Raw genomic sequence first — 71,338 nt, 5'->3', positions numbered from 1 at the left:
TGACAGGGGTAGAAGTTGAGAGTGGCTGCAGGTGTGGGTGGCACCCCCTGGTGAGGGCCTCTTTAAATCTCCGGGGGGCGCCAGACTAGGTTCTTTCTGGAATGTGGCTGCTGAAATCAGCAGCAGAGTTTACTCCACCTGTGCGTGTGGTTAGATGTGTCCCCTCCCGGCCACAGCTTCACTTCAGAGTCATTGAAGTGAAAAGCGCAGAGGCGAAGAGGCACTCTGCGCTTGAGGAAGAAAGATGGCCTGACACTTTCCCGACTGTTGACGTTTCCAGTAGCATCTTCCATCTTCCCCATCTCTCCTCCAATGCCAGCTTCCGTGTCCTGCTGAAGGGGAAAAATGATCTTCACTTTGCTCTAACCGGATGCTGTGTGTTTTCATTTAACTGCGTGTGGCTCCAGTGTAGAAGGCACTGTTCTAAGTATCATCTCCGGGCGTATTCAGTCTTCCTGTGTGTTCTGCAAGGCCCTCGGTTTATAGATGAGTGTCCCAAGTCACAGAGCTAGAAAGAGTAATGAGATCCATTCCACCCACATATCTCCTGCCATGCATTAGCCCTGGCTGCCTTGCCATCCATTAGCCTTGAATTAATCAACCAGTCTCTCTCTCCCCCTCCCTTACTCTGTCCCTTCCCTCTCCTCCCCTCCCTCTGGTATATGGATGTACAATATGTAGAGTTCAGAAAACAATGTCAAGTGCCTTTCTCAATCGCTCTCAACCTTCTTTTCTGTGACAGGTTCTGTCATTGAACCTGGAGCTCTCTGATTCCAGCTGGCTGGCCATGGAACTCCAGGGATTCTCCTGTGTCTGCCTTCTTGTTGCTGGGGTTTTAGGTATGCTGACTGCTCAACTTTTATGTGGATGCTGGGGACTGAACTCAGGACCTCCTTATGCAGCGAGCACTGTACCAACTGAACCATCTCCTTAGCCGCTGGCTCTAAATTTTTTGAGATGAACGTTAGATGAATGTTCTTTATGTCTTCGAGGAAGTTGAAGTTGGGTAGATGAGGTGGCTCATCACCTCACATAAGCACTAAGCATGCATTTCTGCCTGACTCTAAAATACATTTACTCTCCACTCAACTGTAATCATCACCAAAATGAAGTCAGATGGTGCCACCTGGACTTGATCTTGGATGATGATGTGAAGGCCAGATGAGCCATGGGACTAGAATTCAAACCCAGGCCTCCAAAATAAATCCTAGCCAAGAGCATTGGCCATAAGAGCCAGGCAAATAGAAGTTTAAATCTGGGCTATCGAATTCACTAGTGGTGTGACTCTTGACTACTCAGAATCTCAGTATTCTAATTGGTAAATGGGCATAATAAATGCCCATCTCAAAAGTTTATTTGAGACAGAAAAAAAAAAAAAAAAAGTCATTCTGATTTTGGTGCCTCTTAGACTGCCAGGCCATTGTTCTGTTTCACCGTGGCAGACTTCTCTTGTTCCTCACTAAAATCCATGCTCTGCATAGCCCTCAGGTTTCTCTTAGCCCTGACAGATCATGGGCTGAGTCAGAATTTCTCAGAGTATGGTCCCTGGAAGGAAGTGTCAGTGCCGTTTACTATCATTACTAATTTGGGGCCCCATGTTAGACCTACTGAACCCAAATCCAAGCCTGCTGATGCTTTTATGTGACAGCTGCCTCATACGCAAGCCTGTGCCTTTTGGAATGCTGAGGGATCATGGTGCATTGAAACTGTGGACTTTAACCATACTATTTACGTCCGTCTTCTCTCTGTGTTGGCAGTGGAGGGGCAAAGCAGCCATCTTTTTCTGTCCGACTAAATGAACCGGCAAGATGCTAAAAATCCTGGATGAAGAGAAGCTTGGTTGTTTAACGCGTCCAATTACAAATGCAGATCGTGTTAGGCAAGGAGAAGGTGACGTGCTGTTGGGAGGGTTAACTGGGCTGTGGAGTGTACTATGGGGGCCAGGGAAGGACTGTCTCAAAGGAGATATTTCAACGGCAACCTGAAGGGTGAGTGGGAGTAGTGAGATCGTATGTGGGAAGATAAGGAGGAGGAAAGGTAAGGAAGTCTTCTTATAGGAACTGGCATTTGCACTGTCTCAGAAGTCGAGCTGGTGTGGCAGAAAATGTCTCTGTATGTGCAAATAAAGATGAACATAAGGCGTGGGTCAAAATGTGAACAGGACCTATCTCTGGGTAATGGGGATTAGCTGTGTTTCTAATTTCCTCGTTTGTGTGTGTTTTTAAAAAACAGATTGCTTGTGTAGTTCTTTTGCAATAAATAAAAGTTACCTTAAAAAAGTGACCATGGCTAGAGATGTAGCTCAGTTGGTACGGCAGAAATCTGGCATTGTAATGCGAGACAGGGATACTAGCACTGTCTCAAAAAAAAAAGTTTGTAAAAAGAGGGGGGGAGAGAGAGGGGGAAACACACACACACACACACACACACACACACACACACACACACACACACACGAGAGACAGAGAGAGAGAGAGAGAGAGAGAGAGAGAGAGAGAGAGAGAGAGAGAGAGAGAGAGACTGAGCCCTTCCTGGCCTAGCCTGGGTTGGAATGTAGGCTGTAGGGGAGAGGTGATGTTTCCAGGCAAAGGAAGTGACTTGGACCGCAGATCATGTGTTTAAACAACTGCGAGTTGCTAATGACTTGTTGTAGCAACAGCGCGGCAGTGGGGGTGGGGTGGGAGAGGAGACAGGAACCTAGGCAAGAGAGCAAATCCCAGAGGCCGTGTGTCAGCAGGAAGTTTCGTGTTCCTTCCGTGGTCAACGTGGAGTAAATTGATCAGATCTGTGTTTTACAGATGTCCTGTGGTGAGAGTGTGAGGTATGTGAGACAGCTGTTCTCACCAAGGTGAGTGACAGGCTGGGGAAGCGCTCCTTCCTTTCTTTCTTCCTTCCTTCTTCCCCTCCCTCTTTCCTTCCTTCCTTTGTTCCTTCCTTTCTTTTCCTTAGAAAACAAAACCAAAAAACAATACACAACAAAATTTAAATATATATATATATATTTATATATTTGAAACGAGAGAGAGAGAGAGAGAGAGAGAGAGAGAGAGAGAGAGAGACCAGAGGGCAATTTTGGGGAGCTGATCCTCGGCTTCCAGGTGGCAAACGTCTTTGTGACAACACCTTTACCTGCCCAGCCCTCTCACTGGGCCTTCTGCTTTTTTTTTTTTTTTTTAAAGGCAGCAAATTCAAGAATGTGACCTGAGTTGCTTTCTGATTAAATATTAAATTCAAATAATTAGCATGAGCAGTCTGATGCCAAATCATGGGGCGTGAGGCATCTTTTATATTTCAACCTCTGTTCCAGCGAATCACAGGCCTCCCCCTTTTCATCTTTGCTGGAGTCCTGTGTGCATCTTCAGACCAAGGGAGCACCTGTCTACTTCCCACCTTAGGGCCAGATCAGAATGAAATAATCCCTGCCGCGTGATTGACAGCCTCAGACACAAGCAGCTGAGGCAGAAGCCGTCAGCATTATTCGCCACCAACTTTTTATGCAAGTTTTAATTTTGTCTGTTCGTTTCAACCAACTCTGAGGTCTCCATGACTACAATAGAGAACAGAAGGATAAGAATGCTTCTGTGTTGAAACACCCTAAATGGTATTGTTTATTATAAAATGTGGATATTTTAAAGGATGCCCATGGCTTTAAAAGGTGTAAATGCTATTCATATGGTGTTCTAAGCCGCAGACATTTTTATGTTCGAGCTGTGGGTGATATGGGAACACGTTGAGAAGATACATCAATAAGGACCCTCAGAGGAGACAAGATAGATGGACTTGGTATCAAACACAAATGGAAAAGAATGTGTGTTTCCTTAGCCGCCAGAGCTCTCTGAGACCTGAGTCATGAGGTCAAGTGTGGTCAATGGATTGGTTTCAAAAAGCAACAGAAATCTGAGTAAAACAGTCAAGAAAAACCCTAACACCTTTCGGGGCTTTTATGAGAGTATGGCTAACCTTCCCAGCATCATTAGGACATGACACTCCATCTATATATCCTTTCCCAAAGGGAGCAGATGTGTCTGAGGCTTTTGGAGTTAGAACTGAATTCCAGCCCTTCTACTTACTATCTGGACTCCGATGTCTTCAGTGGAATTCGAAGTCCACTTGCAAGGCGTTATAGGGGGAAACTAGACGTTATTCATCAAGTTGCCAGAATTTAATAACCTCTCAAAAACGGCAGCCCTTACTGTTGTTATTATTCATGCTCTGCTGCCATAGAGACCTTGCGTGAGCCTCCACAAGAATTTTGATTTCTGAAGAACACCAAGTAGAAGTATTAGGATAGGGCTGGGGTTTCCTGTGTTCAAGGAACTGAGATCCCAGCCCCTGAGCAGGGTCTGGATGGTTTGGAATCATGCCCAGTATCCGAGGCCATTGTATTTATACAGATGCCAAGTTCTCAGGCTTCCAGCAGACTGGTAAGGAGACAACAGGTTACCACTGAGCTGGGCAGTCCCACAGCACATGGCAGGAGCAAAGCTGGCCGGCGCTGGCCCACTGACTAGTTGTCTCGATGTTTGTCAGTGGCGTGGGTCCCCAGCCATTTTTCAGTCCTCCTTTCCTCCCTCCTGGGTCCTGTCCTAGTCAGGTGCTCTGCTTCCACTCAGGTACCCAGTCTGTGTCCTATTTTGTTCTCTGCTAAGGAGAGCAAACCTCCGCAAGGTGAAGTGCTTGCTGACAAAGAGCAGCCTGTGCCATTTGGAAGAGGACTCTCGGAATCGGGAAGAATGACATTTTAATGACAGAATGATAGACAACAGGTTGATGCTTGGGGTCAGAGGACTCTCCCTGTCACCTGTGATTGGAACACAACAGCTGCACTGTCTACTAAGAAGGTCATTCCTTTCCAGAAATAGTTTTTAATTTATCTAGAGGCCACAAGACATCAGAGGAGTGTTTAGTAAAGGGGCTATCCCCCCTTCCCGTTCCTCCTCCTCCTCCTCCTTCTCCTCGTCTTCCACCTCTCTCTCTCTCTCTCTCTCTCTCTCTCTCTCTCTCTCTCTCTCTCTCTCTCTCTCTCTCTCTTTGGAGGCAGGATCTCATGTAACCCAATGTAACTCTATTGAAGATGATGTAGAAAGGTTATGGGGAGGAAGACAAAATACAATCAATAAAGTGAAAATACATCTTTCTGCAGACTTAGCTGATTGGTTAGGACAGTGCAGAAACAGTAGGACCACTCTGTAGCATTAAAAAAAAATAACCACTTTTGGATGACTGTAGTGGCACAGACCTATAATCTCAGCACTCTGGAGCCTGTGGCAGGAGGAATGTCAATTTTGAGGCCAGCCTGTACTATATAGTGAGACCCTGTCTTAAACAATATAAAACATAAAACAAAGAACAAAAATCCATGTCTTGAGCATCATGGAAAGCCTGTGTCAGGACGCACGGAAAGGACACGGGCTGTTCTCCTAGTCCTTCATTCCTCCAGATCTTCTGATAACAACACTTCGATTTTCCTTTGGGACATACACATCTGCCCACATGTGCAATCCTGCGGGACTTTTTGTCTCCAACCTATTGGTGAAAGAGAGCTCCCTGATTTAGGGCCTGGGGTAGCCGAATCCTGACGCCTCATACAGGAGAGATGAGTTCATCAGTATTTTATTATTCATACACAGTCACAGCCTTGAGGAGGAGGATGCTGCAGGCCACACAGGGCCATGAGGCAGGGTCGGGGATTGCTGTGGGACTGGGGAATAGCGTGAGCATAAAGGGGACCTGGGGGAGCAGACTTTGTAGATGAAGAGGGTGAGGGGTGCCCATGACATGGGAGGGTGTGTTTGGATTATGTAAATCATGTCACAGGCCACCAGGGAGGTGCAACCTGCACTCAGGAACAGGCAGAATTGTCCTAGTTCCCTTGATGAGGAGGGCTGTTTGTTTGCAGGTGTGGTAAGAAGTCAAGGTTAGATTCTTTAAGACCCTTGTTTTGTTCCTTAGTATTAAGCTTTATTTTATTTTGAAAGAGGGTTTCTCTATGTAGCTCTGGCTGTCCTGGAATTCTCTATGTAGACCAGGCTGGCCCCCAAACTCACAGAGATCCACCTGCCTCTGCCTCCCTGAGTGCGGGGATTAAATGTGTGCACCATGATGCATGCCTGACGTTGGGCTTATTTTAGTCTTTTTACTTGTAAATCAGAGTTCTGTGTCTCCCACTGTAAAGAGAACAAGTCAAGCATACTGCCTTTCTTTTCTTGTAAATAGGAAGAATGGAGTTGAAGGAAACAAGGTGGACAAGGACTGGGGTGTGTTAATCCAGACAGGGCTTCAGAACTTGTCTGTCCTGACCCCAGTCTCCCCTTGTCCTTGCTCTTCTGAGCAGCCTGCCTGTCTTTAGAATATGGGAACTGCATCATTGGTGAGGTTGCCTGGAGCTGGTTCTGTTGCTTGCAGCAGAATACTAAGAGCTGTGTTTGTTCGATATGCTGGCTCTGAGAGATGGATGATTTTAAAGCAGTTTTAAAATTTATTCTTTAGGGACTTCATACACATATACAATGCATTTTGATCATATCTCTTCCTCCATTTACCCTCCCCTGCCTCCCAGAACTCCTCCCCAACATATCCTCTTCCCATCTTCATTATTCTTCCTCCTCCTCCTCCTCTTCCTCCTCCTCTTCCTCACCTTTCCCCTCCTCCTCACCTTTTGTAACTCATTAAAGTCCAATTACCGTGACCAGCATGGGTATGGGGCCATTCGCTGGAGTATGGACAACCCACTAGGGGTCACACCCCTGAAGACAATGAAATCTTCTTATTCTCAACTGCTAATAGTTCCTTAGCTAGGGATTGGGCCTTGTGAGCCTCTCCCCTATCCACACCAGAATGCTGACTGGCTGGATCTTATACAGGTCTTCTGTGGGTAACCACAGTTACTGTGAGCTCAGGAGAGCAACAGCCCTGTCTAGAAGACAACACTTTATAGACGCTCCTCTCCATTCTCCAGCTCCTACATTCTTTCTGTGCCCTCGTCCATGACATTCCATGAGTCTTGGTGGTGGTGGGTTAATAGGGATGTCCCATTTAGGGTGAAAACTCAACAGTCTCTTATTCTTGGCTCTTTCACCAGTTATGAATTTCTGCCTTAACTGCTGCCCAGCACAGAGCAGACGCCTGGTCAAAGTTGAGATCAGCACACATCGAAGGGTATAAATATTTAGAAGGTAGTTTGAGCATTTCGGAAAAAACAGTAGCAGTAGGTTCCCTCTCAGGACGTATTAGCACACCAGCCATGCTTTTTGACCAGGTTTTCAGTACCAGCCATGAGTTTCCTCCTGTGGAGATGGCCTCAAACCCAAGCATTCGGTCACCCTCATAACACTCCATTCCGTCATTGTACGGATGGGCATGTCTTGCCTGTCAGGATTATGGCATACTGGGCTCACTGTTGTATATTATAGCATACTGGGTGAGACTGTTGATGACCTTTCACCCCCAGCAGCCTGCACTATGAAAACTCCTAGCACTATGAAAACCAGCCTACAGGGAGGAAGTTTCCCAGTCATTTCCAGCTCGATTCCTCTGTGCCCTACAACCAAGGGCACAGTATCTTCATCAATAGGGTCTCGCCATGCAGCAATGGTGGGCAACCCAGGGCACTGGTAATATTCTGTGTTGTCTGGGAAGGCCTCTGTGGCCTCCCTGATGAATAAGTTATATAACATACTTGGTACTGAGTTTTTTTTTTATTTAATAATCCATGCCTTCTGGGAGCAGCGCTGTCCACCCACACATGGAACCTATATTCAGGTGCCTTCGTATACGTATTAACTTACAAGGTAGTGGGTTTTCATAAGGATTTGCCACACATTTTTAGTTTCAGTTAACCCAGCCCCACCCTTCTCTCGCCCAGTGGTTTTTATTATTCCCACTTTACAGATGAAGGCAATGGAGGCAAAGAGGTACCAAGACTGTTCAAGTTCACAAAACACATAAGCAGAGATGGGGGAAGTTAAAAAATTAGAATTAATTTTTTTTTTAAATGTAATGAACTCTAACTGTCTAGAACTGTAAGTTCCAAATAAACTCTTTCTTCTATATGTTGTCTTGGTCCTGGTGTTTTTATCACAGCAATAGAAAAGTAACTAAAACGGATGAATTATTTTTCTCCGTCATCAGAACTCCTGAGCGAAGTCTGGCGTTAAGGCGACAAGAAAGCCAAGGCACAGAGCGGTTAGGCATTGTGCATGGTCACATGGCTTAAAGCAGTGCAGCTGCAAGTAAGCCCATGCAGCGTGGGCCCTTGGCCAGCAGGGCTAAGCAGCAGCAACCTTTGGGATGACGAGCCAGCCCATCGACAGGAAACCATCTGCTTCCCTCTGTGGCTTCCTCTCAGCCTCATCCCTTACGATGTGACCCTGACACAAGCATTCCTTCCCGCTTCCTCCAAGACAGCAGTGGACAGGACAAGGGCTCTATTGGGCCCGTGAAGCAAATTCTTGAAGGAGAGACAGACCCAGAGCTCAGCCACTGTTAATCCTGGTACAACGGAGTTGCCCTCTTGACAGAGGCAGACTTGAGCCCTATCCACTCCTGAGATGAAATAATGGTTCTGACAAGGGGCTTGAGGCCACCGATAGACTGTCAGTACAATACTCATGACCTCAGAGTGTGTCTTTCAGCTGCAGCAAGAAGGACAGGATAATTTTAGAACAGCTTCCTCTCTCCTACTGCCAGGTTGGCTCCCAGATAGAGACCGGTGATGTCCCTCTGCACTGAAGCCCTTAGACCCTGCCAAGAGCCACAGATTTAAAGTACAGAGAATGAGTTTGGGTCTCCCGGGGAGTAGGACTTGGGGCAACCTCCAGCTGTAGTCCTATATTCCAGAACTGCTGTATCTGTAGAAGACACTTTCTCCTTCACCACCAGCATGAGGTGGTGATTCTGAACGGCTAAGGAGACATTCCTGCTCCGGGGGTCTAGCCAATGACAGGCAGCTCTCAGCTCTGAGGAGGCAGGAAAAGGAAGAGAAAAAAGTGCCTGTTTGAGGCGCCCAGGGAAAGGCACCTTTGTTCTGGAAAGTCACCACACAGTGCCTTCTCTACTTCTGCACACCTTCCCTCTTCCATCTTCGGTTCCAGAGGCTCTTCTGCTTTTTGGTTTTCTTCCTATGTTTCTAGATGTGCTTTTGTTTAGGTGTGCAGATCAACATCCTTTTTAGAGCATTATCCATCTTCCTTTCACATTCTCAACTCTCTGGGCCTTACTTGTGAAGGGGAAAACCCCAGGTCTTCTCCGCTCAAACTCCCTTTTCTCTCTTCGGTCTGGCTATCTGCCCACCAAAGCCCAGGCCTAAGTGGTGACTGGCAGGAGAGGCTGAATCACATGAGCTATGCAGGGCACACATGCACACACCCTCCCTTTGTTCCCACTCAGGCCAGAAACCTCTTCCACAAATCCAGAGTCTGCTAAAGATAATGGCCTTTCATTCTCTGATTATGGCCTCTGCATAGATGATCTACCTCACTCACAATAATCTTTAGAACTTAAGGAATGAGATCCCTTAGAACTTAAGGAATGAGATCCCTTAGCTCTGGGTAGATTATAAGTGACTCCACAAGGTCATAGATGTCGAAAGGCAACACTTGGTGTTGCCAGCGAAGACCAACTTATCATACTTATATTCCTCTTCCTAGCTGGTATTCAGCATTCTAAGAGGTTGCTTCTCTATTTACTGCTTTAAAAAAAAAAAAAAAAAAAAAAAAGATGCAGCCGGGCGGTGGTGACGCATGTCTTTAATCCCAGCACTCGGGAGGCAGAGGCAGGCAGGTGGATATCTGACTTCGAGGGACCTACAAAGCAAGTTCCAGGACAGCCAGAGCTGTGACACAGAGAAACACTGTCTGGGAAAAAAAAAAAAAAGATGCAGAGTTGTTCATGACAGTGGAATGAAAGAAGCTGATGGCAGTGGCTGGAACAGCAGCTGAGAGCTCCCTCCTCAAACCACAAACAGGGAGCAGAGCAAACACTGGACATGGGTGTGTCTTTTGAAATCTGAAAGCCCGTTCCTAGTGACAGACTTCCTCCATCAAGGCCACACCTCCTAACCTTCCCCAAATGACCACCACCTGGAGATCAAGTATTCCAATGCCCGAGACTTAGAGGGGACATCTCACTGAAACCACCATACCATGGCACACAGAAAGTACTTAATGTGTGTTGTTGATTATGATGACCAAATAGCCGTCTTCCGTACCTATGTCACACCGTAGAGACCCTCTGGCCCCAGGACGGGCTCATCTGAATGCTTCTCTAGTGGTGAGGAGGCAAGTGGGGTGTCGAGGAGCAGGAAAAGGGCTAAGGATGGCTTGACAGATGTTAACACAAAGTCTTGGCTCTTTGGGCACACTCCGCCCTGTCTTGCACTTGGGTTGTACTCAAAGGCACATTCCTGTGGCCAACGTTCTTAGAAAGCTGGCACGAGCCATGCTTGGCTCCGACAATTTTAGTGGGCAAGAGGCCACATTCCTCAGCTGGACCAGCTCCAAGCAGCGTGAAGTGAAGCGGCTGCCTTGGGCTCTCTGGCCTCTGTTTCTGAGGCCTTCTTAAAGCATGGTCTTCTCAGGCACCATCTTTTCTTGTCCCTATCACTGCCTTGGTTGAGAAAAAAAGAGCTGAAACGAATTCATCCTGATGTGTAGTCTGCCTTGAGTGTTACCACTTCAAGGGAATTTAGATTTTGACACAAATGGATTTTGATGTGAACTGACATGAATTGTAAGGGGTCAGCCCATGGGAGAAGGCATTCCTGGGGGCTGTGGACATTCTGGAATATCTTACGCAGGCGGTTAATTACCTTCTGCACCCTGGTCTTCAGATCTCTTCTCTGCAGCTTCCCTAGCTCTACTTAAGGGCAGCAGCTGGACGGGAGAGGCTGTTCTCAGGATGCAGGGGAGCCGAGTCTGGCACTAGGGGAGGCCCCATGCTCCACACTCGACTTGCTGGAAAACCCATCCTTTACAGGAGAAGCTGCTGAAGTAGGAGGCTACTGACGCCCCCATGCAGGGTGGTGAGAGGAATTCTGGGCCTCTGAAACCTGCTGTAATAATTAGAAGGGTCTGACAGTTCTCCAATGCAGAGCATCCTTTCAAAAGAAACTTCACCTCACGTATATTGTTTTATTTATGTCGCCATTTGCTTGTATATACTGTAAATATGTACTCCTATCTTAGTATTGATGATTTGGTGAATATGATGGGATCACTCCCAAGGCTCTCTGTTGTCTACTTACCTAACTCAATGCTAAAGCAGCTTTTGCCTTAAAAAAAAAAAAATATATATATATATATATATATATATTATAATGGTTGATTTTATATGTCAACTTAACTGAGAATGCTCAGTTAGCTCAAGAATCATAATTTCTAGTAAGTCTGTGGATTCGTTACTTCTTGTCTTTGTGACCAAATACTTGACAAAAAGTAAAGTGTGTGTGGCAGGGGGAGGATTTATTTTGACTGATGGTTTGAGGGACAGCCCATCGGGTTGGGAACGGATGTTAGCAGAAGCGGTTCATAGCTGTGGCAGGGGGTGCTTGCTCACATTTGTGTAGCTTAGGAAGCAGGGAAAGGGCAGGAAACAAGGGTTCTCCAATGTGACTCACTTCCTCCAGGTAGGACCCCCACTTAAAGGTCCACTATCTCTCAAAACAACGCTGTCAGACCAAATATCCAAATGCAGGATTCTGTGGGGGACACTCCATGTTCAAAGCAGAGCATTCTGTCTAGATGTTCTGGATGAGATTAGCACGTGGGTTGACAGTTGATTAAAGAAGTTGCCCTTCTTTGGGGAGATGGTATATACCTTCGGTCTCAGTACTGACTAAGGAGGCAGAGGCAGGCAGATCTCTGACTTCTTCAAGGCCAGCCTGGTCTACACAGTGAGATCATGTCACAAACAAACAAGCAAACAAACAAAATGGAAGCAGAGATCCTAAGCTTTTATCCCAGTACCTCGTGTGTTTTAGTGAGTCAATACTTTTGAGCAAGAGCAGTTTCCTCCCTCCCTCCTCCCCTCCTTTCCTTCCTTCCCCTCCTTCCCACCATTATGCTTTCTTTCGGTTGTTGCTTTTTATTTGTTTTTGAGTCAGGGTCTCATGTAGCCTAGGCTGGCCTTGAACACTGATCCTCTTACCTCTGCCTCCCAAAAGGTAGATTTCAGGCATGTGGCACCATACTCAGCAGCGAAAAGATGCCACTACGGTTACTGGAAGAATGACTCTGAGTCCTACGAGATCAGAAGCTAGGTGTGTCCTGTGGACGTTTGGGTCACACAACTCATAGTTAAAGCTCCAGTGAAATCTCAGTTCTATAAAAAGTCTTTGTGTGCTCCCCTCCTGTGGTGGTTTGGATAAGAATGGCCCCCATAGGCTCATATATTTGAATGCTCAGTCATCTGAGAGTGGCACTACTTGAGAAGGAATAGGGGGTGTGGCCTGGTTGGCATAGGTGTGGCCTTGCTGGAGGAAATGTGTCACTGGGGGTGGATCTTGAGGTTTCAAAAGCACAAGCCAGGCCCAGTGGCTCTCTCTCTTCCTGCTGCCTGCAGATTCAGATATAGAAACCTCAGCTTCATCTCCAGCACCATGTCTGCCTGCACGCAGCCATGCTCCACGCCATGATGATAACGGACTAAACCTCTGAACTGTAAGCCAGCCCCAATTCAATGCTCTCTTTTATAAGAGTTGCTGCGGCCATGGTATCTCTTCACAGCAATACAACGCCGACTAAGACACCTCCAAAGATGGCAAGCTTGTTCACAGTGAAGATGATCTCACTCCTCTGCACATCTCCTGTGAACACAAGTACCGTGTCTTGCCGTTTGTTGATGTTCAATCAATATTTGTTAAATAAATGATGCAATCTGTGTCTTAACTCCCACAAAGTTTTATTTCAAAGTAGCTTCTCTCAACACCCAGCCCACTCGACGACAACAACTGCAATGCCGCTCCCTGCCTTCTCCCTCAGTGTATGCTGAGGGAATGCAAACAAGAAGTTAATTAGAGAGGTGAGTGGACTTTGAAATGCACTCACATAAGCAAATGTAGGACAGAGGCAAATTTAAATGACTTGCAGAATCGTCTGAGGTTATTATCCATGACCCTACCCTGGCCCAGATTTTTTCAGATAATCAAGTTATAATTGGTATTGGTTCTGTATTCCTCTTTAGCCCAGAGGAAGAGGGTGTGAGGATGCTGTGAGTGTGAACTAGGAGAAAACACAGCCAGACAAACTCAAACACTGCTGTGAGCCCACACAAAATCAAGTGACACTGTTTTTCTTAGCTGAAGTCTATGCAAACATACCCTTAGGCCCCACTCCACACTAGAGGTAAGTTAGGATGAGACCACACTTCTGTCTGCTGCCTCCTCTCCAGTAGGAGTTGGGGGTGAAGTGTGGGTGGCAGCAGAATTTTAAGGACATTAGCAGTTTGTTATTCTCAGTACTGTAATCTTCTTTTGAGATAACACAAGTTTCCCAGTTGTCCCAGGGAAAGTCTTGGTTTGTAGCATTTGCTGTTACACAGGCAACTTTGCCGAAATTTGGGTGGCAGGAGAAAGTGTTCCTTTCCTTTCAGAGAGAACTGGAAGAGGCCAGGGGATCTTTGCAGTTTGGGTTAGAGCACAGGCTTGGGACTGTACCTGTTACAAGTCAGCACCACTAAGAACACTCCTGTCTTGGCCATATCACAGATACTAAAAGGATCAAAAGGACAACTAGTGGGATGTTTGAGTGAACGGACAGATGAGCGCACAACCCAAGTGTTCCTGCCCTCCGGTCGCTGTCCTATAGATTCCAGTGACCCACTGGCTGTGCTCTCAACAAGGTGGCTCGCCAGGCTATATACTTTAGTCACTGTGAACTGTGATGTAATAGGACAGTAGGTATGAACTCATCTGGTCAAAATCAAACAGCCAAGCTTTTATCTCGTTCAACATGATGAATTATCTCTTAGTGACCTATGCATTTGACTTGATTTGAATTGCCCAGCATGGTTATCATTGAGAGGTTAAATAACAAACTTAAAGAGTTGAATTGTGAGCTGGGGAGATGGCTCAGTGGGCAGAGTGCTTGTTTGAAAATGGCTCTCCAGCACCCACATGAAGTCTGTGCTGCGGTAGGCATGCCTCTGTAACACCAGTGCTCGGAAGGGATCCCAAAGCTCATAGGTCAGTCAGCAGAGTCGAATCACGAGCTCCAGGTGTGGGAGACTCCCTGTGTCAAAAAATAAGGTGGGGGTGACTGAGGAAGACCACAGACATTGACATCAGGCTTCTACACCCTCAGATATACATAGATATGTCACACACACACACACACACACACACACACACACACACACACGCATGCACGCATGCACACATGCACTCATACGCACACACACACTTCTCATCCTGGTGTGGTGCTAAATTTTAGCACTTGGGAGGCTGAGGTAAGAGGATCAGGAATTCACTCACCTTTGACTACATAGTGAATTTGAGGCCAATCTGGGCTACATGAGATATTTTCTTGAAAATTGTGGTTTAAATTTCTGTAGGAAGTTATTGGAAATTTTGTTTTTATATAAAAGCCACGGACAATGTAAATAATTTAGTTAAGTTTGGATCTTAAAGATCTATTTGTCAGATTAGCAGGTTGGGTCCTTGTCCTTTGAGATACTAAGACAAATTTTTAGTGAAGTAATTTATGTTTAAGCCAGGATCTCATTATGTAATCTTGGATGACCTGGAATTCACTCCGTAGACCAGGCTGGCCTTCAACTCACAGAGCTCCACCTGCCTCTGCCTCCCAGACGGTTGGGATAAAAGGCGTGCGCCACCACTGCCCAGCCTAACACAAATGTTTAAGTCTGAGAAACACACAGAAAGTTAGGGAAGATCTGAGGGCACTCTAGGAACCTCCCCCATGGTACATCATGTGCTTTAAGGGACACAAAGTTGCAATTGTCCCAAAGGAAAATTGGACATGAATATGGTACAAGGAGCTGATAACTTGAATTTGCTTTCTCTGCATCTGGCACCTTGTTGACTAATGGAGCATCTTAAAATGCTTCGCTGTGATGTCACAATTCTGCTCAAAGATAAACAATGCTTGTCTACGGCCCATTAGTTCCAATGGCCCCTGCATTGTACCACCCTTATACTACTGGTTTCCCTTATTTGCCTTTGGGGCAGAGCTACAGCTGGGTGAAGAAGGCCTAAATACCATGTTTCGACAAGAACGATGACACACTGGACAGTTTTTTTAATGATGGGTTTGTTAAGCTGAGTCAGAAGTTCAAGGTGAGCCTGGGATACATAGGCTACATAGCAAGTTCTATGCTAGACAGGGCTATAGTGTGTGACCTGTCTCAAGAGAACAGACAAAAATACCATGTATATAATGTGGCACATGGTAAATGCACACATAGAAAGACATGTAAACGGAGGTGCCTGCCTGCAAAGAATGCTAGGCTAGGATTTGGAAAACTTGACTCCAGATCTCACTATTCAGTATGAAGCCTCAAATAATTATTTCTGGTGTATCAATTTTCTCCAAAGTCAGTAGTGCTCTGGTTGTTTCCATCAAATTAAGCGACTGTGAGTCTTATTAAGTGGAAAATCTAGAATTCGAATAAGTCTCAAATACATTTCGCCCAGTAACAAACAAAGATTCCATCAGCTTGTGGTTGAGTGTTCAGCTCTGTGCACTTACTAAACCGAGAAAGCAAAGAAAAGTTCCGGATATCCCCAAGACTCCCAGAATTTCAGCTATTTCATGAAAGCTCTGAAGATGAGAGGGTGGATGATCCATTCTGCACCTTCGAAGTCGGGATCAGCCCAAGGCTGTACCCTGGGTGTTCCCTGGAACTCCTCCCGGGACCACACTTCCTTTCCTCGAGAGAAAATCCAAGAACGATGCTCTTGCTTGCTTTTAGCGGGAGGAATGCTTAGGCGCCCGGGATTGCTGGTCTCATAGAGGCATACAGGAACAAAGTAACGCACCCGGCAGAGGAGGCGGGCGGATGTTTGGGGGGGGGGGGGGTCAGGTTGGGGTGAGTGGTCACACCTGCTTCCTTCCATTTTCCAGGGCAAATGGCTTCAGCTGCTTCCCGGCAACAGCAGTTTCATAAAAGCTTTTGAAAAGGTGTCAGCCAATAGCAGGGCGGGACCCGGCCTAACAGCTGGGGGCCCCTCCCCCCTCCTCCTGGCTGGAGCAGAGAATTGGCAAGCAGCAGATGGAGGCCTTTCTCCCCTCGGCGGGTTCCCAGGGCTCTGCTGCAGTGTCCCCAAGACTCAGGAGCTCGGGCAGAGGCAGATCCTTCACAGGTTTTCTCTTGGCCCAGGCTGCTGAAGAGTCTCCCCGCCACATCCCCATAGGCTTGCAGTCTCCTAGGTGGGGCGTGAGGCGCCAGATCTCATCCAGCGCCTAAGGGTTTTGCTCAAATGTTAAATTTGCCTCGTCTTCTCATGTGACATTAATCAAACAGCTGAGCTGTGCCGGCCCTGCCGGAGTACAGCATTCATTAGAGTCCCTAAGGGACCCCTCTCTTTAGATCTGGGAACTTTTTTTGTGGCAGGAATAGAGATATCCGCTCTGCCAGGAAGGCCCCAGGCTTGTGGCACTCCGAGGGCCACTCCTGGGCTTTCCCTGAACGTTTCCCGGGATTCCGAAGCTCCAATGGCCATCCCCAGGGCTCCGTGACTGTCTCTGGATTCCTATGAACCCTGCAGCAACCAAGTCTCTCGGGGAGCCGCAGCACTGGGATCTGCATGGAAGTTTCCGAGGACACAGCCATATGGCGCATGTCTAGACTGCTTTGTGAAGTGTTTTCAACTTTCCCCGTGGCAAGTGTCAGTCCCTGGGGGCTGGGAGTGAGGAGAGTCCTGGGCCCCCTGCCAAGGATGCTTGGCATCCTATCTAATCTCTGCTCCCAGGAAGGAGCTGTTTCCAGAAACCCTTGCTTTCGTCTCTCGGCCCCCACCCGCTTCCCCACACACCAACCAAACGCCTTCCTTTCTCGTCTTCAAATACAGACCGGTGCCAGGAAAAGAAAAGCCCTTTAGCCGCGCTTGCCGGGCCAACGTTTCTGATCCCAGGTCGGAGGAACCGTGTGAAGGAAGGCCTGCCTCGGTGGCTGGCTGGCGCTGTGAAACCTCTGGCCTGGGGATGGAGATCTGAAAGTACAGCCCGAGAGGTGGCTTCTGATACAAAGATGAATCAACTTGGGCGGGTTATAACTCTGCTTCCACCTTTCCAGAATTATGAAAAAAGAAACTAAAAGCTAAGCTAACCTAATTTCTTCCGGGTAGTTTCATCTTTTCTGTCCCCACCCCCTTTCACAGACATACAGCCAACTTGAGCACTCGGAGACGTTGGGATATATGCAACTACGCGTTCACTACAGAGATTTGTGTATGCATTGATTTAAAGTCATTTATAGTTCCCATTTTGTTCATTCAAAAACTGAGGCACAGCAGGATTGAGTCACTTGCCTAAAGAAACACAGTTTTTTTTTTTTCTTTCTTTGAAACAGGATCTCATCTGCAGCTCAGGCTGGCCTAAAACTATATAGCCCAAGGTGACCTTGGACTCACCCTGATCCTCCTGAGCTCAGGGACTCCAGGCATCAAGCTGCCACAACTGACCCTCAGGCCAGCACTGTCAACCCCTCTGCGGGTTTTGCATGGCCCTAGTTTTCTCCCTTCTCTCTTCAATTGATTTTACATTTTTCTTCATCCTGCTCACTAATAAGCCATATGACAGTGTAACAGGGAAGAAAAGAGACAGAAACATTCAATCTGTTCACCTCTAACAACCTTCAGCCGTTCACAGTGGTCATTTGGGTCATCCTTCCCCCGGGTGACATCGGAGTCTCGGAATTGTGGACACCACCATTAAAGCTCAGCTGCGCTCCCTCCGTTCCCCAGTTCAGTTCAAATCATTTTAATAAGCTCACAAACGGCTTCTGGCAACAAAGACTTGTAGCCCACTACGGTTTCGACATTCTAGCAACTGAAGGTTGCAGATGTTTTTACCTCAGCGTTAAATTTTCAGGAGGGGTAGTCACCGACCTTACCTCATTACAGGTCCACACAGATTGCGAGACTTCCTGGCTGTGGGAATCTTAAGATGTGTGTGTGTGTGTGGGTGGGGTGGGGGGATGTTTTAAAATTGGGAAGACAGCATTTTATTTCCATCTTTTCACAAGGATGGAACCATGTTCCAGAAGCTTTGGAAGGACTCTCGTTATGTGATCTGTCCTTCCCAGATATCTGAGTTGATTACGCTTGTCAGCCAGAGTTCAACCCTGTTCAGATATCTATTTTAATAATGGCTGAAGGGTTTCTTTTCTTTTCTTTTTTTTTTTTCCAAGACCGGAGAGAAATTGTTTTGTAAGGAAACTGGTTCCTGGATGGGTGTTCTGCATTTTCTTCTCAAGAGGAGAGGCTGGCTTCTTAGACTGCCCCCTACCAGGCTAGAAATTGCCTGGAGAGTCTTTTATTATTCTTTGAGAATTCCATACTTGTGTACAATGGAATACGATCATATTCATGTCCCAGCTCCCCGCTGCAGCTCCCCTCATACCCCCCTCAGCACCTCCTTCTCCTAACTTCATATCTTTCTCTTCCTCCTCTGCCTTCTCCTCCTCTTCTCCTTTTCCTTCTTTTTCCTCCTCCTCTGGCCCTTCTTTTGTTTTTTGCTAATTCACTAAATCCAATTGGTACTGTCCGTAGGTATGTGGGTGTGGGGCCAACCATTGGATCGTGGAAAACCTACCAGTGGCCACACCCTTGGAGGAAAACCAAACCAAACCCATTCTTTTCCCCTCAGCAGTCTCAGTAAGGGACAGAGCCTGAAGATCATCTCTACCATTGATGCAGGGGCTTTTGCTGACTTGATCTTAGGTAGGTTTTGAGTGGTGAAGAGAGCTGGTGTGAGTTCATGAGTTAACAGTCATGTTGTATTCATAAGACGGCATTCCACAGCATTCATCCCCATGCTCTAGCTCTTACATTCTTTCTGCCTCCTCTTCCATGATGTTCCCTGCACGACAGGGGTGTGGGTGGGTGGGTCATGGTGGTTGTCTAGGGGGTTGACAGATTGTTCCCTGGCAAAAACAAATACTCAATGGCCCAGTAAGACAGAACACGAAGCTACAGAGGACGGAAAAAAATATCGACTCTATACAAAGAAGAAACTCTCTTCCTGCTGCCTGCAGATTTGGATGTAGACCTCTCAGACACGTGCTGCAGAGAGGTTAAGGGAGTTATTCTAGGTCACAGAACTGGTGAGTGGCTGATCTAGCGTTTACTCTCTGACTCCAGGGTCCATCCTCTTTGCCATGCCCATCTGTTGCCTATGGAAACAGGAAAGAGGAAAACGAAGATTGGGAACAGGAGTCCTAGATAGATACTTTAAGTTCTATTTGCTCCAAATAACCTTAAAAGATAAAAATTTAAACCCACGAACAATGCAAGCACACGTGTGTCATGTGCACATGCTCCCTGTGGATTGTGCTCAGAGATGCTCAAGTACTGGCTGGGTTGGACTGTCATAGATTTCTGCATCAACAGATCCATCTGAAGAGTTCAGAGGGTTTTTTTTCTGTTGTTGTTATTCTTTTGACTATTAACTATTTCTATCCATCTGTCTCCTGATCAAGTTATCCTATTTTCTTTTTATCTGGAACCTTCTGGCTTCTTCGTGTCTTAGGACTGGGCTATTTTGGTTAGATTTCTGCTGTTTAGCTTCTTTCTTTCCTCCAGCTGGCATGCTCTGCTTTCTCGTGGTCAGACACACTCTTCTATGAAAGGAGGTGGCCTCCTGTCTCCTTTCCTCTGCTTCATTCTTGGGCATTAATTGCATTTCCCATCATAGCTAATACTGTGTGGGAGAGCCGACCATCATCAGGTGTGGTTGGCTGATCAGAGCTAGAGCCATTTTTACTAGAAGATCTGCCTGGGAAGGGAAGAGAAGGAAAAGGAGTCTAACAAGTTATTTAAAGGTGAGCTCAGACACTCACTTTGTGTGTGGGGAAAGATATGTAGACCTTACATTCTACCGAAAAGCAGAGGCCATCTGGTTTCTGATTTTGCTTCTTAGCAGTCTTCTGTATTTCTGCATGGTTAGTATTCATTGCCCTTACCTGAATGCAGAAACACCTGTACTATAGTCATTGCTCCCCTAACAAATCACCAGCCATGCAGCAGTTGACTTAGGACAAATTTATAATCACCCAGCTCCATTAGCTGGGGGTTTCACAGGAGTCCTGAGGGGCTAACGTTAAGGTGCTGGTTGGGTTGGTTCCTTCCTGAGGCTCCAGGAGAGATCTGCTTTCCTGCTCTTCTGGCTCCTTGGGATGCAGTTAGTTCCCTGTGCTCGCAGACCTGACATCTTGGATCTTTGGGTGCTTTTCCGGCTCTAACGGTAACTGTATTCCTTGGTTCTTGGCTTCGTCCTCCATTTCAAAGCCAGAAAACAGGGGTCAGGTCTCTGTTACGGGTTGAATCTCTCCTACCCTTCATCTGTTTCGTCTCTCACCTCCCCTTCTGTCCCGTTCTTCTGCTTAAAAACAGATTTATTTTCATTTTGTGTGTGTGTGTGTGTGTGTGTGTGTGTGTGTGTGCGCGCGCGCGCCCTTGCTGGCAGGAGCCCATGGAGACCCCTCTTTAGAGGGTGACAGATTCCCCTGGAGCTGGAGGAAAGGCTGTGATCTGCCTGACACAGGCAATGGGAATTCAACTCCGGGTCCTCTGCAAGAGCAGGAAGGGCTCTTCAGCGCTGAGCTGTGTCTCCAATTCCCTGTTCTTTCACTTTTAAAAACATATGTTCCAGGGCTGGTAAGATGGCTCCGTGGATAAAGGTGTATGCCATCCAGCCTAAGAACTTGAGTTTGCTGCCAGGAACTCTCATAGTAGACGGAGGAAAATGACAACTACGTTGTTCTCTTACCTTCCCCTGCTCCCTGTGGCATGTGCACCTCACCCCAAACAAATAAACATCTGATAAGAAGAGAACATATGTTACTGGAATGTGTCAGAATGCCACTGGCCCAGATAATCCAGGACTGGATTTCCATCTCTAGGCCTTTCACAACTTCATCAAATCTGCTAAGTCCCTTTTGCCATGTTGGAAAACACATTCCCAAGTCCCAGAGATTAGACTGGGATATCACTGGGGCTATCTTTCTCCCCACCACACGTGCCTCGGCTTACCCACCTTCACAAACCCTTTTGTATCTTGCCTTGTTTTCCTCCTCCCCTCCCTATGTCCTCTGTCATTCTCATGCTTATTTCTTTCTTAAAAACAAAGTTTTATTTGAGGGGCACACACTTATGTCACTGGCACAGCAGTGGGCAATATAAAAAGATGAGCGAAGTTGTTAGGGTGCTTGTTCAGCACTCATGAAGCTCTGGACCCTCTCCCTAGTGATGCATAAACCCCGTGTGGTGGTGCAGACCTCTAATCCCAGCACTTGGGAGGTGGAGGCAGGAGAATTAGAAGTTCCAGGTCATCCTTAGTTATAAAGTGAATTAGAGCCTGGAATAGTATGGCACCTGTCCTCAAATAGCTTACAATTGGATGAGAGAATTTAAGTAAAGGAAAAAAATAAAGTATTAGAAGATGCTTCTCACATATCAAGTCTCTGTAATGTCCCCCCTTTGCTGCTCAACTCTTCTTCTACTCAAAATGGAATACATATTGTAACTGAAAACGGGAAAGGCTGCATCTGCCGGTGGCTGTGTCCACCACTTAGGAAACACTTGGGAGTCTATGTGAGTGCGTCACAGACTGCAGTACGACCTGTTTCTTTGTTCCTCTTTACCCAGAAAAGGAGAAACTTCTTGACCAGGATATTCATCCGGCCTCAGACTTTGACTCCTTTCTTTCTTTCCTTTTTAAGACAGAGTTTCTCTGTATAACAGCTCTGGCTGTCCTGGAACTCGCTCTGCAGACCAGGCTGGCCTTGAGCTCACAGAGATCCACCTGCCTCTGCCTCCCGAGTGCTGAGATTAAAGGCGTGCGCCACCACCGCCGGGCTTGATTCCTTTCTTTCTTGTTTATTTAGTCTCTCTGTAGGTGACAGTTTCTTCTCCCTCACTCCAAAAACTCCACCTTGATATTGCTTGCCCTTGAAACTAAAACCCTTCTTACTCGACAGTCTCTGTTCTTGATTCAATTTATTCCAACATACATGGAGTTCTTGTCCATTCCAGGTTCTTATCTAGTGCTGGGGACACAAAGATGAAAGAAATCTGTTCTTTAAAGCAAAATCCATTTCTGTGGCTCTGACCAGCTGGTCGTATTCTTCTATTTGTCCCCTTTTCCTTTCATTTCTTTAAGCTGAACCTTCCCAATCCATTCACTGCACAGACCCTACCATCGCTGAGCTGTTTCTTCTCTTAGTCTTAGGGCACCTGGCAGAATCCAGTGTCCCCTACAGAAATGACATTCTGGTCAGGCACTCACAGCATCAGGAGGTAGAGGCAGGTGGATCTCTAGGAGTTCAGAGGCCAGGGTGATCTACACATTGAATTTCAAGACAACCAAGGCTACGTAATAGAGAGACTCCACCTCAAAACAAACAAACAAAAAAAGAAAGAAAGAAAGAAAATGCCATTCTGCTTGTGTGACAGAGTGAACAACCATAGTGTAATAACAACCTTGAGTCTGATGTCCTCATGTGCAGTGTGAGACCTGCATAATTCCCAGCATCCCTGGGAATCTGTTTGAGAATGCAATATTTTTAATGTAAGTAACAACAACAACAAAAAAAAGTATTGAGAATTTCTGCGACGGTGGTCATTTCCTCCCATCTTGAGGAAAGGAAAAAACACTGTCTGAACCCTGCTGGATCAACAGAGAGAAGAGAAAAGTCATCCCTTCCAAAAAAGGGTTTAGTCTCCTCAATCCAAGAAGGTTCAACAGGGCAGGCACAGGGAGCAGAGAGACCATCCCATAATACTGGGGTCCAGGTGAGAGGTGGTGGACCTTCTAGCTGGCTCCTCAAAAACACTCTCTGTGGGTGGGCTTCTTAATGATTATGCTCATTTCTTACTCTTAATGAGGGTGTTATTTCCCCTGGGTAGACACAGCACTAGAGATGCAAATTCTCGACTCCATTCCAGCCCTTCTGAATTGGAAACCTGGGGTGTTGGGTTTCTCAATTAGTACTTTAGCAAACATTAGAGAGGATTTGTTTCATCTCAAGCTTGAGATCTCTTGCTCTAAGCCAAGGTTCAGGTGCCTACTGACAGCTTCAGGTCAAGGTTAGTCATGTGCGTCTGTCTCCTCACCCACACTGATCTCTTCAGCGTTTGACTCTCGTCCATGTTCATCTTTTCTGACTTCTGGACTGCTCCGTTCGTCCCACTATCTCTCTATCAGACAGGTTTTCTTCCTTCAATCTTTGTTTGGTTCTTATTTCTTTTAAATGTGGTAACTTCTTCAGGATCTTCCCCGAGCTCCTCTCTCTCTTCTCTCCATTGTTGAGGGATTCCATTTATTGCCACCAGCTCTTGGTTTCAAGTAGAAAGCTCCTGCCTCTCCCTCTTCTCTTTATCTTCTACCCTGATAGAGCTCAACCAATCTACCCCCAACCAAGCACAGTGCAGGTTCTACCAGCTTAAGGCTGCTCTTCTGTCTGGGTCTCTCAGCATTTACAACCAGGCCTCAAGTGATGGATTGTAGTTATTCTCGCCTCCTCCCCCTGCTCAGCTATTCTGAATTCATCCCTTCTGCCAAATCAAGTCCTGCTAATTCAGCCTTCACAAATCTCCATAGTTGGTCTCTTCCCCTCAAGTCCATGGTCTTGGGTTCTCATCCTCTCTTACCCCTGAATTTGTGGTGACTTATGACTGGCTTCGTCTTCCTCCAATTTCTTCCAACTCAGCATCTTCACAAAGCATAGATCTAAGGATCAAAGTGACTCTCGATTTCTTAGAGAGATGGTTCACTGCTAACAGACAACTTAGGCACCTCCAGGCTCTGTACTTCACCCAGGCCATTCCTTAGCCTTGGGTTCTCCATCTCAGTCCTTCTTACTGGTCAAAATCTGCCTGCAGCCATTAGTGTACAGGAAGGAGGTACCTCCTCTCAGAGAGCCTCCTTGACTTTCCAGTTGGGAGTCTTCCTCCTTACTCCCTCCCACTTCCATAGTGATTTGAGCACTTCATTCATTTATGTGCACATTAGCTACCTGAATCCCTGTCCCTTCCTCCAATTATCTGGCACGACAAGGCTATCCATTTCCTCAGCAGCCCCCAAAGCACACTGTAGGCTCTTAACAATGGTTGTTATATTGACCTGACTGTGTTGAAATGGAGCAACATTTTAGGCAGCAGCAACGTGATGATATGCGCATCTGTGGAGACAGGAGCCTGACAGGTTGGGGAGGTGGGTCATCTCTAGGGTCAGTGCTGGTCACATCCTTTGGAGAGAGACTTGACTGAGGAGTATTAGCTTGGGGAAGGAAGGATGGTTCCCTAGACATCCAAATCAGTCACTTTTTGCATCCCGCCCCCTCCTCCTGAGAAAGCCCTTGTTTGAGATTTCTTTTTCCCTGCCTGAGCTGTGTTGTTGGAGTTTTCCCCAACTGCGGCTTCCTTTGGTCTCCTCTCCCTTCCACTGTTGGTTTATTTCCCGGTCACCCTCTCTCTCTGGCTGTGGTTGTCAACAGAACCAGTGACTGTCAGCCTGGGGCTTGTGAAGTAAACCCATCGCGGGCAAGAACACGCTAGAATCCTGTGAAGCGTCCTCCCTGCTGCTCAAAAGCAGCTCTGGGCACTGGCCCAAGCTAGCCAGAAGGTCGTGCTCCTGGCCATCAGAATGGAACTTTACAGACAGAAGCATCGTGTGGCACGTTCGCTCTACGCTTCTGAATCTCTCTCTTGATCCTGTTCTTGACAGGGTGACAAAGACCACTGAACATTTTCGGCCTAATACCCATCCATGTCTAATATTTTCCTCCTCTTCAAGAAAGTTGGGGTAGTGCTTGACACAAATTGCCTGCCCGTTCTAAATCCCAAGTCTAAATGGCTTTTCTAGTTCTGGGAGAGGAGAGGGACAACCTTGAAGCTAAGTCAGGACTGTGGGGCCTGTGTTCCCCCCTCCCCCATGTCGCCAAGCATACTCCCGTTTGGGTGTGATTCTCAGCCAAAGCAGACCACCCTCTCTCTCCCGCGTCCGCTGACCTCAGCCGCACCCTTATGCTTTCTGCTCCTGGCTGAACTTCGCAGAGCCACCAGCCCCTCGGAGGTAGTTGCCTGTGTTGAAGCCCATCAGCAGAGAGCCACACAGGCATTGCCATCCTCCTTCTGGAGTCTGCCGTCCTCCCCCATCTGCGTGGCTGCGCATCATCTGTCAGAGTGCCCCTCTCCCCTCCCTCTGCCTCCCCGCCCCCTCCCCCACGCTCCGCTCCGCTCGCACACTCGCTGGCTGGCTGGCTGGCTGCTTGCTCTTTCCCTTTTCATGAGATGCAAAGCCTGGCGCAGAGCAGAGCGCTCCCGAGCAGCATGTTGCAGGAGCTCTTCTAGGGGGCCGAGGTGAGGCGGCCACGCTCCACCACCCTCACCCATGTACCAGGAGAGGGCTGACTCTGTCACTCAGGGCTTCACCGAGCCATGCCCAGCTGGGGCCGACACCAGCCGCATCTTCCCAGCTGCGCTGCCCACCACCAGTCAGGTAAGAGAGTGTGGCTGTTTCTCGAAGAGCCGGATGGATCCCTGGACAGGCCCACCGAGTCTTACTAGGAGAAGCAGGACAGACAACAGAGAGGAGATACACTTCCCTCCTGTCATAGTCTCCACTTACCCTCTTCTCAGTGGAGCAGGGCAAGCCTGCCACACTGGTCCAGAGCAAGGATGCAGGAATAGCCTCTCTTCTTCCTAGTTAGTAGAAGATGAGGTGCAAACGCTCTTTTTTCTTTTTGTTTTTCTTTCTTCTTTTGGTTTTCTGTCAGTCTCTGCCTCAACTCCTCAGGATCCCTGAATTCTGCTTTCCGGCAGACAGGGATCCTGTTTCTGGCCTCAGATTTTTTTGGGGGGTGGTGGTGGTGGTGGTCCCTGGAAATATTGTCAGTTGATGTCTGGACTGTGCCACAGGCTCTTTATTTTTAGTTCCATTCATGTCTTGCTCAGCTGCTGTTTGGAACCGGGGTCCCCTGCACAGCAGCCTGGCTGAACATAGCATCTGTCTTGTTTCTAGTCAGCCAAGCAGGTCTGCTCGGCTCTGCTGGTGACTAACACTAGTGACACATTCCAATGCAAAGGGACTCACAATGCCAGTGAGTTGGAGGGAGATTAAAATGCATCCGAGGGTACCAGTTCCTAAGTGGCAAGTCAAGGCCACATACACCAGCTACAAAAGGTGATAGGCTCCCAGCACGGTGGCTGGTGATGTGTGTGTGTGTGTGTGTGTGTGTGTGTGTGTGTGTGTGTGTGTTTTGAGTTGTGGGAAAGAGGTTGTTCGTTTTTCTTTCTGTATTAGAACTACTTGACATCCATCCACTGTCTACGGTACAGGTACCGGGCTTTCAGGGCCTAGTGTGCTCTGACCTTAGGCGGCCTCCATCTGAAGCAATGCGGGAATGCTTACCCCAGCCTACCATGTGGCTTACTGTGGGGTCACTTGTTCTTACAGATTTGGAAACCTTTAGGGTTTCCTCAGAAGATACAGGGATTTCTGGAAAGCAGGATCGTAATAAGTGTTTACGAGGTCGTATTAGTGATTCGGAAAAGTTAAACCTCGACAAACAGGAGCATGGTATCGTGCTGATGGTGGCTGTCTTTATCCTTTGGGAAATCACAGCCCACGAGCCGTCCATGGAGCAGTCTAGTCTTTATTAACCATTGTCTCTCTGCTCACTCTCAGAGAAAGCTTCTTGGAAGAAGTTTGTGTCAGGGTTGGGGCTTGGTGGAGGGTGGGGAGTGGGGAGTAGAATTTATCATGGCCCTACATCTCAGCAATGCCAGGCCAAGGTGAGTGCTTCTGGCTATCAGACCCTTTTAGCTTTATTTTATTCCTATTAATTTTTTTGACGTAGTGCTTGGATTAACTATTTTCCTCTTGCTGGGACAAAATACCGTTAAAAGCAACCTGAAGGAAGGGTCTGTGTAGGCTCACAGATTGAGGGTGTGATCCATCACGGTAAGGAGGACACAGCAGCAGGAATATGAAGCAGCTGGTCGCACTGTGTCTGCAGCAGATAGCAGAGGGCGACGGATGTGAGCAGTCAGCTCACTGCCTCCTTTTATTCTGTCTGGGGGACACCAGCCCGTAGAATGATGCCACCCACAGTTAGAGTCAATTTTTCTACCTCAATTAACCCAACCCAGACAAGCCCAGTGGTTTCATCTCCTAGACAATTCTAGGTCTTGTCAAGTTGACAATATTATTCATCACAAATGGAACCTGGAAACGTATGCAGGTTCTCTTTCCAAAATCTCTAATTTTGGAAAGCTAATGGTGACAAAGTCTTTTTCTCATGGGTCAGTGAACTCTGACCTGGAGATGGGTCCTGAGCCACAATAGCCAGGATATGGCCAGTACTCAGGGCAGATAGATGCTCAAGAGGATGGCTGGCTGCTTAAGCAGTTATGGAAACCTTTCTTCCCTAGACGGCAGATCTCAACGATGGGGCAACAGGTGGAGATGCAGAGAATGTGCTGGTAGGGTGGAAGGAACTCTGGGGATCCTGGATGGTAGACTTCCTAGAGCCATTGGCTGAGTTTCCTGGGGCCCTTCACTCAGAGACACTGAGCAGCTTCACCTTGGCAATCGGGAAGATGGGGACAATCACAAGTGTCCACTTATTTCTGAAGGTTTTTGCAAGGTTCAGCCAAAAGGAATAAGATAAACTAGCCTCAGAAGATACTCTGAGAAACTTTGCTAAGGACTTTACCTTCGTTATGTGGTTTAACCTCCACCTTCTTGGGATAAGCAGAGGCTCAATGAGGTTCAAAACCACATTCAAGTTCACTTCCAGAGTCTCGACCGTACTGCACAAGTGAAAGATTTGTGATGTGTAATCACTTTGCAGCTGCGAATATTTTTCCTGATTTTCTTTTTTTCCTGCTGTTGAGATTGAACCCAGAGCCTCATTCATTCTGGTCCAGCACTCTGCCTGAGTGAGCTCCATCCCAAGAGGAGGTAGAATATTTTCCCCCTGAGTCCTATCATAGACTCTCTGTTTTATAGTTTTTCATACCTTCTTCATCCAAACACCTACAGCCCTGGAGAGGCTGACGAGGCCCCAGTGCTCTGCTCTAGCACTTAAGGTTAAGATTTCCACTATCTGGAAATACCAGCCCTCGCCTCAGGACCTTTGACCATGCTCTCTGTTGCAGTTTTCAATAGCTTTCTGGACTTTTCAATGAAAGGTTCTAGGAGGAAGAGTGTCTTGGAAAAGCTGAGCGGTTGAAGGATGTCTTGCCAAGGCCTCGTCTCTCAAGGCAGTGTCCGTGAGAATTAGCTTAGCACCTCTGCTTCTCAAGGTGCCCACACAGATGTGCCCTCCTCCAACCCCAGTGCCAACATCACCTGGAAGCGAGGCATCTCAGGGAGAGCGCTCATTTCCCAGAGGGCTCTGGATTCAGGACCACACCCAGAGGGAGAACCATTTCCAGTGTCCCAGTCCCCATAGCGCTATTTCCTGTGGCTACAGCTTCGGCAAACCCCAGTCCACGTTCCAGGCTCAAATGGTTGTGGAAGAATTTACTTTATATTCAGTGTGTGTGTGTGTGTGTGTGTGTGTGTGTGTGTGTGTGTGTGTGTTTTGAAGCTTTGAAGCCACTTCTGCCCACAGCTGTGGATCCCAATGGCGAATGGGGAGGCTTTTGTCACTGTCTAAGAAGGGGAAGAAATTGATAATCTGGGACTGACAGACAGACAGGAGGACAGAGTCACGTTTCAACTGTGTCAGTGGCTCCTGCCCACAGGACAGGTCCCCTCCTTCCTCATCCCTGGCCCCACTGCTCCTCCCATTACTGCAGCCCCCACCTCTGTCCCTACCTGGTGTTGGGCTTCTGCCTTGTCTGGCGTGATGCTTATCATGGGATTTCATGTTTTCTTGAGGATGGATAATTTACAGTCCATGTCTGCTTTGACATGTCTATGAATTCTTGTACAGTGACACAGGAAGTTGGCCTTAGTAACTTCAATTTCAGAGATAAAAGAAAAGAAAAAGGAGCAAGATCCTCAGGGAAGGTGAGCCTGGTGTGAATAGGTCGAATTAAAGCTTGAACCCTTACCACTGATGCCTGAAAGCCTGAGGTATTTTCACGATTCCATGTTGACCAGCATCCTGCTCCAGACCAAGACATGGGCTCAGTCGCCTTACTACTCACAGGCTCAGGCCAGTTTGACACTGGAGCATTTTACCAGTGTCGAGTACCATGCTAAGTGTGGGGGATGTAGAGATGGAAATACCTTTTACCTGTGGAATGCCATGCATGGCACATTGCTTGCCATAAAGGAGATTCTTAAATGCCAGTTGAAAGAAGGAATAAGTAATAAATACGTTTCTGTGTCCTTGATGAACTTGGGGTCATATAAGAAGAAGAGAATCGCAGTTAACGAGGTAGACACATATTCCCAGGAACCCCAAGGATATGAAGAGCACTTGCTACCCTGGGGTGGGCAAGGGTGGCTTCCTGAAGTTCAGTTTGAAGGATGAGTTGGGTGTAGGCAAGTCAAGGGAATTCTAGGCAGATGGCCTGAAACAAATAAGGTCCAGGGATACAGAGCCCTGTGCTCAAGAGTGTGAGCCCTGGAGGGGGTTGGAGATGGGAGCTTAAACCAAGGGAGTGATGGGCAGCTCTCAAGGGAGGCAAGACCCAAGTCTGAGGGAGCTTGTGTATTAAGTTCTTTATCAAGCTTGAACTTTATACTTAAGCTATGGGGACTTATAAGCTGGGAGGAAAAGGGACATAATCATATTTGGGACTTAAACATACATTTGTGGCTACAAAATAGAGCTGAGTTTAAGGTCACAGACTGGGTTGCAGAGAGCAGATGTTGTGAGGACATCGGCTGGGACCGCGAGGACATGAGCCAGGGCGGCGGGAGTAGGGATGCAAGGCAGGAGATGGATTTGAAAACTATGAAAGAAATTTAATCAGCATGATTTGATAATTGGTTAAAGACAGGAGCTGAGAGAAAAGGAGTTACCTCTAATTACTTCTCTATTTTTGGCTTGAATTACTCAGTAGATGGTGGTATCAAAACCCGATCTCACCAATGCCAGAGGGAGCCAAGGGCTATGTGGGTGGCAGAGGGTTGCAGGAGGGGATGGCAGATAAAATAGGTCAGAAAAAGAGGATGTGATGCGCTTGGGTCTTAGGTCTATATTTGTATTTACTGTGCCTGTGGACTACCAGAGGATGCTGTCTGGTAATCCACAATCTGCATGATTGGGAGAGGGACCAGAGTTGGGGAAATGGTTAGTGCACCCAAAGGCAGTGAGGCTGAGACTACCCAGGCAGCATGCAAAAACAGCAGGGCAGAAAGTCAAGGATAGAAAGGAAGCATTTATGGGATGGGATGGAGGAGCCAGCCAAAGAGACAAGGAGAAGGGCTAGCCTAAGATCATCAAATATCCAATCAGTGCTTACATCTTCCTAATGCTCATCACAGTTCTATCATTTTTGACTGGAGTCAGGACCCCATTCCAGGTCTGTGTATTGCATTAAAAAAATAAACATTGACAACCATTGTCCAAGAGATGGGATTGTATAACCATGTCCCCCAGCTTTACGCCATTTTCTCAGCATTCCTAGTTTTAGGAACCCCAAGGAGCATTTGCAGACTTAGGTACCAAAGCCTCCTTGGTTCCGTTTTAAAATTCCTTTCTAGACACAGTTAGAAAGGCAAGTACAAAGACAAGAGACTAGAAAGGATAGAAAGAAGAAAAGCCTATGGTGAGCAGCCAGGCGACAGATGGAGGCCCAAGAGGGACAAAAAGGAACAGTAAAGGCAACGAAGGCCAGAGGCTCCCACAACCTCACGAATGTGTTATCTTCTACATTTTGAATCACCTTGGTGAGCGAGTGGGGAAAAAACCCGAGTCTTTAAATAATAACAATTCTATTTCCAATACACCTTTCCTCAAACAGCTCATTAAACAGCTGAACAGACATTGTCTAGGTAATTCCTTTGTGTCAAGCAGGGAAGTAGTGGAAGTCTAAATCCCGTTTTAGTTGGTGAAATGTTGTTGATAAGGCCAACAATAACACAAGGGTGCTTCATGATTAAGGACCACTTGCTACCTGTCAAGCACTGTGGAAAACACCCTATGCTGTTACCTCACTTAACCCTGCTAACAAGCCTGGGACATTGGTATGGTTGTGGCCTTTATTACATCCCACAATGATGATGATAGTCAGAATGAATCACTTGCCCACGGTCATGTCTAGAAAGTAATACTCCTGTGACTAAAACTCCAGGCTATCAAATCCACTGGACCTTCCCTCGGTTCTGTACAGTCCCCACTAAATTAATAAGCTTACCTTTTTTTTTTTTTTTTTTTGGTATATACTTTCTCACTGGCAAAATTCTATTTAAAAGGAAGCCACGTTCACCCCCAAATATAATAACAGAAGATCATATACTGGAACTCACAAAGCACCTGCAGACTTTTTCACTTATTTTTTATATGCACCCTGGAAAATGGACAGGGCAGGTGTGTTCATTTGAGTTTTACAAAGGGAATTTTGGGGAGTGTGGGGAGTATTGAGACAAAGATGTCTTTTAGCTCCTGGTTCTCTTGTCTCCCCTTCCCTAGGGCTGGTCTTATGGGTAAGGGCCACCATGCCTAGCTCAGAGAGGAAGTTAGAGTTCACGGGTTCTTGGTCTTGTGGGTTGGTGATCACAAAGCCAGGGTAGGTTGTTAGTACTGCAGAACTAGTTAACAGGAATGATGTCCAGCGGCCCTTTGTTCTGTCCTTCCGTACTTTCCTGCAAGCCCCCTGGGTTCTTAGCGTTAGCTGCTGACCCTTCTCCCTGACCCCACGATGTCCCTTGTGGGAACCCAGGAAGGTTATTACAAATTAAGTATCTGGATGCCTGAACTGATGGACAGGAAAGGGGGCTGATTATGCTCAGAGGAATGAGCATGAGATGCATGTTTTTGTTGTTTTAGAGTAGAATTTTGGGTCAGGTGTCCTCTCTCTGTCCTGCCCTTCCCTGTGTCCTTCCAGTCTCCATGGAAACCCCAAATCAATGCAGCATATGTTGATTCAGGTTTCTACTGTTACCGGGAAGCTGAGCAGTGGAAATTGCTTTTAAAAGATTTGTGGAAGAGCTTGAGCATGCTGACCAGAATTCAAATCTGATATCCAAATGACTTTTATTAAGAGCTCTGAATGTGGTGCTATCCTAGGTGGTATGTTGATTAAATAAATACACAGGGGGCATTTGGCAATAAACCTCTTCTATCATGGCTTTTTAAAATATTATAGTGCAGATTTTAATTCCTTTTATCTTCAATTTAATTATATTCTCGGGCCTGTGTGGCAATGCCAGGTGCCCCCTTTGTTCCTGATTAATTCTACCCTGCACAGATTGGGCTGTTGGGATCATTTATAAAAGCCCTCTGTACCTCTTGCTACTGTCCCCTAAAGCTGTTAGCATTCTTCGGACTTCCATCCTGGCCAGGAGACTGCAGATGTCTTAACACATTTTTCTTTTTCTTTTTCTTTACCGCCTTCCCCCAAAATAAGTAAATAAAAGTAAAATATTTAAAAGAACTCATAACTCAGAGCTAGCCAGAGTATTAAACACCTACTCCGCATGAAGCAAGGAGAGTTGGAAGCAAAGGGAGTCAGTCATAGAGGCTGTCTTTCTGGAGTGGAAATCCATTTGGGAGGATTGGAAACTACAAATGAAACCAGACCGTGGTTCAGGCTGTCAAAATCACGCAGCAAGGTGGTGGGATTGGGATAGAGCGGCTCCTCTAATTGAAGTCATTCTGAAAGAGCTCAGGAGGAGAGCTTCTAGCTCAGAGGTAAAGGGCTCGGACAAGGAGCTGGGAGTTAAGAGGCAGAAACAGGGTAGGACTCTCTGAACGGAGGGAGCAGGTGCATGGGCGTGTATGTATGTATTTGAGAGAGCAATAAAACCAGACCGAGAAGCAGGACCAGCTTATTGTCAGGCAAATAGAGGAGTCGCAATGGAGCCCATCAAAGATTATTATACAGATGATCTGCTTAGGGCGTCTGTGCCGTGGGTAACTGAGGTTTGTGGGTGGTGGTGGGTGGGGGAGGAGGGGGGCAGGGAGACCTGCTCGGGGAGCTGAATAACCTCTGTGCCAATGGATGGGAGGGGAATGGAGCCAAGGAATAATTCAGAAACACAATGATCAGATTGGAATACCAATTTAGCAAGAGGAATGAAGAAGATGCCAGAAATATCTGCACTTGTTACCCCAGGGATGAGGATGCAGTGATGTCACGAGCAAATAGAGGGAGCCCTGTGGGGAAGGAGGCAGGCAGGGCTGAGAGCAAGGTTGCTGGGGATACCTGGAGTCTGTGGGCCTTGCGGTGCCTGGAGCTGTCCAGCAGAGCCCCGTTGGTACAGCTCTAATTTCAGAGAGGTGTGGACTGGTCTGCGCTTGGGAAGATGGTTCCCAAGGAGATTGCTTTAAAATGGAAAGAGCAGAGGGGTTGCTGGGTCACTTACACCGCCAAATCAGGGCTGGTCATCTCAGCTTTCTTTGAGAAAAACAAAAGCTGGGGCCAGTTTTCAGCTAGGGAGTCAGGAGCAGTAGCCACAAAAGCTTGACGTTACCAGTCACAGCTCTAACCCTGGGGGGAATCAGAGTCCAAGTGGGTGAATTCTGGCATCCTAGAACTGTACAGCTCTTGTCCTTTCCTGCATCATTCATCCAGGAAAGAAACCCATGCTAGAACGCTTGACTTGGAGCCAGCTTAATGTTTAGCTTGGAGATTTTCTTGTTGTTGTTGTCTTTAGACAGGGTCTTCCTCTGTATCTCAGACTGGCCTCAAATGTGGCTCTTCTGTCTCAGTTTCCCCGGTGTTGAAATGACACCCCATTTCCCTCTGGAATTCTTCCCACATCTGTCTCTGGAAGCTTACGGAGGAGTCGTCCCATAGACAGGATTGTATCAGGTTTGCACAGATTGGCGTTCTATGGTTCCACACTAGTGCCTAGGAGTGTGTGGGTAGAAAGTTTTGGGCCAGGCTTGGCTGTCTTCTTTTCCCAATGTCCTCCACGCCTGTCTGTTCTTTCCATTTTCACCTTTTCCTTTAGAACTTTATTAATTACAGCATCTTTCCCAAAACATTTGACTTATTGCCTTCTCGAGACTAGGCTAATTGAAGACTCCGATGTATGGTTAGTATTAATCAGCTCCTGCCCCAGACTCAAGCCCATCTGCAGCCTCACACCCATTCCCTAGTGCCTTTCCTTCCTGTGCATCAGATAATACAAAACTCTGAGAAAATTTGTGTCCCATATTAGCCCTGGTGGAGAAGAGTCTGCTAAAGACATCACCTCTGGGTAAGAGGGAGGGGCGTGTCAGAACCACATTAGGGGCCAGACACCAGCTCTGCTATTTGTAAATGACCAGCCTCTCTTTTTGCACCTAAGGAAGGGGTTGATGGAAACGTTGGCTTTGTAAATTTGTTGTGAGAATTAAATGAACTCGGGTGAGATGCTGGGGACAGTGTCTAGCACATACAAAAGGATCCTTAAATGCTAGCTCTGTGGACCACCCCTCTCAAGGTGTAGACATATCTTGGATGAGAGCAGTATTTACCCATGGATTTTTTTTTTCTTATGCTACAAAATACCAGGAAAGGACCTAGAAAGGGAAAAATTCTCTTTCAGCTTAACTCTGAATTTTAGCCAGCATCATGTTTCAAGACATCTCACTTGGTAACATGAAGGCACCTTTGCCTAACAGAGGGATGCTATGGACATTACTAGACAGAGAGAGAGTGAGTCACTGTGGGGGCAGCATCAGGATTTCTACTTCATCCTGGCACCAGGCAATGAATGATTAGATCACATTAATGTCACTGTCAGAACATGGGTCGTGCACCAATGGCTGTACTCAGAGAGACCGTGTCCCAGCATGACATAGGAGCAAAAGCTCCCCTGTCAGAGTCATGAGACACACATGTTGGTTCTCGTGTTGCCATTGCGTATTGTATCATTAAAAAAAAAAGAATATCACATCTAACCTCAGCGTCCTCATCTGTAGCATGGGGATAGTAAGCTTCCTGACTGTATTATGTGGAATTGTTGAGTGACAATACATGAAAATGTTTTATACTTGGTTTGTGAAGGTGGAGGAAGCTCAGGCTGCCCTTAAACTCCTGATCCTATGGCCTCAGCCTTGTGGGTGCTGTACCACCAGCCTAGTTTTGCTTTAAACATTTAATAAATGCTAAATAAGCTGGGCCTGATGGCTAGCTATTCAGGAGGCTAAGACAGAAGGATAGAAGTTTCAAAGCCCGCCTGGGCTACAGAGTGAGTTTAAAGCCAGCCTAGGCAACTTAAGGAGATCCTGTCTGACATTAAAAAAAAAAAAAAAAAAAAAAAAAAAAGAAAAAAAAAAAAAAAAGAAGAAGAGAGGCTGGAAATACAGCTTAGTGGCCTAGCAGATGTAAGGCCCTTGGTTCAATCCCCAATATTGAGCAACACCAAGTCAAATAAATGGAATCGATTACCTTTATTACAAAGTCTCTACTTTCCTTAGAAACATCTTCTAACTTCTGGCTTGAGAAATAACTTGCCACAAGGCCAGGTGTATTTGAAGCTGGTTCCTGAACGGACGTGGGAACAGCCATAGAGACTGAGAGTGTAACGAAGAAGAGAAGGCAAGCTTTATCCCAAAGGAATTGCAAACTTTAGCATGTATTAGAATCTCCAGGCATGCTGGGTCCCACTCCCAGTTTCTGCCACCAAAGGTCTCTGCAGGGGGCCTGAGCAGTGGCATGCCCATCACATTCCCAGGTGATGCTCAGACTGCCAGTCTGGGTACCACTTTCAGAGAACTAGGACAAACAGGAAGAATCTCCCTTCTGGAACAGAAGCAGACAGTGTGAAGATCTATGTGGGTATAGAGGTTTGGAAATAATGTTGAGGGGGAAAAAAGATAGAAACAGAGAGATGATGAGCAGATCGGGCAGAACAAAGGAAAAAGTCTCACTCCATCACAAATGCAAGTGGGGGGGGGGAGTTGCTAGGTGATGGATGAGGAAAGAGAGGTGAGTTGCTACTGTAGGAAAAACCAGGTGAGAGGCAGGAGCATGGGGTTGGAAATCTGCACGTTCCAGGAGGCAGAGGAGGTGGGAATTTCTCATTAAGGAGTGGGGAGCGGTGTGGTTGATCCTGGTGGGGTGAGGGTAGGGGTAGAAATGGGCTAGGGGAGAGAGGTTCCTCTGTTGAGTAAGGGGACAGCTGAGACTTGGCAGAGAGGGGTAATTTCAGGGCTGTGTGGTTTGGCTTGGGAGCGCAGTGCAATAGAATTGGGAGAAAGGGGGTGGAATTTAGATGTGCGACCTGCCCCGTAGCTTTCTCGCTCTCTGCATTTATCACATCACATCACACCCAGCAAGACAGGCCCCCTCCTCCTGGCTCATTAGGAGATTTGATTCGGCTTGGCTCCTGCTGTCAGCAGCTGTCTGGGGCAAGATCTTTATGCTCCCTGTGCCCCAGCGCAGCCACCAGCCTCCAGCCTCCAGCCTCTCAGCCAGCAGCAGAGCTCATTAAGAAAAACACCCTTCCCTGGATTTTCAGCTACTTGGTGGCCTGAAAAGAGTTAATACCTACTCTTGGCTGGGGGGCAGAGCAGCTGCTGTGGGCTGGGGAGAGACTTCTCCCTGAGCTGCAGCCAAAGGAGCTGCAGGTTAGTGAGGCCGAGGGAGGAAGGTACCGGATGCGGGCCAGGTCAGCTCTGCTTGGGGGCATCTCCTGCATCCTGCCAATGAGGATGGGCGTGCAGACTGTGCCCGGGAGCTGAGCCGCCGCCTGCTGGGTGTAGGCTGCTTCAGTATTTACTGGATGTGACAAGCGGAGAGAAGAGCTTTTGGGGCCGCTTGCTGGCTGGCTCAAGTGGTGGGAGGCGTGTTGTGCATGCATGCTTATGTATATGTGTATGCATGCGTGAGCCTGTGTGTCCCTGCAAACATGCCTTTCACCTGCCAAGGATCTCACTGCTAAAAGAAAGATCTACTCTTTCCTTAGAGCTCCTTAACCCTCAGCCTCTCTGACCATCCACTTGGCAAAGACCCGCAGGCCATGAGGACCGGTCAACGACAGTAAGTATTGGCTTTGCCTTTCTCTTCCTTGCTGGGGTGTGGGAAAGCTGGTTGCATTATACATATTTAATTAACATGCCTCTTCATGCATATTGATTGCTTTCTCCCCGCTGAGCTTAATTTCTCTTCTTTTCCTTATAAATCTTTTCTTTTTTGCTCTTATGCTCCCCCCCCCACCTTGAATGTCATCTCTTTCTATCCTGTCTGCTCCAGTCACTTGTGACTTGGTGCCCACTTCCGAGGATACTGTGTGTGTGTGTTGGGGGGGGGGGGTCGGGTCACATCTTTGAACTTTCCAGGCTCTGGGTAACCCCTTATCTGTCCCTTATAAGTCTGTCTAGAGCTAAATGGGACACAAGCCCCGAGGGTTCTGCGTCCTGGTGTGGACAAGGCAGCTGGAGCAGAGTATCCGGCTGCTTCTCATTTAGGGACTCCAAAGCTAACCTCACTCCAAGGGTGATTTTGGAGGTGCTGGATGTCGGGGGAGAGAGAGAGAGAGAGAGAGGAGACAACTGGGTAGCACCAGCAAGCCAGTGTGGGCCGGCAGCAGGAGAGAGAAGGAACAGTGGCAGGCAGGGATAGAGCCCAGGGGTCCCCCGCCCTAAACGACCTTGCCTGTGGTGTATGTGGGCAGTAATCTCTGCCCTGCTCAGCTGCAGAATAATAAAGGTCCCTACCCTGGGGACAGATTTTTATAAGCAAGAGGAAATGAGGCGTAGGTGCCCAGACATGCTTTCTGGAGACCCTTAGAGTTGTAAAGGCCTTGCCGGCTGACTTCTGGAAAGCAAGGTGCACTCCCACTTAGTGGTTAAGGAAATGTCCCCTGTTGTCAGGAAACATGACCCACTGGGATGAGCCTTTACATAAAACCTGGTTTTTTTTTTCTTTTTTTTTTTCTGTTTTCTCTTTTCTTTTCAGTGTTAGTAAACTCATCCTTCTATTTTGTTAATAGAATTATTCTGAAAGTGATTTAAAAAAAAGTATTTGTGAAATGTTCAAGGTAATAAATACCAAGACAATTTAAATGGCGCAGCCACACAGGATTCTTATCTATCTAAATTAGGTTTCTTTTAAAATGGATTCTACGTTTGGTGGCAGGGATCCCCAAGGGAACCTTTTATGGATAGGTAGGCAGCTCTCCCTATCAGCTTCCTTTTTGTGGGAACAATGGTCTGAAACATCGCCAATGGTACCCATGGGAAGGAGAGGCTACAAGCCAATCAGCCTTCAGCCTCCATATCCCCTTCTTCCGTCCCCAAGTCTTCCCTGTATTGGGTCAAGAATGGGCCCGCCTGAGGAAGGCTCACCTCCTTATGAGCTAGAGAGAGTGACTTGCATGTTCATTTCTGCAGCCTGTGTTTGGGATCCCCGCCAAGGAGCATGCCCAGTGGTGAGGGTGTCTGGTGGCTTACCTCCAAGTCCGTTCAGCCCCCCTCCTTGCTCCCTTTTTCTCAAGCCCTGGCTCATTTCCACCTGGGGCAGGTGCCCTTGGAGAGAGGTGGGAACCAGAGCGGCATCCAATCAGATTATTTTGGAGCAAGCTTCTCTCCTCCCTGGTCCCTTCTGGACTGGTCACTTGGGCATCAGTCTAGTAAGATAAAGAGAACAGTAATTTTTGGCTTGCCAGACCCATGCCTCCCTAAGGGTGCATGTCCCAATTTTGATGGCCGTTGGTTGGGGAAGTAGGGACGTCTGACCAACAGTCAGCAATGCCAAGCCTCCTGACATTTGTCCCTGTCCGTCTTTGATTGGCTACCCTTGCTAAGAACACACTGACATTTGTGGGTGCTGTGGGGGAAATACTCCGATGGTGGAGAGCGCTTGGAATGATGGTGTATCTTGCAGACAGATGTGAGAGGGTGAACCCTCTTACAGCAGACTCTTTGATTTTAGGTGAGAGGACGTGAGAGGGTAAATCCTTGAACCCCGCACTCTTATTTCCTGCCCTGACGTCCCTGCAAGCCAGCCCAAGGGGGTAACCATAAGCGGATGCCTGTATGGCTGCCTTACTGATGCCACGCAGGTAACGGATTGATGACCTGTCTTCTTGTCCCTGCTCCTCTTCTTTGCTCACTTCCGGTCTCTCACCTGTCCTGCTGTTTGAGCCTGGCCCAACTGTGAAGCTCTAGGCGGCTGGTCCTCTTGCACTAGCTCTGCTGGACCTCCTGGTGTGCACGGCACTAGTCTTACCTTTGTGCTTCTTGCAAAGTTACAGCCTTGCAAGTAGGACCTGCCTGCCTGTGCCCCCTTGTTGATTTGGTAGAATCTCTTGGTGGTGACTTTTGGGGTAGGACAAGGGGCTGTGCATGAACTTATGTGGAACTCTGGGTTACTGGGACGGGGGGGGGGGGGGTTTATAGAGAAAAGGCGAATGGGGAAAAGATCCCTCCCTTTTCCCCCCCTCTCTCCCTTTTCTTTCTTTCTTTCTTTCTTTCTTTCTTTCTTTCTTTCTTTCTTTCTTTCTTTCTTTCTCTCTCTCTCTCTCTCTCTCTCTCTCTCTCTCTCTCTCTCCCTCCCTCCCTCCCTCCCTTCCTTCCTTCCTTCCTTCCTTCCTTCCTTCCTTCCTTCCTTTTTCCTTCCTGCCTTCCCCCTCTCTCCTTTCCTTCCTTCCTCTTAGTCTTTCACTCCTGTGTCTGCTCCCATCATTTCTCACTTAACTTAGGAGATTATGCTTCAAGTCTTGCCTAGAAAGATAAAAAAACCATTTTGTCCCAAAGTAAATTTGCTTCTGTGAACTATTTGGATGGCCCAGAGTTGTCTTGAGGGCTATCAGTAGTACCCTTTAAACTAGCCTGCTCCAAACCTTGGTTGTACAAGAGCATGTGTGGATTTTCCACTTTCTGAGAGTCCTGTTTGTGGCTCTTGAGGGCAGTGATTTGACTGTTTTTATGACGGATGATCCTAAGGCACCGAGTGGGCTGCAGGTCGGGGCCTGACCAGGTACAGCCTGAGCAGGACCTTTGCCTGAATTCACAGCAGTGATGATTCAAAGGACTTTTAATCAGCTGCTTGAATGGCTGCGTGCCGGGTACCCTGTGATCTGTAAGAGTGGATGGACACATAAGATGCTCTCTGTTTCAGGAGAGAGACTAACTGTAGCAACTGTTTTGAAATGCCATGAAATAGATGAAATGCGCAGTGCAGCCTGCCTGGGAAGAGAGGTAGGGACAAGGAGATTTCCTGGAGGAGAGGATATTTCTGGAAACTTGGATGCTCCAGCTCTAAGGGGCTCTGCCGAGATGTGTTGTGGAATACAAATGTCCATCCCTGCCAAGTACAATACCATCTCAGTAGACAAGTGTCAGATGAGATTTCTGTGAACAAAGAAAATGAACAGGCTGGGGAGTGGAAATCCATTTGAAACCAATGGGCGTGATTGAATTGGATGACTTCTAACTCCCTTATCTAGTTTTAGGATTTGTGAAAAAGAGGGAAAGCAAGCCAGGCCAGAGGACTTGCTGTCAGCATGTGAGGATGGCATGTTGTAGGACTATTTCCATGGCAATATCCCATGGTGCACATGGTAGTTCCTTTTGTAAGCCAGACTGAAGTCCTGGTCTGATTATTACTCCCCGCGCCCCCCCCCCCCGCCCCTGGCGCGCGTGCACACACACACTTACTTTTGCCCTTAATATGAGGAATTGCCATGGTTAAAGGTCAAAGGTTAGCCAACTTCTGTTGTCCTGAGCCTGAGAGTAAATCTTCTCAGCTTCCCAGGCTGTGTGGTCAGTGTTGCAACTACTTAACTTTGCCCTTGACGTTGAAGGCGTCTTTAGACAATGTGTGAACAAATGGCAGCGTGGTGTTCCTATAAAACTATGTACACAGATACTCCACCGGACTGGAGTATGCCAGCCCCTGGCTGAAGGTAAACAGGGCAAGTTAAACAGGCATAAATGGTCACAGGGGACACCGGCTCTCCATTGTGGGCATCATGCATCGCTCTTCTCACCAGCAGGCACCAATCCCTGTGGTCCAGAGCCATCCCTGTACACATAGCCTGTCTTGGTGAGGTGAGCTGAGAGAAGCTGATTGGGAACTGACCTGCGCTGAAGCCCCATACTGTGTGCTCTGACTCTGTCTGCTGTGCTGTGCATCCCTGCCTTTTGAGGCTCCCCTCTCCTCTGTGTGGGGGCCTTGCTTTCATGGCCTTGTAGTTTGGGGCTGCCGCCATCACCAACCCTGCCTCTTTGCCCTTCTACTGGGAAAGCAAAATGTGGATTGCTATTCTGTCACTGCTGTGTTTCCACTCCCTACAGAGACTCCTAATTTAGAAATTCTCCCAAGCTAATGACCTCCATTGACTTACCATCAACTTGCCATGTCAGCTTTAAAAAGCCTTCAGCCTCTAAGGGAAGGGCAGAGGAAGGGCCCCACACCTATTATTACTATGCCTATAGTGAGACAAGGCATGAGCACAGCCCTTGCCTCTATTCTGGCTGATGGACTCTTCAGAGGCCACCTGGGGTGGGGAGGGCAGCAGGTCCAGATGTCCTTTCCAGAGCTGGCAGTTGTGGTCATGACAGCCCCCTTCCTTCTGCCTCCATATTTGCTGCAGGAACAAAGGCATGAGGACTCGACTGGGCTGCCTGTCACACAAATCGGACTCCTGTAGTGACTTCACAGCCATTCTTCCCGACAAACCCAACCGTGCTCTCAAGTGAGTAGTATGACCGCCTTGCGTTCCTGGGTACTCACACTGTGGGGTGTCTATGGGACCTTTGTCTTTAGTGAGTTGTTGACTAGATGAACCACAAGATGATACATCTGGTCTCTCGGCAGCTCCTTTTCTACCCCTTGCATGTGAATGACAGGAAGGCAGAGCTCGGTGACGTCAGTCGGGAAATCTCATTCCCCTAAGAAACAGTATCGCCATCAGTGTCTGAAGCCGTGGGTGGGAAGTACACTTCTTTATTCTACTGACTTGTCAATCTGAGCTCTCATTTTGGAAATAAACATCCAAAGTTACTCTAAAAATATGCTGGGATTCAGATCATCCAGATTCAGCACCTATTCTGTGTAGACACTGGATTCAATGATGTCACAAATGCCACCTTGTTTCAGCCCCACTCACCTCTGAAAGGGGCATCCCTGTCTCCATTCCAAGAGGTGAAGAATCTGGGGTGGCAGTAAGAGGTGAGTTGAGCCTCTTTTGTCTCCAAGACTAGCCCCACCCCTTCACCTCGTCATGTTGACATCTCAAAATCACATAGCTACATATCTTTATTGTTCAGATCAAAAGTAATGTATGGGATTCTCTGAATTCCCATCCAGGGTGATTCTTCTTTCTGGTACTGGGGGAGAAAACCCAGAACCTCATTCATGCTAGGTAAGCACTTTGCCACCAAGCTATAGCCCCACCCCCTACCTAGAGGTTTCCCCAGCTATTGCTTGAAAAATCTACCAACTGACAGCAGCAGAACTGTAGGGACCCAGTTATGGTATGTATCTGCTCTCCACCAATCCAAAGAGTTCTGGGCAAATCTGAGTGGTGGCTGGGGGAGAGGAGATGTGTCAGAAATCCTCAGAGAGATGCTGTTGCTTCCTAGGAGACTCTCCACAGAAGAAGCGACGAGGTGGGCAGATTCCTTTGACGTGCTCCTCTCTCATAAGTGTAAGTAGAAATCAGGTCACATCATGTTGGAGCAAATCATCCATGTGGCAAAAGACGTAGGGAACACTTGCTAGGCTCAGGACACTGTGCTGAGACCCCAGTCCTCTGTAATCCTGCACACAGCAGGAGGAGAGAGACAAGAAAACAGGTATTTTAAATGTAGTTGGGGGTTAGATCCTTTTTTCCTGTTTTCTGTATTCAAACCATAGTCCAAAGAGGCCCAAGGTTCTCAGTCATTACATTGTATTATATTATATTATTTATTTATCAGCTCTGTGCTCTTACTGTTGACCCATCTTGGTTACTAGATACTTGGGTAGGCATGGTGGAGTCCCTTGGTTTTTAGCAGATGCCATTGAAAGTGACTTGGTTTTTCTAGGGCTGGGAAGGTAGCTCAATGGTTAAATACTTGCTTAGCATGTGTGAGGCTCTCGGTTTGATCCTCTTCAACCCTTTTTTTGAAATGGGGTGTTTTATAGCTTAGGTTGGCCTCAGACATGCTATACAGCCAAGGATGGCCTTGAACTCAGGATTCCCCTGCTTCCACCTGCCACCTTCCAGGCACTGGGATTACAGGCATGTCTCACTGTGGCTGGCCACTCAGCAATGTTAACGAGATAGAAGTCAGCTCAGGTCATGGGAGTTATGGACTGCGGGGAATGAGAAGATCTAGGTTCCAGGCTAGATCTTATGACCCCCTTCCTCCAAATCACTGGGCTGCTTAGTTAGATGAGAATTGTGTGTGTTTCAGCAATCTCTCGGACTGACAGAATTTCACTCTTTATCTCGAGGGATGACTGTTTCAGCTGCATTGTGCCCCCACTTCCTGGCTAGAACAGCACTTTGCCCTCCCTCCTCTTTCCTCCCTGTTCAGCTGCTGTGTCTTTTGTTTCCTATAAGGGCAGGGAGAGTTGTGCATATTGTGGCGTGCGGAGGGCAGTTTATCATTCGTCAAACTTTTCAGCTCTTTTTTGTTTCTCATCGTGAACAAGTCCAAATCTGCTGGGCTTTGAAATCCCCGTGGCATTAAAGCACATGGAAGTGGCAGAGCAGGGGCGGGAAGGAGAGAGGGGGTGTTCTGAGGAGACAGGAAGGTTGCAGACAGACATTCGGTGTTCCTCCTCAATTCGTCACGTCAGTGTGAGATCTGGGAGCAGAAGGGCCGCTTGCATTTTGCTGTGTTGTTCCTATTTAATTGGGGAATGTGTTTTTGGACAATTACATTGAAAGCTGTGGGTGGGTTTCAGATCTGTGCTCTCGCTGTTGACCCATCTTGGTTACTAGATACTTGGGTAGTCATGGTGGGGTCCCTTGGTTTTTAGCAGATGCCATAAAAAGTGACTTGACTTGTCCAGGTTTGGGAAGGTAGTTAAGTGGTTCAATACTTGTCTAGCTTGTGTGAGGCTCCAGGTTCAGTTCTCAGCATTGTACCATCATCATCATCATCATCATCATCATCATCCAAAAACAAGAAGTGATTTTGCTTTTAATTTGATGAAGTTACTTCCTCTGACTTTGCCTCTTGTTCTTAAACAAATCAACAAATACTGTGTGTGTGTGTGTGTGTGTGTGTGTGTGTGTGTGTGTGTGTGTGTGGTATAGGTATATGGGCTCATGCATGCCTCAGTGCACCTATTGAGGTCAGTGGATAACTTCCAGAAATTGATTCTCTGCGTTTACCGTGAGGGTCCTGAGGATTGAATTTAGGTGTCAGGGTTGGTTGCAAATGCCCTTACCTGCTGAGCCAACTTGCCAGCTGTCCACTTTATTTTATTGAGACGGTCTTTCAATAAACGTGGGGCCTACCAGTTAGGCAAGATTAGCTGGCCAGTGAGATCCAGGAACCTCCCAGTCTCTGCTTTCCCGGGAGCATACCACCACACTTATCTTTTTATGTGGATGCTGGGATCCAAGTCCAGATCCTCTTGGTGGTACCTCAAGCACTTTGCCAACTGAAACTTTGTCTCTCCAGCTGAACAAATACTTTCGAATAGATTTTAAAATAAACTGAAATATCTAAGAATAAGTGCATACTATAAAAACATTGTGGCTGGGCGGTGGTGGCGCACGCCTGTAATCCCAGCACTCCGGAGGCAGAGCCAGGCAGATCTCTGTGAGTTTGAGGCCAGCCTGGGCTACCAAGTGAGTTCCAGGAGAGGCGCAAAGCTACACAGAGAAACCCTGTCTCGAAAAAACAAACAAACAAACAAAAACAAAAACAAAAAAAACCCAAAAAACAAAACATTGTGACTTTGGAATTCCATGGGATATACTTAGGCAGGAAAATAATTCAGTGTGGGTATGTACAGCATATGTAACGTACAACCATCTTCCAATAGCAAGTTTACATAGTGAATTTGCCAAGGTAGTGGCATCTATATGATATTTAGAATTAGATGGTAATGCCTTTCTAAAAACCAGGCTATCGATTATTTTCTGGGAGTCACATTCTGCGGGACAAGTGTTGCTACCGCTTTATATCTTCTGGCTGGATTTGATTCAAGGTCATCCTAAAGTTTGGTTTCTATTTCAGCCTCACACTGATTCACTCAGTTCAAGTCCCTGAGGCCGTTTCCTCATTCTAAAATGGGGTTAGAGATGTCTACTGGCTTGCTACTGCCTGCAGACAGGAAACACATACAGAACTCTGGACTCTACTCAGAATGTGATGTAATGATACTGTGGTTTTTTATATATATATTTATAATATATTTATTAAATGCAAAACAAATACCTTGGCAGTGGATTTTGTATTATTAACATCATTAACATTAAGTCTGTGTGAGACCTAGAGATTCAGTTTTATCTACTTGGTTTGGTGACTCTTGGATCTGCAGCTGATTGGACCTCCTGTCACAGAAGGGATTCCCAGAATGCTATAACACTTCCCTAAGATGGGACTCCCAATAACGGGTCACAGCTGGCACCAATTTGCTACTTTGTCAAAGTACTACAAAAAATGGGCTTTTTGAACTCTGAAGTTTTTTAATCCTTCTTGGAGTCTGAGGTTCTGTTTTAATTTCTGTTTAGTATAGAAATAAAGAGCCAGTAGTATAAAAGTTCTTAGGAAGAGAAGGATATTTTTAGAAGAACTTCAAGCTTTTAGGATTTGGATGTTTATTCCCCTGTGAAGGCCACAGAGTAACAGGAACCTAGGCCATCTTAAAAGATGCTGACAACTTTCTAAAAGTCGAATTAGCCAGGCAGTGGTGGTGGCACATGCCTTTAATCCCAGCACTCGGGAGGCAGAGTCAGGCGGATCTCTGTGAGTTTGAGGCTAGCCTGGTCTACAGAGTGATCTCCAGGACAGGCACCAAAACTACACAGAGAAACTCTGTCTCGAAAAACCAAAAAAAAAAAAAAAAAAGGTTGAATTAATTTGGGTTCATATTGAGACTGTATCATGCCGGGCGGTGGTGGCGCACGCCTTTAATCCCAGCACTCAGGAGGCAGAGCCAGGCGGATCTCTGTGAGTTCGAGGCCAGCCTGGGCTACCAAGTGAGTTCCAGGAAAGGCGCAAAGCTACACAGAGAAACCCTGTCTTGAAAAACAAAACAAAACAAAAAAAAAAAAAAAAAAAAAAGAAGAGACTGTATCAGGGCTGATTAAACTTCTCCAATGGGATTTCACATGTGCCTGTCCTTGACAGAACCAATGGGATGCATGCCGAGCTTCTGATTAAGACGCATGATATCCCAAGGAGTAAAAGAGTACAGGATTCCTGAATGACTGGGATCCAGAACAGTGGGCGTTAGCCTAGAACCCAGTCCTCTGTCATTCTTCACACGAAGGTAACTATCCTTCCTAGGTTTTTCATTTCGCAGAATCAGGTAATTCTTTTTTCCCATTCTCGACCTCTGGAGCATCTTGGCCGCCCTGGGTCTGCTGCTGTTCTGACACTTATTTAACTATTGATTAAAGATGTGCTTGTTCATTATGCACAGACTGTGCAGCCAGGAGGTAGCACAAGCGGCAGAGGCCGTGGTCTGTCTCTGATGGAGAATGACCGTCTTTGAGACGTCAGGCGTGCTCACAGATAAGGGGAGGAAAAAACTAGGGTGGCCTTGGAATTGCAAGCTGAATTCTAACTTTCAATGCTGCCCGTAAATTCTGTCTCATCACTGTCGAAAGTCCTACTGGTCGGGAGGATGGTTCCCAGTGGCCAGCGACCAGGCTCTTGGACATGTAAGTGCAGAATGCTAGCTGGTAGTCAGATCTATGGTCCTGATTTTGTCCCCCACTCACTCCTGGATAGTTAGGTGACCTTCATGGAAACCTTAGCTATTTAGGAACTCAGATTCCTTGCTTGTCCAACAGAGGAGCTGGGACAGGATGCGTCAGAGGCTGAATTTAGTTCTATCCTTGTCCCAGGGTGTTCTCTGGAGCAGACGTGAGGCTAGGTGATAGCCGATCACCTGTGGCTGGTGCTTTGATGAAGCAGTGCACGTATGCTTATATAAGAGTGCCTTTCAGCTGAAATGGCTCCAGCAACCAGAAGGGGGACCAAAGCACCTGTGTTCGTTCGCTCTTTCCGAGCACTACATGGGCTCAAATCTCAGGCAACAGAAGGCAACTTTACTGTCTTCAAAACCTTAGAATTAAAACAACAACAACCTGGGAGGAAAATATTTAGAGTAGTCTTATTTTCCATTGTATTTGTTTACAGACGAGTGCGGAGGAAAGGCACTCATGGAGGGCTGAGAGGTAATCACTTGCTAAGTGCTTTTCTTAGAAACTAACTAATGCCACTGAAGTTGACATTGGTGATGGCTTCATTAACTAGGAGGCTGTCTAATATGTGCTAATTTGGAAGCTTTTCCCTGTTCATCCAATTACAATTAGACTCGATATCTGAATTGTGCATGTAGTCTGCCCTGAAGGGGGATGCGGCACACGTACGTGTGTGTGTGTGTGTGTGTGTGTGTGTGTGTGTGTGTGTGTGTGTGTGTGTGTTTACATGCCCAGAAGCCTTTCTGCTCTGAAGCTCGTGCCCAACAGCACCAAATCAATTTGTGGGATCTCTTCTGTTAGGCAGCTGGAAGACAGGAAAAAACAGTGTGCCTAGCTTTTGTTTTATTTTTTGTGAAGTCAGGCATGTGCTTATCTGGCCTGCTTTTGGAGGGATATTTAGCCCTGAGCTCTGAAGAAATATTCTCTTTCTGTTTTTCCTTCCCTTCTTTCCCTCCCTCCCTCCCTCCCTCTTGCTCTCCCTCCTCTTCCCCACCCCCTTCTCTTTCATTCTATCTACCTCTTCTTGTCTTTGCCTTGCTCTTGCATCCTTCCTTCCTTCCTTTGTATTTTTTTTTTTTTTTGAACATAGAAACTGAGTTACAGTTTTAAGCATACCTTCAGGCTGCATGCTTCTCCCCTTTCTCACACTTTTCATACTTGCTCCCTCCTGGACCACCCAGCACTGCCCTCTGAGCACTGACTGTGGAAGGCATTCTTGTTTGATCGTTTTTATGGAACCTGGAGAAAGGGTTCTGTTCACCTGGCCCCGCGGGACCCAGGAAATGCTAGGTCAGGGGAAACAGGACCACAGAGAGCCCTTTACAGTCATAACACTGCCTCTGTAAACCAAGACCAATGGAGAAGACTTTAGTGTCTAAAACTTAACCCCCTTCAGATAATGGTTGAGATATCAAAACACACAATGAGTTGACCTGGTCACACAGCCACTAAGCAAAAGATCCCAAACAAACCGTCATGTAGGAACTAAATGACCAACTTGTGCAACAATTTAGATCATTCGTCTAAGTGATCTTTAACTCTGGAGCAAATAGTCAGGCTTCCACTCTCCCCATACTGTCTTTAAGCCAGAAGATTCTAGAAAAGTCTTCTTCAAAGTGTGAACCAAGGAAGGCAGCTTACCTGTGGGAGCTTGTAAGAAATGGACATTTCTGCATCTTATCTCGGACCCGTGGAGTCAGAGTCCCTGGGGCTGGAGATTAGGGTGTGTTTTCCCACAAGTCTTTCAGGAACGAGGAGTCCTGTGGAAGCTTGAGAAGCTCTGTTTTCAAGCAGAATTATGCAAAACAGGAAAGAACAGTGTTCTGGTGGGGTGGGTGGCCCAGGCTTTTGAAGAAACAGAGTATTTTGTACTGCCTGGAGGGCCTCAGATCCTCAGGCAGCACCTCCCTTTAATGGCACATCGGTATCACGGATCCCACATGTGTGGTGTGGAGGTTTCCCCAGGCAGGAAAGAAAGAAAGAAAGAAAGAAAGAAAGAAAGAAAGAAAGAAAGAAAGAAAGAAAGAAAAGAAGGAAGAAAGAAAGGAGAGAGAAAGAAAACAAACAAACAAGCAAACAGATACACAGCTTCAGGTGTTCCAAAAGAGCAGAGGCTGAGTTAGAAACAGGTATGTGAGGTGGAGAGGGGGAGAAAGGAAGCATCTCGGGTTTCTTGTCCTGTCCACATTGCTGTGAAGTTGTTCTCATACCCAGGAACATAGGTGCCACGTTTATCCTTGAAGGGAGGAGTGCCGGGCTATGGGCAGCTTTTACATGCTTGTAAAATGTCTAAAAAGAGCCAGGTGGTGGTGGCGCACGCCTTTAATCCCACCACTCGGGAGGCAGAGGCAGGCAGATCTCTGTGAGTTCGAGGCCATCCTGGTCTACAGAGTGAGCTCCAGGAAAGGTGCAAAGCTACACAGAGAAACCCTGTCTCGAAAAAAACAAAACAAACCCAAAACAAACAAACAAAAAAACAAACAACAAAAAAAACAAAAAAACAAAAAACAAAGAAAAAAAAGGTCTGAACAGATCAAGTATGCAAGTTCCCAACACTCATCCTGTCTTTATCAGCGATGTGACCTTATGCCAATCACCTAATCTCAGTGAGCCTCATTTTCCCTCATCTGTGAAAGGGGAATGATGGCTTGTGTGGTGCAAGAATTCAATACAGTTGCTGTCCCCAAATGCTAAACGGGGTGCTGGTACACGGAGGACTGGATGAAGGATAGCTGCTTTATTGTTTTTGCTATAACACATTAACTGTACTGAGAAAATATGCATTTTGTGCAGCCCCTGTGCCTGGGCTAACGTGAGCTTACTGGTCCCACAGACAGCTTGAGGCAACAGCTTAGGGGAAGAGCGAGAGACCCCAGGGGTGTTTCCCCTTACTCAACCCTTTTGGCTCTGGAGCTTTAGGGATCCCCCAGGCCTTCCTACCTACCTCCCCTAGTGAATGTAGGAAAACCTGCTGGGAGTGTAGTTTTTAAAAGCCTAGTAGGTAAAATAAGATGCGTTCCCTCCTTTGAGAGTCCCAGCAGTATCCCTCCATCCAATTCATCTGAGAAATATTCCTTTGTACTGAATTTGGAGATCTTTTAGGCTATGGACTAGTGTCTGTGAGGCTTTATAGTACTTCTTTATTGGGGTAAGATTACTGGGATAGCCCAGGATCCTCCTTCCTTTGGCTCCCGTATTTTAGGAATAAGAAACCATATGGTTTCAGAACATCACTGCCTCTTCATGTCCTGGTGTCATCCTGGTGTCTCTCAGGTCCTTTTTGACACAGAGACTTACAACCCTACTATCATATGTCCCTCTGATATACTGTCACACACACACACACACACACACACACACACAGTTTATATATATGAATAAAGCAGAGATCATTTAAGGGGATCAGTAACCACAAATGTGAGATACAATTGCCTCACATTGCCTGTCAGTAAACAGCATTACTGGCAATAGTCTGTTCCCTAAGTAAAACCCCTACATAAATCTTGATTAGACACAGTAATTTGCTTCCCAGGTGACACAGAGAAAGTTTCTGCCCTCTCTACAAAATTCAAGTCCGTGTCTTCGTTCCGAGTCAAACAGGATTTGCCTTCTCCAGTAGCTTATGCACCTTGGCTTGTATAAACACTTCTCCGTTCCTATCCTCTGCTTGACTTGGGGTCCTATTCACTGGGCTATTTCCCCCCATTGATCAGGAATGCAAGAGGGTGCTTAGTCTTGGAGAGGGTTCTTTGGTAAACACAGAGCTTAAAAACATTTTTTTTTTCTTGTCCTTTTGTGTTTTCCCGAGCCTGGGAATTGAGCGAGGCTCAAGTCCACCCCTGATGCCAGCTAAACGGGGACTGCTGGACCTTGAACTGTTACCTAAGCCACCCTCCCTGCCGCACCAGCCTCGCTGCTGCTCATTCATAGTGACCCAGTTTCTCCCCTTATGTAAGCACCCTGCATGAAAGAACCAGGGGGAGAAAGCCGGCAGCCGGCAGCATGTGCGGCCACGGCATGTTCTTGGAGGTTCTGTGGCTGTTCGAAAGGACGCCAATATCCTGCCCACTGTTCCAGGAATCCTGGACACATGCCTGGCCCTTCCTGTTGCTGGCTAGGCACCAATCTCAAAAAACTTTATGCTGTTTTCAGAGCCTTGACTCCTGGGAGGGTTACCCAAAGAAAACCCAAGCGAAATGCAAATAAAACGACTAGAAGGCAGAGCCTCCACCTTCCACACACTCCCCTCCTGTTTTCCTGAACTATTCACTGCCCGTCCACTGCCTTTAATTGGCCAAGACTGCATTTGGCATTATACATGGAGTTCCGGATCAGGACTCCACCAGAGCACGAAGGAACAGTTATCAACAGGCATCGAGCATTCCCTGTTTACCAGTCAGGATCTGCATGCCACTTGTGTGTATGAACTCATCACATGCCCCTTAACCCTGTGGAGGAAGAAGAGCTGATGGGATCTGCATTTCATAGTTGTGAGAACCGAAGAGCAGAGAGGCCACACCTCTCTACACACTAGCTCATTCCAACGTTTGTGTGACGGAGCCAGGACACGATGGCTTCAGGGGTGGGAGACAAGTTGGTGGGAGCTCAGGAGTAGGGTTCTGGATCGGAGTTCTGGTCTTCCACAGCTAGGGTGCAGGGTGCACAGGCCCGTAGCATCAGCAGCATTGCTAACACAAACATGGCCACCCCTAGGGGTAACAGCAGGTGTGCCGCCGAGCTGTTCTGCGATAAATCAACACTCTGCATTCGGAACCACCTGCAGTGTGTGGACAAACAGAAGGCAGAGAAGAGGGTCCTGTTGGAGGGAAAGAGAATGATGGGAGGGCAGTGGGGAGAAGCGGTAAGAGACAAGGAACAGGAGAGGGGTTGGGGAGAGATGGGGAGGAGCAGATGAAAAGCTCGCTGGGAGGAGGGTCGGCAGGGAGGAAAGATGTGAATGACAAGAAACATATTTCACTGCTTCTGTCCCCAGTAATGCACTTGCTGGGTCACAACAGCAAGAGATGCAGACTAGGCCTAGGGCAAGCAGTTTAAGGCTTGAAAGAGAGAGCACAGTGTATTTCTTGGGACGCGTGTGGTCCCTGGCTAAGGACTGAGAAGGATGCCTGGGAAGGTATGATGGCGTATTGAGAAGAAGGAGTTAGCCCTCTCGCAATGGGAGGACCACTAGTGACAGGCTGACAGTCAATGCTGCAGGATGGAAAGAATTTAGGTAGATTCCAGGTTCTTGGTGCTACCTAATGGCCTCAGTTCTCACCATAGAAAAGGTGATGGGAGGTATCCTCCAGCTGGACAAGCCCCAAGTCTGTGAGCCAAATGGCTCACAGTACCTTTGCAGGGCCATGGCACACATATGCTCAGTGTGTTTGCCTGACTGAGGTCACTGTTTGTCTCTGCTTTGGAGACAGTGATCACTGGATTAGGGAGAGTGGGCTCTGAGGTCACCCAGATGTGTAGGCAAATCTACCTTGCTCCTTTTACTGACTTAGTGACCACAGGCAATTCTTCTCTCAGATCTCACATTCCTTTTGTAAACCAAGCCTCTCTAAGGGCTAGCACTACTGACTGCTTGTAGTGAGGACTAGGCATTTTTGAATAGATTGCTTCATTTGATCTGTTAACAGTCCAATGCAGTGAGAGTCCTGGCATGGTCTCCATTTCATAGATAAATTTTCCCTCTTGGGCTTCAAGAGGGTAGGATACTTTTCCAAGGTCACATGGGATTCAAAACCAGAGCCCATGTCTTTCTCTCTCTCTGTGTGTACATATGTGTGTAGATGCACATGCAACTGGGGGTCATGTGTCTTTTGTCAGGGGCCATCCACCTTGTTTTTTGAAATGGTGTGTCTCCTTGACATAGAACTTAGCTATTAGGCTGGGCCAGCCGGCCAGCTTTTTGTTTCGTTTCACACAGAGTCTGAGGGCCTGAACTCAAGTCCTCCTCATACTTGTGCAGTACGATCAGTCCACGGGAGTCTATGAAATGGGTAACAATTTATTAAGATATAAGTTGAGGAAATACACTCACGATTACAGGACAGAGAAGACAGCAGAAGTCATCCTCTGATCTGACAGGGGAATAAATCCACCTTGCAGGCAGGGGCAGGGAGAAGGGGCCTTTGACCCTTCTCCAACTCCTTATAAGAGGTCATATACAACGGCAGGAAGCACCACCTCCTTTGGGCCCTATAGCCCAAGGTCATGGGCGGCACAAATACCGCTACAGCAAGCACTTTATTGATGGACCCATCTCTCTAGCCCGGAACTTCCTCTTTTTTTTTTTTTTTGTTTTTTTGAGACAGGGTTTCTCTGTGTAGCTTTGCGCCTTTCCTGGAACTCGCTTTGGAGACCAGGCTGGCCTCGAACTCACAGAGATCCCCCTGGCTCTGCCTCCCGAGTGCTGGGATTAAAGGCATGCACCACCACCGCCTGGCCTGGAACCTCTTCTTAATTGCACTGATGTAGTGATGCATTGGGTTCATGACGGCCAGGCCTGGAGTAAGTCCTCTGTGTGTGGCAGTAATGGTGTTAAGGGATGAGGAGGAGACGGAGTGATGGAATCAGGAGCAAAGGTCGGTGTCTTAACGGTTTTTTTTCTTACTATGAAGAGACCTCATGACCACAGCAGCTCTTATAAATGAAAACATTTCATTAAGACACTCACAGTTTCAGAGGTTCAGTCCATTATCATCATGGCAGGGAGCATGATAGCGTGCAGGCAGACGTGGTGCTGGAGCTGAGAATCCTACATCTTGACTCAGAGGTAACAGGAAGTCGAAGTGACAGTCACATTGAGGGAAGCTTGAGCACAAGAGACCTCAAAGCCTACCCCCACCATGACACACCTCCCAGTAGTGCCACTCCCTTTTGGGGGCCGTTTTCTTTCAAGCCATCACGGTTGGCTAAGAGCCACATCTGATGAGGACAGGGCTAAGTTGGGATGAGTACAGAACAGAGCAGTAACTCTACCTGGGAAAAGTCTTCAAGTCTGCTCCCTCCTTCTACAGTGAGGATGACGAGACCCGTAAAGCTGAATGTGTTGTACACGGTCATACCTAAGTGTGGGTTTAGCTGTGCTTAGAATTGGCGTTCTCAAGTGAGTCCTGTGCGGCTTCTACTCAGGGGGTAGGCTTGGTAAGCTTTGCCAGGCTAGCTGCGGAAACCATGGGTGCTGCCGAGCCGCCCAGGGGTTTACCACACACATCCCTCCAAGTTTCCAACCTGTGCAGCGATTTCAGCCCCCTGCAGTGCCTTTCTCCAGATCTGAGGAACACACCCATCTTCGTTTCTCTGTGTTGTTCTTTGAATCAGATCCTCCTCTACCTAAGTGACTTTTTTCTTTTTGTCCCCAGCCCACCCTCTGAGGTCACTCCTAGAAATGTACTGGCCACAATGTTCCCATGGCTCCCGGCCTGGCCTTGCGTGGGACTCCTTCCTCTTACCCCTTCAGCAGCTCTTAGGCCCCAGGTCCTGCAGGTCTGGAGACAGCCCGTAACACAATACTAATGTTGGTTTCTTCTTTATTTTAGATTTATTTTTTTATTTTATTTTATGTGTATGAGCGCTTTGTCTTCGTGTGTGTGTGTGTGTGTGTGTGTGTGTGTGTGTGTGTGTGTGTTTATCACGTGTGTCTGGTGCCCCAAGAAGTCAGAAGAGGAGCTTGATATCCTACAACTGGAGTTGTAGGTGATGGGAATCAAACCTGGATCCTCTGCAAGAGCAGTAAGTGCTCTAAACGGCTAAGTCATCTTTCCAGCCCCCTAATGCTTGCTTTTTAATTTGGCATTCTTGCCACTACCTAATCACGTGACTATGGCAAGTTATTTACCTTCTCCAAGCTTTGTTTGTGTTTCCTCTCAGACGGTAAAAACATCAAGAACTGTGCTATGGATCTACCATGAGGAAAAAATGCTGTAAGGTTTAGAACGAACTTGGTGTGGTTGAAGTAAGTGCTCAGTAAATGTTTGCAGAGAGGGTTGTAAGATGTGCATTTTGACTTCAGCACTTTTCAAACTCCTACTGTTCTTCTGCCTTTCTATGTTCTAACTTCCAGCTGCCAAGTTGTTGCTCTCTAAGGTCAAGGTCTATTCAGCAGCCTGGACTGAATGGTCCTCTCTTTGAAGGATGGCTCCATCCTCCAATAAAGATTCTTGCTCCCTTCTTTGTGCGTGGAAACTCTCCCCAGGACCCAAAGTCCAAGGCTTCATGATTGTTTTCTGTTTCCTCTTGCACATACATGCATTTCCCCCAAGGCAGCTGGCTGTTCTCCATCTTTTCCTCTCTCCTAGGTCTATAACACACTTATAATGATGCAGCCCATTGTTTTACATTATTCCCTAATGCTGGTTACATTAGGCTGCCTGGAGAGTTCTGTGAGGTGGTGATTTTATATCATTTACTTGTGCCTCAGCTCAAAGCCTAGTACTCGAGTGTCGCTTCATTCCAAGCAACCTCACCCCAAGTTAATCAAGAGCAAGGCTGTCCAGTTTGCTGCATCCCAAATCTGTCCCCTTCCTGACTGATTCTGTCTTCATCCATCATTGTTTCTGTTGGTCTGCTCTCGTCCTCAGGGAAAACAAGCTCTCCTATTTCTTCTCAGTCCCTCTTTAAAATCTACCTTCCCCAATCCCAGCGTTTTCCCTCTGAGTTCTTGCATTATCTGCTCTTCTCCCCCCCCCCCCCCCATATGTACACCTCTGGAAAGAGCTTGCTTTGGAGTCATGTGGACCTGGTAGGGAACCTTGGTTCTTACCAGCTTCGCAGTGGGTCCGTTTATTCGACTTCTCTAAACTTTAGTTTCTTTCTGCCTTTTTCCTTCCCCTTCTCCCCATCCTTCTTTCCTTTTCCTCTCTCCCCCTCTTATCGCATTTAGCTCAGGCTGGTCTCGAACTGACCATGTAGCTGAGAATGACCTTGACCTTCTACTTGTCCTGCCTCCACCTCTTTTGTGCTGGGATTATGGGATTACAGACGCGTACCACCACACCCACTTTCATGCACTGCTGGAGATTGGAACTAGGGCTCCATGTGTACAAGACTAGCACTCTACCTACTGAGCCGGACCACCGGCCCCTTAGTACCTCCCTATGGAGAAGGAAGGAGATATGCTGTGAATGAATGAAGAGATGCTACCTACTACTGGTCAACATTTTTGTGTGGATAAATTCAGCCGGGCTTTTGTAAAATCTCAAACAAAAAGCCTGAGATACAGTAAAGTTCTGTCACCCAGCTCCTAAATGAATAAAAATAAAACCCTGCCTTTCATAGCCCCATCTCTCCCGCAGCTGCTATCACCGTAAAGCAGAGGCTGCCACCGTAAAGCAGAGGCTGCCACCGTAAAGCAGAGGCTGCCCCGCACGGTCGTTCCTCTTTCTCAGCATCGTAATTCTGTGCTCAGGCCACTTTCCCTGCCTTCCTTTCAAGCCTTTCTTTAATTCCCTTTTACTCAACACATCTTTCCTCATCATATCAACATTTTTATGTACTCCAAACCATCTCGAGAGCAAGCAGAGAAACTTCGGTCTCACGGTTCCTTTTAGCTATGCTGTCTGCTCTCCATTTCCCCTTCTTGCCAGAGACGTGTGAACGAATGCTTCCCACTTCCTCTTCTCCATTCACCACCGTACCTACCACAGCACAGCCAGGGCCACAGCACACCTCTGACACGACAGGGTTCACTGCATCCTTGGGACCTTCTCACTCTTCATCCAGCTTGACCTCTAGGAGGCACTGCACGCAGCGGCCACTTCCTCCTTGGTGCAGAGTTCTCCCTCCTGGCCTTTTGCAGTGCTGTGCCAGCCCTCCATCTCTCTGGCTCTTTCACAGGTCTCTCTGTGAATGCCCGTCTGAAAGGCAGGCCCTGTCAGTTTGATCTCTTATTAACTACTGATCTTTCTAAAGCATTTCATGTTGCTCTAATGTGCATTTTAAAGTTCTCGCCTTCGTGCGTACGGCTCTCTCTTCCTGAAATCATCTTCTCCATCACCCGCTTCCTTCTTTCACCTTACTTCCTTCTCCTTCACTTCCCCCAGCAGCTGAGGAGCGTCTCCTTGCAGGTCTTTGTTCTCTCCTCAGACCTGGCGCAGGTGCCGATTTAGGGTCCTTTCACAGCACCTTGTCCTTTCCAACCATATAACTTACCCACCATATCATGATCATCATAACCATGTTTTCTTCTTTTTGTTTCAATCTATCTTTGGATGGTATATTGGTGACTTTTCTTACTGCTGTGTGAAGTATCTGGCAAAAGTAATTTGAGGGAGGGTCTGTTTGGACTTAGGGTTTGAGGGCATAGCCTAGCGTGGTGAGGAAGTCATGACGTTGGAAGTGTGAGGTGGCTGATCATATTGCATCCTTACTCAGGAAGCCAAAAGAGACAACTGTTCATGTTCAGCCCACGGTGTGTCTAATACCTCATTGTGTCTGCTCTCTGCCCCAGTGGAACGGCTGGGTCACCCGGCAGGGTGAATGCATGAATCAATAAAAATGGAGTTGGTTATTCCAGGGGTCTGGGGGTTAATGACCTTAATCTCCAATGCTGAGTGTTGTCAGGTATGAGGTCAGGCGAGTTGCTTCTCGGCTTCCACATCCTTCTCTGTAAGCTGGGAGGAGGAGAGTCGCATCAGGGAGCACACTGCAGGTGTAAGCTTTTCTAATTGTACCAGCACCCACCAAAGCTGGGATCTAGGTGAAGGGAGATGAAGTCTGTGCCCTAGAGAGCTGGGGCCGAGCAGACTTTCCTTAACAGAGCTGATGACCAATACCAGGGGGAAAGCGGAATGTCATATTCTTCATCTGCGACTACATTTCCTGGGTTCTTAAGCATCTGTTTTTGTTTAAAGGAAAACAAAACAGCAAACTTGAACTCTCCCATTCAAGGAATCTAGCTACCTCTGGCCTCCAAACAGCCACAAGCTCCTCTGAGGTCTTCTAAATCAGTGATTCTCAACCTGTGGGTCATGACCCCTTCAGGGTCAAAGGACCCTCTCACAGGGATTACCTAAGACCACCGGAAAACAACAGACATTTACATGTTATGATTCATAACAGTAGCAAGATTGTAATTATGAAGCAGCAACAAAAATAATGCTGTGGTTGGGGGTCACTACAACATGAGGAACTGTATAAAAGGGTCGCAGCATTAGGAATGTGGAGAACCACTTACATAAAGGCACACTTGGAGTCATCCATGTTCCCTTTTTCAGCCCTCTCTCTGACTGCAGAGGAGAGTGTGTGAAGATAAGACAAATACCACACGCCCATCTGTGACATCTAAGAGTACATCGTGTTGAGGTTTCGAGCGGCACATGGGGGCTGTGAAGAACAGGGGGGAAGGGAAGGAGAGAGGGCCCTGGAAGGGTTGGTCAAAAGGTATAGTTCCAAAGGAGTGAGAAGTTCCGGGGTGCAAGTGCACAGTAGGGTGATTGTATATTACAGTGTATTATACAAGCCAGACATGATGCCTGTAATCCCAGCACTTTTGAAGCTGAGGCGGGAGGATTGCTATGAGTTTGAGGTTGGTATGGGGACATAGTGGGTTCCAGGTCAGCCTGGGCTAAAAAGTGAGACTGTCTCTAAACCAAACCAGAACAAATGTGTTGTATTCAGAAAACTTTTACCATCAAGAAAAGGTAAGTATTTAAATGTTCGATTTAAATATTATACAATATATAGAACAAATATTATCTCATTATTATGTATAGTTTCTATGTTTTTATGCTCAGTTAAAATTATTTTATTAAGAAAAATAACCCCTTCAGGGAAAGAAGATGGGGGTGTGTGGGGAGACTCTGTGGTCCTTGGGTCTTTCTGTGTCTACTGTGGGTAACTGCTCAGAGTCCTCCCTTGCTGATCCAGCCCCTTCTGGGATCTGAGGGTGACTGATGCTGTCTCCCCATCTAACCTCTGCTTGTAGCTTCCACCACAGAGGACCGTCTGTAACAGTGTCTCCTGGAGTGCATGCTTGTAACCAAATCTGAGTTTACTCCGGGGCATGTGGAAATGTCCATGTCTCCTCCACGGGGAACTTTGAGGGTATAGAATGTAGGAAGGGGTCCCAAAGAGAGCATCTGAAGGGTGCTAATGGGCAGTAATTTTATGATTTGTTCTCTGATGTAAACTGTTGGAGCCCACTAGGTTTCCTAGTGGCTGTACCCAGCAGGACTGCATAAGAGTTTGATTGGACCACGGGCCTGGGTACCAGGTGACTGTAACTAGCAAAGGGGAGGTCTTTTGCTCCACCCCTTGGCATTGTTATAAATAGACCTTTGGAATAAAGTTCTGGGCCAGTGGATAAGGATCCAGACTCTTCCAAGTCTATCCTGGGATTTCTCTCTGTTTCTCTCCTCTTTATTTCTAACTAAGTCTCTTATCCCTCATTCCTCAAGAGTCCCTGGGGTAAATGAATGTGGGGGCTGGTCCGCCACAGTATCCCATCCAACTTTTGCCTGTAGCCTGTACCACTGGTGGCATCTTGAACAGAACTGTGCAGTCCGCTAGTCCGAAACCCGTATCAAACAGTGTAAGTGATTCTCAGGCCTGAACATTGAGACTTACCATTTCATTTCTCGGATTCCTAGCTTGCTGTGTTTCTGTTGTTTTCTTGTAGAGGTTTGACCTATGTAGGAGTGGGCACGGAAGGTACCCAGAACATCTCTCTCTCTCTCTCTCTCTCTGGAACCTAAATCACTCTCTTCTTCCTCCCCTGGCACAGGAAGACTTTTAGCTCCATCCTGCCCAGTGTGAAGGAGCCTTGTATGATATTCTGCTTTCTCCACTGGGTGTGTCCTGGGCCTTGCCTCTGGTGCTGACTTAAGCCAGTCATCCCATGCAGTGAACAATGGCGTCCCTTCAGTGCAGAAACCTCCAGGATGGGATGATAAATCACAAAACCATCTTACTTGGCTTATAAACACTTTAAGGCAGCCCTCTATGCTTGGATCTGTGATTCAAAGCTTAGCTCTGGGAGCCCCATGAAAATGCTTTTCTTTCTCAAGTCCCTGGCTCTTGCCGTAAAAGGTTGTAGCCTTTATGACTGTTGTTCTAGTGTGGACATTGAAATATCTACTTTGGGTAAGGTGTGGTGGTAACCCCAGTACTCAGGGGGCTCAGGAGGATGGCAAGTTGGAGGAAAGTCTAGGCTACAACGTAGCAAGTCTCTGTCTAAATGAATAAATATAAATAAGCAAAAGAAGACAAAGATGTACAATGATTTTTTTATCAGGAGAAATAAAAATGTTTTAGAATAAACATTTTAGGGCCAGGAAGACGGCTCAGTGGGTAAGGGCGCTTGTTGTGCAGACCTAATGACCTGAGTTCAAGCCCCGCCACCCACATAAAAGTGGGTAAGAAAGCTAACTCCACAAAGTTGTCCTCTGACTACCACATGACGCATTACACATTACCCCCCACATTGTACAAACACACATAATAGTAATAACAACAATAATTAATAATAATAAAACATTCAAAAATAAATGTTTAAAATCACACGGCACCACCAATCCACTGAGTCGTCTTGGCTAGTGTTCTCTCCGGGCGTATGCCAGTGATTATCAGATGCCCATGTCATCGATGACGTAGAATTAAAAAGTACTGGGGCCTGGGAGATAGCTTAGTGGTTAAGACTGCTTTCTTTGCTAGGGCGATGACCTGAGTTCAAATCCCCAGCACTCATGTTACAGGCCCGGGCCGACTGGACATGCCTGTAGCCTCAGAATTGGTGAGGAAAGACAGTTGACTCCTGAGGGCTTGCTGGCCTTAGAAATCAGCGTAGGAGAAACCAGCTTCAGCCTCAGTGAGAGACCGTCTCTCAAGACACCCAGCCTCCTGTTCCGGTCCCAGCATGCCGATTCACGGATGTGTACACCTGCACACTCAGGTGTATGCAGCACACACACACTCACACACACTCACACACTCACACACACATTCACACACACACTCACACACACTCACATGCACACACACACTCACACACACTCACACTCACACAAACACACACTCACACACACACACATTCACACACACACACACACACACACACACACACACACACACACACACGAGATGGGGGGTGTTGAGCTAGGGTTAGCTGTGCAAGCCTGTCATCTCAGCCAAGCCTCACCCAGGAGGCTGAGGCAAGACATTTACAAGTTTGAGCCCTGCTCGGGCTATGGAGTGAATCAAAGGCCATCGACAAAATAGAAAGGAGGAGAGATGCCCCATACCTCAGGGGCAGAGCACTGGCATGGTATACGAGAGGACTGGGTTTAATGCCCAGTACCAAAAATGGTAACACGAACTTTACAAAAGAAATAAAAATGGCCATTGAGTAATTTTCTTACCCAGCTTGGCACCTTGTTCTAGGGCGCTCTTCACTTTGAGGACCCTTTCTAGAAAGCTGCCATTATCATCCCGACAGAGGAGAGCGGGCCAAGAGTTGAGACAGTTGATTAAAAACTTTTTCAAATAAAAACGCTACTGGAAGTACAGGCTATAAATAGCTGTTTTTTCCCCCTCCCCGCTTATCTGTGTGGACTGGAAACATTGCTTGGCAGTGCAGATGACATTGATTAGTAAGAGGAAAAGCTGCCTTAGCCATTAGATAAATTGGCAGGAAAATTATAATCAACCTCAATTAAAGCATCTAATCCGGGTCAGCGAGATGGGTTAGCAGGTAAATGCACCCGTTACAAAGCTTGATGGCCGGAGGACCATCTCCAGGACCCACATGGGAAAGGAAACTGTCTCCTGCAAGTCGTCCTTTGACCTACACACACACACACACACACACACACACACACACACACACACACACAAATAAACATAACCTTAAAAACTTTTTCTAAAATCTAATTTGACAGGCAGATTTCAACATAAAAATGAATAGACTAGAACACCGAATACACATCCTCAGAGGTTTCCTGAAAGAGACATCTGTCCACGTAGCAGACTGTATTACGGACTGAATTTCTGTTGGATGTGTTTCTGATCGTGGTAAAGGGTTGGCTCTGAGACATTTGTGTTTCTGTTCAGTTTGTCTTACAACTGCCCACGTCTTCTCTCTGGTGTGGACTCGGCTTAGGGCAGAGAATGTAAAGTGCCTGTGACCTTAGCCTGATGAGTGATATGGGCTCACCGGCAGACCTGCGGCATCCATGGACAGGCAGGGTTTATCGGAAGTGACCAAGCTTGCCCACTGCTGCCATTCCTACGGGATTTTAAACATCTCTCTCTGATACTTCACACTGGTCCTTGGACGAGAAGCCTGGCTTGCTCTGAGGGTAGCTGTGTGTCATCGAGGGGTGTGTGTGTGTGAGCCGCAGGCTTGGACAATGAGGACACCCTCATAATAGTACGGTTGCTCTTCATCTTCAGTCTTCGGACTTAAGCTGCTTTTTCCCTGTCTTTTTTTTCCCCCCACATCTTTCCACACCTGTAGATGGGGTGGCGGCCTTCCGTGCCTTCCTGAAGACGGAGTTCAGCGAGGAGAACCTGGAGTTCTGGCTGGCCTGTGAGGAGTTCAAGAAGACCAGGTCGACGGCAAAGCTGGTCTCCAAGGCCCACAGGATCTTTGAGGAGTTTGTGGATGTGCAGGCTCCGCGGGAGGTACGTTGGTCACGGCAACTGTCTCCTGAGGTCTTGGAGGGCATCTGAGCCAAGTTCACGGTATTTCCTCCTGCCCCCACGGGCCTCCCAACGCAGGTGGATCCTGAGGAGAAAGTGGTAGCTTTTGAGGAGTGAAAGATCAGGGTTTTCATGAAAGGAGCCACCTTAGGAGGGTTTTTGCTGTCTGCCTGACACGTGTTAGGCAGGCTGTGTTCCCCCGGTGATTTCACAAGAGTGAATTCCCGGGAGCCCATGTCTGTTTTCCTGTTAAAAGTGGCACAGGGGTGGCTGGTGGCTGGAGTGATTCACCGAGTGAAGGCACCTGCTGCCAAGCCTGATGACCGGGTTGTGACCTCTGGAACCCACATGACAGAAGGAGAGACATGACTCCTGCAAATTGTCCTGTGACCAGTGAGAATGCGCGCGCGCACACACACACACACACACACACACACACACACACACACACACACCACTAGACACACAAACACACAATAAAAAGCTCTCAAGGGCAGCATGACTTAATGGAATAAGGACCCTCTTTTAAAGGATTTTGTCTGCAGTCTCCATTCTGCCGCTGTGTGTGACCGTCTTTAATGTATTCAGCCTCTCTGAGCCTCAGTTTCCCCAATGTAAGAGAGGATAGTGCCACTCACCTCTCAAGGCTACTCTACGTGTTAGAGGTAAAGCCCTACTGAGTGTTTGCCGTTGCCCATAAATGGATATTTATAGTCACTTTCACTGCTGTATTATAACTATGTCCAGCTGTTCTGAGTTTTAATCCAGCATGTCTCTCCAGAGGGTTTAACTGATTGACAGTTTGCTATCTATATTGAGGTGAAACTTTGACTCGGGGTGTGAGATCTTTACAAGCTGGGTAGAATGCTATTGGCCCCTAATGGTGACATACAGAGAAATGTATGTTTACCAGGGTCTGTCTATACTGGGCATCTGTTGGCCTTGGTGGTTAAGAAAGAATGAGAGAGAAAGCTTAGGGGAAACTTCAATAACAGCTGGCTTGAGACTCACCTTAGTGTGGTATGATGACTCTTTTTTTTTTTTTTTTTTTTTGGTTTTTTCGAGACAGGGTTTCTCTGTGTAGCTTTGCGCCTTTCCTGGAACTCACTTGGTAGCCCAGGCTTGCCTTGAACTCACAGAGATCCGCCTGGCTCTGCCTCCCGAGTGCTGGGATTAAAGGCATGTGCCACCACCTCCCGGCTGGTATGAAGACTCTTGATTAGGATTTGTTGACTTGAGAATTCTTGTCACGGTTCTGGTACTAAATCCACATATTTTAGACAAGCTTCATAGTCTCTCTTTTCTACCCTTCTCTCTCTCTCTTTCTTTTCTATTATTATTATTACTATTATTATTATTATTATTATTATTATTATTGAGACATGGTCTCTTTACATGATGCTGGCTGTCCTGGAACTCACTATGTAGACCAGGCTGGCCTTGAACCCACAGAGATCCACCTGCCTCTGCCTCCTGAGTGTTGGGATTAAAGGCGTGTACCACCAAACCCAGCTGGTCTCTCTTTTCTTCACTCACCTTATTTACAACTTAAGACTATCTGGACTTCAGACTCCACAGCCTTCCTGCTGGAATCCCAAGGAATGAACCCTATAAAAAGCAGTTTGAGGAGCATCCCTGACCCTGAAGATGTGAGATACTGTCGTTGGTGGTTGTTCTGTAGCTTGGGCCCACTGTCCAGTGGGTGCCTTGGCCTCTGAGGGCCTGTGACCTTGCTCTCTGTTTGTCTCTCCAGGTGAATATCGATTTCCAGACCCGAGAAGCTACGAGGAAGAATGTGCAGGAGCCATCCCTGACTTGTTTTGACCAAGCTCAGGGGAAAGTGCACAGCCTCATGGAGAAAGACTCTTACCCCAGGTTCCTGAGGTCCAAAATGTACTTAGATCTGCTGTCCCAAAGCCAGAGGAGGCTCAGTTAGACCTCGGATGGAGACTCTCGGAAGTCACCGGCTTTCCCTGCTCCTTGCTGCCAAGACCATATTCTAACGTGAAATGCCATTGGTGTTGAAAGGCGCTGGGGTTTGGGTGGGAGACCGGGGGTGACGAGGGAATGGAGGGCTGTTCCAAAGTTGGACCCAGCTGCTGGAGCTGGGTCTCTCTTCCATTTCCCCAGATTTATGTTTTGGTTAGAGGTAGCACTGCTGCTGATATCCTTCTCTGGGTGGGCCGGTAACTGGCCCTTCATATGCCTTCCATCATCTCCGCTGAGAAGGCAGATTCACTGTGCCGGGCTATTTGTAAATAACGCAAGTGCAGTTCCCATCACCTCCACACCACGCCCTCTTCAGTAGGATTCCTGATCTTCACCTTGTCCTTTACCCAACGGGGGAGTAGCGAGAAGACTCAGGTTCTCACTTAAGGGATTCGCTGTCACAAACCAGTGGCCCAACCTGAGTACCCGGACCTCACAATTTAGAAGAGAGGTCTTTTTGGAATTTCAGATTCCTAGGTTGGCAGGCAACCTCTGATGAAGGACATATTCCCCGGAGTTGGCTGTGTCTTCTGTTTCTACAGGACCAATATGAGAGTCTGGGGTCCCTTCTTAGCCTAAGGAATTCAATGAACTTCCTTACACTTGCAACTCCAGAAAGGGTCTTGGGAGAGTTCTCTCATGGCTTCTAAGTGGAGCTGTCCTTTTGAAAGATAGAGACTGTGAATCTTCCTCAGTTGATCAAGAACTTCTCTAGAAGCGGGGTGACCTGGGAAGGTAGCATCAGTGGACTTGTGTGCAATGAGGCTCCATATAACCTGTCCATCACCTACTGTGTCCTGTGTCCTCACCTCCCCATGGCATCACACATCCCTGGGCTCTTAGGATGAAAGACAGTTTGGCAAAGGGAGGTAAATCCCCATAGCATGACAGCTTTCCTATCCCTCCTTCCATACAGGCCCTGTCACTATGGTGGGGGAGAATAGGACCTCAGGCTGAAATTCTCACTGCAGCTTGCTTCCTGGGCATACTTTCTTAGAAAGGGTCCACTCTTGGCTATTGAGAGATAGCCACCTTCTTGGTCTCTGGCCTTTGAGACTGAACATGAACTGGGAGGATCACTGTGAATACCAGGCTGTGGAAACTTTCCTACAATGCTTGTGTGGTACCCTGGGGTATCTTGGAAATGTACCAGGATACACTCTCTTGGAGGAGGCATGAGCAGCTTGGAATCTCTGCAGTCATCTAGGAGAAATCTGACCCTGCCATCTCCTACAGTGACAGGGAGATGAATCTTCAGCAGAGAGACCAGAATATGGAAGATGAGCCTGGGAGCTGCTGGACTCTGGGTGACCTGCATCACAGAGACTGTGGTGGAGGCGCTGCTGGGATAGTTCACCACTTGTCAACTCGGGCTCATTGAAGAGCCACAGACTTTTCAGCTCCAGTGAATGAAACAGTCTGTGGCTGGGCTGCCCTGGAAAGTAGGTGTTGGAAGGCTGGGCTGACACTTTCTTTTGTGGGATCCTAGCCCTTCTGAGATATTCTAGGGTTTGAATTCTGGTCTCAGAGAATCAGTTCCTTCCTTGGTTGCACTCAGACAAGGATAAGAAGGCCCTTGAGTCCTATCGTGTTAGTGCCAACTGCCCTCCTAGGGGTATAGCGTTGTCTGTGAGTGGATGTTGGTGTCTGTGTGTGAACCCCCAGGAGAGAAAAAAACAAAACAAATCAAAAGCAAAACCTATTTCCTAGGCCTCACACCGAAGAGATCCGTGGCAGTCACAGTTAGTAAGAACTCTGAAGCTTCAAGTGGTATTCCTAGTTAGATCAGATAGCTTGCCCCACCCTGATACAAAAATATTCTTAGCTAAAGCTGCCAGAATTAATGTAATGATTAAATTCTCTAACAGGGTATTTTAAACATTGTTTACATATGAAGTGTGCATCTGACGCCGATGCTGCTGTCCAATATGAGGTACATATGAGTTGGACCTGCAGTGATAGGGATGTCCTGGGAGGGGCTTTCTCACCACTTCCGCTATCCTAATGCAAAAAGGCTCCATATTCATTGTGTGGCGCCCTCATTCGGGGGCCTAGAGTTCCTGCCAACTATTGGTAGAAGGAAGGCCGATGGTGATGTCCTGACACCCTGGTGACACATGGGAGGTACAAATGACCAAGTTTGAGTACCCTGAGTTTTGGAGCTAGATAGACAAGGGCACGTGAGTTTGTCTGTGGAGAGTAGCAGATAGTTCTATTTATGGTACTCCCATGGAGCATCTTTGTGTGTGTGTGTGTGTGTGTGTGTGTGTGTGTGTGTGTGTGTGTGTGAATTGTGAGTCTTGGGTAGTACACTGCAGACATGATCTTCCCATGTGGTTGGCTTTCCACACACCCTGTCTCCCCTGCTTCTCACAGAAGGCAGAGCTTCTTGCTCTGATACCTCCTCTTAGGCACTTTTTGTCATGCTCGCCCAGATTTTGGTCTGTGATGAGACAGAGAAATGTTTACAACATCTAGAGCAATATCCAAGCATACCTCATCTCTGAGCTTCCATGTCTCCTGGTCCCCTCCCCTCATTTCCTCCTCTACAAGCCTCACCCACGTCCCCAGCTTGTCATCTCAGATGCCACTTCCATCTAGTGTCTTCCTTTGCTCCAGTCACACGGAGTGTGCTGATGACTGGCCCTGAACTCAGGCAAGCCGCGGCAGCAGGACAGTGCTGTGGCTTCCCATCCCTGAGTGGCGTACTGGTTGGTCCCACTGAGTTCCCTTAGTTTGGTTCTGGTTTGTGGTTTGCGTTGTTCTTCTGGCCTAAGGCGATCTCAGTCATTGACAGAGCACTCTGGATGGATGGGGAGTAATTCTCGGAGGCAGTATTATTATTAAACATGAGCGTGAATGATAGGGATCACCTTGGAAGCCCCTTACAAGTGCTAATTCCCAGGTTCCACACTCAGAGATGCTGATCCTATAGATTTAGAGAAGGGACCCATAAATCAACATAAAAGGAAAAAAACAAAAGAAAAAAACAAAACAAAACAAAAAAATCAAAGCTCCTGGGTATGTAATGGCCTGTGGGCATTGGATAAAGATGGCCCAAGCCAGAGGTTCTCAATCTCACCGCTCACTAGGCTTAGAGTAGTTAAATCTGAGAAGTTTGGTGGGAGCCAGGTAGTGGTAGTTTTTACCATTCCACTAGTGGTTCCAATGTGCAGATGTGGTCAGGAAGCAGCCGCCGCCTAAGGAAGAGGAGCAGAATGAGAGGAAAACACAGCAGTGAGGAGAATCTGCAACAGCCTGCCTGAGTTCACAAAGCGCAATCACCAGGACACCTTGCCTCCTCTGCGGCTGACTCTTGACGTGGGGGGGGGGGTTTGCTTTGTGTCCCTCGGTCTGACTTGCTCCTTAGAGGTTGCGTTTGGGTTCAAGCTACATGCACTAGCTGGTAGCATGTATGCCAAGGGGCGGGGGAGCATAAAGGGGCACTTGATTGGGAGCTGTTTTGCCATGCTTTTCCTGCCGTTTCCACCGCGCTTCCTCCAGGCTTGCCTCGAGAGCTCTAACCCTGTTTGTTTCCATAGACTCTTGTGTTTGGCCATTTTGTGTCAGGCTGTGCCTCTGAACCCGAGGCCATGCCATAGGGTAGCTGGAATGTAGGTAGTGAGTGAAGAGTGTCTTGGTAGTGATGATTGTCACACAATGGCTTCCAAATTTCTCGGTGGAGGGTGTCCCTTCCTGGGGAGGATCAAATCTGGGGGGGCTTTTCCAAGACCACAGTGAGGTGTGTTTTCCCTGCTTCAAGTTCTCACCATTTTCTCTTTGGGCTGGGAAGCTGCTGGTTGGCTCTATTTCGGGTGCTTTCCCCAGGACGCGCCACTCGGAGAAACCAAAGCTTGGAAAAAGCGAATGCTCTGCCCAGGTGCTTGTCCTGGACAGGGCTGCAAGCTCTGGATAATAGAGACACTCTCTCTGCTGTGAGGGGAAAGGCCTGAGAGCTGGGGGAGGATGGCCAGGTGGAGCCTGAGGAGGAAAGGGCAGGGCAGGAGAGCCCCCAGCTGCCAGCATGGTAGTTAGATCTCTGTGTCCCAGAGGGAAGGGCGAAGAGGGGCAGATCCACAGGCAGGATGGTCTTCTAGCAAGAACAACCCCAGAACTCCGCTGACCCAGCACAGGAACTGCGATTTCCCGCCCTTGTCTTCAACTGACCAACGGTCCGCTCTCCTTAAATCCCTACCCCTTCAGTTAAAACAAGAGGGGTGGTACTGTCTTCACGCCTGGCACCGGAAGCCTGTGCCACCATATCACTTGGCATGAGACTGAGGAGGGAGAAGCCAAAAGGAGAGATGCCTTTCTGTCCCTGTGGCTTCTCAAGGAGTCTACAAGATGCTGTGCGCCACAATGGGAGACACCAGGATGGGACTATGGGCCTCACTAGGTTTTGGGTTTAGGGTCCTGTCAACAAACTGTCCATTTCTTGAACTTAACCCCTCGGCTCCCTCCCCTCGGCCATGTGCACTGACCACGGTAGCCTTAGCTGGTCACTCACGGAGCACAACAGATTTATAGCAGCTCACCTGCCATATAAACCGCTTGGCTGATGGAGTCCGCAACTGAGTTGTTTCATTACTGTGTAAAGTGGAATACATTCACCTTTACTATACACAGGCTGTGAGAACATAATAAACAAAACCTGAACAAGCTGCCCTTCGCTCTCTGCCCACATTTCTGGCTGTCTGACTCTTTATGAGGAAACTCTTCACACAACACGTGGACTCCCCCAGGGGGAGCATGTGGCCCTGCCCCGCGGTGGCTGGCACGGGGCTGGCCACCAGGAAGAGTAGGGGTGTGGATAGACACGGGTTGGTTAAGAATGGTCTGGGGCTGCGTAGGGGTGGTTATGAGAGTGGCTTTGAAACTGTCGAGTGCTATACAAATGCCAGGTGGTATTTTTATGTGTGCCACCTACGGCTTGAAAACGCAGGGAGAGAAAAGGCTGGGGATGATTTGGAAGTTTGTTCAGCTGGGGCCGTCTGAAAGCGCAGTGGGTTCGTATTGCTTGTAGCTGAAGCTTGCTTTGTGCAGTGGCGTGTTCCTAAAAGGTGTTGCATTAGTCATCAAGTCTCTGTGCCTGGTGCTCAGGTCCTGCTGAGGGGACAGAGGGAGAGTGAGACACTGACTGCTGCTGGCAAAGGCTTATTCGTCAGGGTGGGGTGAAAAGGTGGAGATACATGAAACTTTATTAATCCAAATAAATTGAAATTAAATTAAAACCAGACCAGAGGAGGTCTGGCTTTAGTGGAAAGTTGATTTTTCTTCAAAGGTAAAACCTTGGAGCTGAATGAAAAAGGGCTTATTGTGCAAAGGACGCCCTCCGATCCCGAGTTTACAGATCGGGAATAATGAATGGCAGACAGGGCCGCTGCAGACTAGAACCCTCCCCGGGAATACATGGGATGGCTTTCTCTTTTTCTAATTTTGCTTTCTACTTCTCTTATCGCCAACTGAGGTCTCCATCTCCTGTCACCAGGAGAGAGTGGAGGTGGGCAGAAGAAGAGGTAACCGGAGGTAAAGAATCAAGTGATCATGCCTGGTATGGCTGCCATCTAGCCCAGGCTGTGAGCACTAAGCCTGAATGGACTCTGGTGCATCCTCATTCACTGGTAACCCTGTTTCTCGGGAGATACTCCTTGATGGGTCCTCAATGAGAGTGACTTCCACTCTGGCTGTGCCTGCTTCTTCCTGGACCATGCCCTGTGGTTGGGTGGCCCCTGTGGTCTGCCTTCTTCCATAGGCCATAGGATGGCCCTGTACTGGCCTTTGAGAAGGATGCTTACAGCTCATCCACTGGGAATACTTAAGCCTGACAAAGCAGAAAGTGGGCTTTGTTTGGCAGCTAGGCTCCTTAATCAGCATAACACATCACTGACTGAAATCAGACCCCATCTCTGGGCCTCAGGCATCAGGGGCACATGCCAGGCTCTTCAAGGGACCATGGAACCTGCTCCCTACTAGGGGTGAGGTTAGAGCCAAGTCCTCTCTTCTCTTCCTCCTCTTTCTCCTCTTCACAGTTCTCAACAGCTTCCTCTATAAAAGCTTCATGAAGTCTCCCCTACCTGTGGTCTTCTGATCTTTGGACAGGGTCTAAGGACCCTTTCATGAGCCTTCCACTCCCTCCCTTAATGGTTGCTTGGGTTGGAACTGGCTTTTGTAGCTGAGTGCTCTTCTGAACTCTGACAGACAGCTCCTGCACATGTAAGAGACTTGGGGGCTACACCTGGAGTTTCCTAACACATGGGATCCGAGGGAAAAATAAGTCCCACATCCACTAAGCGAGAGCCGTTGCCAGAGGCAAAGTAGGTCATGGAGGAAGTGGCTTCTGTGGGAGCGTGCTTAGCTGGGTGGGCATGCTTTATCCGGTAAACATGGAGCTGCTATAACAAAACACCACAGGACAATAGAACTGTATGTTTGCTGTACCACCTCCTGTTTGGCCAAGTTCTAGGCCCTGCTTCTGAGTTGCAATAGTAGAATGAAATCGTTTTATAAAAAGATACAAATCCCACCTGTCCAAGCCTTACCCCGTGGCACAGGGAGACATCTGAGCCCACAGCCCAGGTCGT

General features: G+C 47.5%; 1 protein-coding gene across 1 annotated transcript; it reads left to right on the top strand.

Moving 5' to 3' along the window:
* The first annotated feature begins 37,200 nt into the window (after positions 1-37,200).
* On the top strand, positions 37,201-64,778 carry Rgs8 (regulator of G protein signaling 8). The gene is made up of 6 exons (XM_059280384.1): positions 37,201-37,276; positions 39,170-39,299; positions 41,835-41,936; positions 42,826-42,890; positions 62,584-62,750; positions 64,522-64,778. The coding sequence occupies exons 2-6, from the start codon at positions 39,274-39,276 to the stop codon at positions 64,702-64,704; spliced, it is 543 nt and encodes a 180-aa protein (XP_059136367.1). The 5' UTR covers positions 37,201-37,276; positions 39,170-39,273; the 3' UTR covers positions 64,705-64,778.
* Positions 64,779-71,338: the final 6,560 nt, after the last annotated feature.

This window comes from Peromyscus eremicus, chromosome 15 (genome assembly GCF_949786415.1).
Source record: "Peromyscus eremicus chromosome 15, PerEre_H2_v1, whole genome shotgun sequence".
In the NCBI taxonomy this organism is placed as follows: Eukaryota; Metazoa; Chordata; class Mammalia; order Rodentia; family Cricetidae; genus Peromyscus; species Peromyscus eremicus.
Note: the sequence above shows the minus strand (reverse complement) of the source record. Positions and strands in the feature narration are given on the sequence as shown.

Bases quoted from the DNA above. Each gene is read 5' to 3' on its own strand.
- Rgs8 (XM_059280384.1), top strand. From the start codon at position 39,274: ATGGCTGCCTTACTGATGCCACGCAG. The intron at 39,300-41,834 runs GTAACGGATTGA...TATTTGCTGCAG, and splicing joins GCCTTACTGATGCCACGCAG to GAACAAAGGCATGAGGACTC. The intron at 62,751-64,521 runs GTACGTTGGTCA...TTGTCTCTCCAG, and splicing joins ATGTGCAGGCTCCGCGGGAG to GTGAATATCGATTTCCAGAC.